This window comes from Euprymna scolopes, chromosome 24 (genome assembly GCF_053919585.1).
Source record: "Euprymna scolopes isolate OS-2025 chromosome 24, ASM5391958v1, whole genome shotgun sequence".
NCBI classification, from domain to species: domain Eukaryota; kingdom Metazoa; phylum Mollusca; class Cephalopoda; order Sepiida; family Sepiolidae; genus Euprymna; species Euprymna scolopes.
Genome location: NC_136505.1, coordinates 38813738 through 38866237, shown reverse-complemented (window position 1 = coordinate 38866237; position 52500 = coordinate 38813738). Strand labels below are relative to the sequence as shown.

At 35.3% G+C, this 52500-nt stretch overlaps 1 protein-coding gene and 2 pseudogenes across 3 annotated transcripts in view; 1 reads left to right on the top strand and 2 right to left on the bottom strand.

Moving 5' to 3' along the window:
- Positions 1–10702: 10702 nt before the first annotated feature.
- LOC145246970 (U2 spliceosomal RNA) lies at positions 10703–10839 on the bottom strand (annotated as a pseudogene).
- Positions 10840–10961: 122 nt separating this feature from the next.
- LOC145247043 (U2 spliceosomal RNA) lies at positions 10962–11087 on the bottom strand (annotated as a pseudogene).
- Positions 11088–43304: 32217 nt separating this feature from the next.
- Positions 43305–52500, top strand: part of LOC145246658 (pantetheine hydrolase VNN2-like) — a 44600-nt gene continuing 35404 nt past the window's right edge. For 2 of the 3 annotated variants that reach the window (XR_013863149.1, XM_080108367.1), the window contains exon 1: positions 43378–43739. Coding sequence is in view for 2 of the 3 variants with exons in the window: in XM_080108367.1 (XP_079964493.1) it covers positions 43506–43739 (234 nt within the window). In the remaining variant the exon portion in view is untranslated. Of the gene's footprint in view, positions 43740–52500 lie in introns of all 3 variants that reach the window. The other variant, XM_080108368.1, reaches the window with a different exon arrangement.

The window sequence follows — 52500 nt, the reverse complement described above, 5'->3', positions numbered from 1 at the left end:
ATTATTATTATTATTATTATTATTATTATTATTATTATTATTATTATTATTATTATTATTATTATTATTATTATTATTATTATTATTATTATTATTATTATTATTATTATTATTATTATTATTATTATTATTATTATTATTATTATTATTATTATTATTATTATTATTATTATTATTATTATTATTATTATTATTATTATTATTATTATTATTATTATTATTATTATTATTATTATTATTATTATTATTATTATTATTATTATTATTATTATTATTATTATTATTATTATTATTATTATTATTATTATTATTATTATTATTATTATTATTATTATTATTATTATTATTATTATTATTATTATTATTATTATTATTATTATTATTATTATTATTATTATTATTATTATTATTATTATTATTATTATTATTATTATTATTATTATTATTATTATTATTATTATTATTATTATTATTATTATTATTATTATTATTATTATTATTATTATTATTATTATTATTATTATTATTATTATTATTATTATTATTATTATTATTATTATTATTATTATTATTATTATTATTATTATTATTGGCTCAAAAGGAGCTTTCACACAGGTCATCAACGATCTCTCCTTGAAACCAATCTGTGGTGTTCCCTGGAAGCTGAGTGACAACAAGTCTCTCCAGATTTCCAGTACTCTCCATCTCTTTTGATAACCTTTGCAAATAAATTTACATTATCGCAACAGCCGCTTACCATTGATTTCTTCACTGGCAACGGCCATTGGTCTCCACTGGAATTTGAGTGGCAATAAACCTTTTTTTTTTTTTTTTTTTACACAGTGATCACCACTTATCAAGGCCCGGAAGCCACTCAGGGATAAGGGTTATTGCAAGTACATTAAGTTACTGAGGAGATTTGCTGAAGTGTTTACTTAAGGGGGCGGTTCATTAGGAATTTGTTAACATTGGACTTGAAGACATCCAAGTTGTAGTCCGGAGGGAAGCAGGCAGACGGAACAGAGTTCCACAGGCGTGCAGTTCTAAGAAAGAAGCTTTGTTCATGGAATCCGCGTTTTGATTTAGGCACAGATATAGAGTGGGGGAAATTTTTCACAGTGGATTCAGCTAGACGGGTGTTTTTCGTGAAAGATTGGCGAGGGGGGACCAGAGATTGGAGTTCAGACGAGCATCTGCCATGGAAATAACGATAAAACAAGGACAGGCTCGCAACGTCTCTTCTGTGGGAGAGAGGTTGCAGGGTAGAGAAAAGGGCATCCCCCACTAAGCCACGAAGTCTATTTTGTACTCTGTCAAGGCAGGATAGGCTGTTTTTAGCAGCTCCTGCCCAGATATGGCAACAGTATTCCATCCTTGGACGTACTTGGCTTTTATATAGATAGAGAATTGCATCAGTAGCGAGATATCTTCTGGAGCGGTAGAAGGATCCCACCATCTTTCCAGCGACCTTAGCAACAGACTTGATGTACGTGTTCCATTTCAGATCAGGAGTAAAGGTCAAACCCAGAAGCTTGTCAAAATACGGAGCCTCACCCAGACGAGAGCCATCCATCACAATTGATGCCAGCTGGGGATCAGAGCGTTGATGATGTAAGGATAGGAGTTTGGTTTTGGATGCATTAAAGGTAACCAGCCACATCTTCCCCCACTGAACCACGCGCTCGAGATCAGAGGAGAGAGAATCAGAGAGAACTTTGTCATTTACAGCCTTTGATGTGTTGCCGTAGATGGTTGTGTCATCAGCATAGATGTCAACGAATGATTTAAGTATTTGTTTAGGGAGGTCATTGATGTAGATCAGGAAGAGAGTTGGGCCCAGGATTGACCCTTGGGGGACTCCAGCATTTATATTGCAGGCCTCCGATTTTTGTCCATCGACCACTACTCTTATGAGCCTATCGGAGAGAAATGATTTAATGATTGAGAAAACATTTCCAGTTATACCGTAGCTGGAAATCTTGTGAAGTAGACCCTTATGCCATACCTTGTCAAAGGCTTTTGATATGTCAAGAGCAATTGCCCTAGAAAGGAAGCCTTTGTCAAGAGATTCACTTATCCTGTGGGATATAACCGTCAGCACATCTGCGGTAGATCTTGCAGAGCGGAAACCATATTGTGTGTCACTAAGAAGGTTATTCCTGCTGAGGTGGTTGACTATTTCTCTATTTAATATGGATTCCAGCAACTTACTCATAACACACAGGAGACTTATAGGTCTGTATTGAGAGGGAGATGACTTATCACCTGAATTCTTAAATATAGGGCAAACTGAAGAGGTCTTCCAGGGAGTCTGAAAGCACTTCTCCTTTAGGCAGCGCTTAAATAGTTTCGTAAGTATGGGAGCAAGTTCTGGTTGAAGCTTTTTTAACACTATAATTGGGATGCCATCAGGGCCAGTTGCTTTACTGGAATCTAGGTTCTTTATTAGTTTGGCGACCTCATGCACGGATATTTGTATGTTACCTAGCTTGTTCTGTGTTATAGGAGGAAATATGGGGAGTTGATGGCCTTCGTCGCATAGGGTAGAATTAGCTGCAAAGTTCTTTGCAAATAGTTTGGCCTTGTCTGACGCTGACGAGATGACCTCTGGTCCATTGATAATGGTTGGTATAGAACCCACACTTCTGTTCAGGATCCTATTTGTTATTTGCCAAAACTGGTGGGATCCAAGCCGCTGATCAGCTACCTCCCCAAGTTTCCAGTTCTCTTCGCACTTCTCCTGCTAAGGTCTGGTCAGCGTTCTCCCCTCGGTCTTTCCATCCTACTTGACCCTTCCCAGCTATTTGGCATCACTCTTTGGGGGGGGGAGGGTCAATGTTGAGGCAATTGGGGATGGGATAGTGAACTTATAGATATGCAGCTTCAATGTTCTTGCTTTCATGTAACGTTTCATCTTTTGCCTTTGCAGCAGTTCGTCTGGCCCGCACATATAGCCCATGTGCATTAGTTTCCGCATTCCAGGGGTTTCCTTAATATTTCAGCTGTTTTCATCCGTTGTATCTTTCCAGTCATTCATCTGATTCCAATTTCTTCCATTCTTTTTTCAAAGTTATTATTATTATTATTATTATTATTATTATTATTATTATTATTATTATTAGTAGTAGTAGTAGTAGTAGTAGAACCCGTGGAAATTCCACGGTAGTTGAAAGCATCATCACATAAGTAAACAATAGAATAATCAGTGTAATATTAGTTCCGATCACACCGTAAACTAAAAAATAAATATTTTTCGAGCCAAATATGGAGAACTGCTTGAGATATATTATTATAAGGAATAGAACTATAGTAAGATAACAGTTTTTTTTCTATAGATTATAATTTCATCAAAGTGACTTGTAAATCAATTAGTAATAACTATGTCACAATCTTTTCTTGATAATATGATAATTTGACATGTAAGTAATAAAATTTGATAGAAGCATTGCATTTTTTTTCACCGTGATAAGAAAATGGAATGAATCAGTAAGGAGTTCGATTGGTGGGATTTGGTTTAAAAACAAATGTGTAGAATGTTTACAGATGATAGGGCAACACTTGCAGAAATATATATTTATCAGATAAATATGCGTAATTCATTATGGAATTCAATGTCTGAATTTGTTAGATGAAATAAAGTGATATTTAGATCGTAAATTGCTTCAGACATTTCCGGAACTGACTCTTTATAGTCACCCTCTAATAAAAATATATATGAAATAAAGTGATTTTCAGATCGTAAATTGCTTCAGCCATTTCCGTGACTGACTCCTTATACCCCCCCCCCGTTCCCTCCCATCCTCTTTCGCAATAATATAAGAAGAAATAAGATGCTAGTACAGTATTTTACACAAGAAATAACGTACTTATACAGTATTCTACCTATATGAGAAACAATGGAAAGTCATACTACTCAATGATTTGACGTGGTTTTCAGGTTTTAAAACGTTTATGCACGTCACGGGTAAGATTTTCTGCTTTTTCATATAGGTACTATACTATACAAGTACCTTATTTCTAATTTAAAAATGAAATTACTCAATTATTTTACGTAATTTTCGGGTGTGCTATTTTTTTCGTACGTCACAGCAAAGAGTTTGTTTTTTCATATAAGTACTATACTGCAGAAGCTCCTTATTTATTATTTAAAAATTATACTAATCGATGATTTCACATAGGTTTCAGTTTTAATCACTTTTATCTACATTACAATAAGATTTTCTTTGTTTTGAAAACAAGTACCTTATTATTTAAAAATGAAACTCTTCGATTATTTTGTGTTATTTTCTGTTGTGCTAAACTTTCCGTGTGTTACGGCTAAGAGTTTGTTTTTTTCATATAAGTGCTATACTGAAGAAGCACTCTATTATTTTAAAGTTATATTACTTGATGATTTGACGTGAGTTTCGGTTTTAATAACTTTTATGTACCGTCTTTTTTTACGGGTGAGAGCTTGATTTTTTCATATAAGTACGGATGCCACATGTTAACTATTGCTAAACAAAGAAAAAGACAATAATGCTTGGGAGACTTGCATTGTGATAACAAAACGAACAATATTCCCCCCTACCTCCGCCTAAACAAAAGCGGAGGAGATAATATTTGGGAGATTACCTTGTGACCACAAAACAGATACTACTCCCCCTATCCCTGCATAAAAAAGGTTTGGTAATCCTTGGAAGCCCCAAAGCACTTTTAAAAGCAACATAATCGTGTTGCTTTTAAAAGTGCCCACTACCACTACCATTATGACGTCATTATGACGTAATTTCTGCAAGATGACTCTGCAGTTTTTCCAAATGTATACAGAAATACACTGTTTTATTATAATGGACTGACGACCTGGGTGTTTAAGTTCGAATCCAGTTCGTTCCACAAAAACATTTCCACTAAGGATGTTGGCAAGCTTCTTGTTGTCCTCCCCCCCCCGTAAGTCGTTCTAGAAAGAATTCTAACTATGAAATATCGGGGAAACCAATGCCAACAATAGAATATTCAGTTTCATACAATATAATGATGATGATCTCTTGTCATATAGCTTACAGTGTTGCAGGGGGGCGAAAGCTGAAGGCAATAATCAACTAAGAAAGTAGACACAAGGAAAGCGGTAACAGCAATAACAAAGAAATGACAAACACAGATGATTGGTCAAAGACAGTAGAACGGACGTCTCGCGGGGTCGAAATGCGATCTCAACGTGTCTCAAGGTAGTCCAGGTCGTATAGACGGAGCCTGATGCGGGAAAGGGTAGTCGAACGTCGACAAAGTACTGGACGTCGACTGGTGTTGGAACCGGTAGCTAGTCATCAATAGGCACTGGTAGTTGGACGTCAGTGAGCACTAGAGTAGAGAGCTGGATGTCAGTGGGTATGGGAACGGGTAGCTGGTCGTCGGCGAGTACCGGAGCTGGTAGCTCGATGTGCTGGAAACTGCAGGAGTGAGATGGAGGATTCCAGAAACGCTGAACATTGCAGGAGTGAGCTGGAGGCTGCAAAGTCGCTGGTTTTAAAGGGGAGTCTCAGAAAGCAGTTAGTAGCAGAGAATGAAATGTGTATTGTCTTCAGGTAGTTTGTGAATCATCCTTAAAAGAACGGTTTGGATCGCATTATTTGTTGGATAATTAGTCCTGGGCATGTTTGAATTACTGCTGCTGAATCTCTCGCCTGCTGAGCTCGACGACTCGACAAGGGCGCGTCAAAGTCAGAATTTAGGAGGCTGGTTGTTTTCTGAAATTTTCGCTGAAGAAGTCGCCTGCTTTATGAAAAGGAATTCGTGTTAGAGTTAAACAAACAAATGCCTATAATTAATTTTAGGTCGGATTTCTTACAGTAAAAAAATATCTTAGGTGTTTCTTTACTGCATATACATTAATCTCGGTTCGAAATACAAGCCGGTTGTTTTTGTCTAATTGCGAAATATTAAGTTTTTTTTCTTTGTTGTCATAAAAGTCATTGCTATTTTTAGCACACGTGGTCGTGATGTATTTCGAGAAGTGTCGATTTCTGCCGACGGCGTATTCGAATTTGGAAACAAAGTAGGAAGGGTAGCCTGACACCGCGACAAAGCCCTCTTCCTGGATAATTGATAATTATAAATTAGAAATAGGAGGATAACGTTCCTCCCTAGAGACGAACCTGCCTGGTTGGAGTGATACGTGTTTATGGTATTCACTCTGAGCTTGGTTGTGTTGGTTGCGATTGTGTAGTTGTTCGGATAAGTTGGATTTGTGGGTGAATTGAAACGAGTTCTGCTTCCCGTGGTGATTTTTCCACAAAAGCTATTTTGACTCTATCAATAGAGCTTATATCCGTACGTTTTCATCAGTCGATGGTGAGATGGTTCTCTGAGCGTTTTCAAACTTTGAAAGGGACCCTGGTATGTTGGCGTTAATGGTCTCTTAACCGCATTATTTTGGACAAAAATGAGCTCAGTTCTGTAGCTGTTGTGGGACGTAAATAGTTGATGATGGTTGCCTGGGTGGTGTGCATCTCAGTTGGACCATTTTATGGCGTAGTTGCTGAGTAAAAGAGCTTGCAGTAGTCAGGTTAGGTATGGTATCATTGGCCGTGTAAATAGAATTCTGTACCGAAAATTATTTCGGCTGGAGCGCATCACAGGTCTTCTTTGAATGAGTTGCAAATTGAAAAGAAGATTAGGGGTGGTTCGTCTACCCAGTTGCTGGTTGGATGTTTTGTGATTAGAGAGGCCAGTGTAACTTTTCCACAAGGCTGTTGGCGAAAAGATGGTAAACGGTAGTCTTGATGTGTTTGACGCTTCGCAATTAGGTAAATTCCTGAAAGAGTGAGGACTGGAGCTGTACACCGCAGTGTATCGTGATGATGCTGGGGACGCCAATACTTGCGATCGACTCCCGAAAGATGGCATTTTTTTTACTGTGTTAGCCGAGTATTTCTACTGCTACTGTCTACTTGAAGAAACGGTCAATCACTGTGAGAAGGTACTGATAATCCTGGCACATTGGTGGGGGCCCAACTATGTTGATAAGGATGTGGATGTGTCTGAAACGTGAGTCAAAGTTGCTGAATGTGTCTGACCGGATTTGTGTGACGGTGTACCTTGCATTTCTGGCACTCAAGACACGTTGATACCTAATCACGGATGTCAATGTTCATGTTGGGCCAAACAACATGATCGGCAATGGGTTTGACTGTTGCATGTTTACTGGGAGGTGACAATACGTATAGGTTGCTGCAGAATTGCATTCTGAGTGCCGGAGATGTGTAGTCTGGTGTGATCCAGTCTTGTATCACAGTGTAGTGTTTTGTTGCTGAAAGGGTTTGGAAATTTTTTTTAAGTTGCATAGATGTGTTGGCTAAGATTTCAGGGAGTATTGTGTCGGATTCCTGGACCTTTAATATTGGGTCTTGGTTGAGTAGTCTGTTTTCAATGTGTTAACATCGAATCGGGATAGGGTATCAGCGTCGATGTTGTTCCTTTGACGTACTGGATATCAGATGTAAATTGTAAAATAGACTCCACATGTCTGATCTCACGAGCTGTATATTTGTCCGAGTTGTTCGATACGAAAGTTTTCAAGGGTTTGTGGTTGGTCAAAACTGTGAAATTCTGGCCTTCTGATAGATATCGGAAGTATTTAATGCCAAGGTATATAGCCAAATGTTCTTTCGAGGTGTTGTATTTGAACTAAACTGGTGATAGTTTAGCGGAGAAGAATGCAATATGTTCGTACTGGTTGACAAACTCCTCTTCTACCACAGCTCCAACTCCAGCGTTTGAGGCATATGTTGTTAGGTATATCAAAGTCCAGGTGTCTTCGTTGAGATACGATAACTTAGTAAAGTTAGCTAAGGACGTTTTTGCTGCTTGAAATGCTTTCTCCTATTTGCCCTCCAGGGCTTTGATTTTACTCCGGAGGAGATTTGTTAGGGGACGAGGAGGTCTGATTATCCGGAGATGAATTTGCAGTAAAAGTTTACCATTTACAAGCGTTGCGGTTACTTTATAAACGTGGGTACCGGGAAATTCTGCATTGGTTTTATTTTATCAAGCAGAGGAGTGGTTTCATGAGCGTCTGTGTGATGTCCGAGAAAGTCGCACTTGTCTTAGTTGATTCGAATGTGTTAGACGGCGGAACACCTTTTCTAGATGTTGTTTATGGATATCAGCGCCTCTGCTAGCCACTACTATATCGGTTGCCGATATATGCGTAGACGTATGATAGGCTATTCAGAACTTCGTCCATCAACCTTTGGAACATCTGGATTGCGTTGCGTAGTACGATGGGCATTTTTTGAATTCAAATAAGCGAAAAGGGGCTGTCACTGCAGTCTTTGGGATGTTCTCTGGCGCAACTAAAACTTAGTAATATGCCTTGGTCAGGTCAATTTTCAAAAAAAAAAAAAAAAAAAAAAATTGCACCCCCCCTTTAGGCCCGAGGCAAAGTCGTAGATATGTGGAACAGGATACCGGCCGGGCACTGTGGATGCATTGAACTTCCGGTAATCCATGCAGATTCTGAATTCCTCGTCAGATTTGGGTACAAGATGCAATGGTGAGGCATACGGGCTATCTGAGAAAAAGATGATGTTATCTGCCAACATCTCTTCAAACGCATCGTTGGCATATGCCAGTTTATGTGGAGGGAGATATTGTGGCCGTGAATATGCTAGTTGTTCAATGATCTTAATGTCGTGTTGGGTTTGATGTTCGCTTGCATCGGTAGGTTTGATAAGTTAGGTAAGGACCTTCTGTCGGCGCAGGATTTCTATATAGCGTATGTTGTGCTATATTGCCCCGCTAATTCTGGTTGTGTTTAGGCTCGATAGGGTTTCTGTGACTTTGATTAATGTTGCGTTGTCGGACAGAGTCCTTGTCTTCGTACGGACAGCTAGGTTGTAATGCGTAAAGAAATCGGAAGCAAACAAGGGTGTTATGAGGTTTGCTACGATGTATGATCACTTGAAGCCGCACATGAAGTTAAAGCTCAATGTTAGTTTCTTGTTTCCGTAAGTTTGTATTATGAAACCGTTTGCTAGCCGGAGTTGAAATGGGGTGGTTTTCAGGGCGGATCTGTTGGGTGAGCTTTATTACGCTGATAACTGCACCAAATGACTGTTTCAATTATTGCTGCCGAGTCTCTCGTCTGTTGGGCTCGTCAACTTGACAAGGGCGTGTCAAAGTTGAGATTTGGACGGCTCCTTGTTCCCAAGCCGTTATGAAAATTTCGCGAATGCCTAAAATTAATTCAAGGCCGGATTTCTTAAAGTCAAAAATGCGTTCGGTATTTCTTGACTACGTATACATTAATCTCGTTTCAAAATACAAGTCAGTTGTTTTTGTTTAGTTGCGAATAATGAGAATATTTTTTTTTTAATTAGTTGTTGAAAAAAGTAATTGCTATTTTTTGGCCCACGTGGTCGTGACGTAGTTCGAGGAGTATCGCTCTCTGCCGACGGCGAATTCGAATTTGTAATTAAAATAGGAGTGGTAACCTGACACTGTAGCACAACGGTATGAATTGTTTACGATTATATCTGCCCCATCGCACGATAAAGATTTAAAGATTGGTTTTATCTAAATATTCTTCGGAATTCTAACTGTTAAAAAAAATTCACTATATATATATATATATATATATATATATATATATATATATATATATATATACACAAGTAATCCCTCCTATATATATATATATATATATATATATATATATATATATATATATATATATATATATATATATACACAAGTAATCCCTCCTGTGTTTTACTCCATTGGAATAGATAAGAGGAGATTGCAAATTGCATTGTTATGATGACTCAACTTATGCATTCAAGACCTGAAAGTTTAATCCTTCTCTTGCAGATATTAACGGTATGAGACTTTACAAAAGCAACCCCTGTCATGGACGTACATCAGAAGCAAAGCTGCGTCATTGAATTCCCTCATGTAGAAAAAAATCGAAACAATCAACACTCATCAGCGCCTATTGAACGTTTACGAAACCGATGGAGTTGAGGTCAGCACAGTAAGGAGATAGTTCCATCGATTTCAGAGTGGCGGCAGTGAGGTAAGTGACAAAGCGCGACCCCCCCCACTTTCCATGAAGTTTCTCGTTCATCGCTGGCAAAAGTGCATTGAGAATGATTTTTAAAAAAGTTTTAAAATAAAGCTGTAATGTTGTTTTCTTTAGGGCAACAAATTTAGCGTTCTACTCTGTACAATTATGGCACAATGTATAAATATATGAATAGTATTTTACCCTGAAATAACATATCATTTGGCTACGTGTATACATGTGTACGTATGTACATAGATACGCATATACATGATAAAACTTGCGGAGAATGCTCTGTTTTATGGTTGTTGTAAAAATGGAACAGAAATTTAAATTTCGTTCCGTTTTAATCTTATTATTATGGTGCTAAACCCCCCAAAACAAGGCCGATAGCCGTTAGTCGCGTGCTCTCGCGTAATGAATGAATACGTGAATGTAGGATTGACATGAAATTCTTAAAGATAAAATGACCGAAAAATGGACTGAAATGACTTAAATAAATAAAAAGTAAATGACTTAGAATGACTTTGATTAAATTAAGGATGAATTGAATGAGCTTAAGAATGACTTGAATGCTTAAAAAAAAAACTGGAATCCTTCAAAAACAACTTGAATGATCTGGAAAATGACTTGAATGGCTTTGAGGCTGACTGGTTGTAAAGTGGGTGATCATTTTACATTAAATTAATACAGAAAAGTGATCTCCCACTTTATATCACAAAGTTACAAACATAAGTACAGCATGTAGTAAGAACAGATACTACACTTTGATCTTGACCAAAAGGCCAAGAAATAGGGTATTTATTTGCTCCTCCACCGAGCAAATTAGACACAAGGCCGATTTTTAATGTGAGGAGTGAAGAGGAAATGGGGACCAACTCCCCGGGGAGTAGGGGAGCTGGATAGTGACAATTGGTATGAAGGGTTGCCCCTACATTAACCAAGGTCTTATATGTGAGGTTTTCCCCACATATGGTCTTTGCTTGCAGTATCTGCCGGAACAGATACTACACTTTGATCTTGGCCAAAAGGCCAAGAAAAGGGTATTTATTTGCTCCCCCACCGAGAAAATTAGGCACAAGGCCGATTTTTAATGTGAGGAGTGAAGGGGAAATGAGGACCAACTCCCCGGGGAGTAGGGGAGCTGGATAGTGAGAATTGGTATGAAGAGTAGCTCCTACATTGACCAAGGTCTTATATGTGGGGCTACCCCCACATATGGTCTTTGCTTGCAGTATCTGCCGGAACAGATACTACACTTTGAGATATTAAATTTTTTTATTCACAGGAAGAAAAATACAATTGGTAAAATGAACACAAAACTTAGGCACAAGGCCAACTTAAAAAGAAGCGGCGATGGTGAGGTTAATTGATCCATCTCGTCTCTGTTGTAAATTTTAAATGATTTTTCTCTCGGCCAACATCTTTTATCATGATTAGCCTTTAAATTTGTATTTATGTATGTGTGGTGGGAGGGGGAGGATGTTCCTATTTAAACCCAATTTTTAAAACATTTTTTATTTATATAAAAAAATACAATATTAATAAAAATATATAATAAAATAAAAAAAAACCCGGTTAGTAAGGCCCTCCCAACCCTATCTGAAATGCTAGACCACCCGTTTCACTCTTGTTTGTAAAGGAACCAGGTTTTCGCAGGCAGCCTCTAAATGGAGGGGGAGGGGTTGTGTCCTAAATAGGGGGAAAAAGAAAAAATTGGCGGTAGGGCGAGGGGGATGTTAGTGTTTGATTTGATTTCCTCCGAGATGGGTTGAATTTTGAAAAGAAGGGGGCAAAAGAAAAGAAACATTGTTGTTTTTGGAGGTTGGGGGTCTTGGAGGCTTTCTAATAAGGAAAACAAGATTTATTCGGCTGGTTGAGAGGCTGAAGGAAGTAGAATTGGAAAGAGGCGGGGGTCCAACAGAAACCTCAGAACCGTGCGCTCCACACCTAGGTGGGGAACACGTATTCAAATTTGGCCCCTCTTCATACACACAGACTTGCTAACTGTATCCATCTTCTTTCAAAAGCCACGCGATGCAGCATTCTTCTGTCGTATCTGGTCTTTACCTGTAATTGGTGTTTAAAGAAAGCGATCAGATCCTGATCAGAAAAAGGCAGCACCCCCCGGCCATCTTGCAGTCTCGACGTCCAAATCACCATTCTCATTCACCGCGGCCAGGATTGCGATGTAGACCATTTGTTGTCCACTACGTTGGATACAGTAATTGGGCGAGGATGCTCGGGGTCGATGCGAGCCGTCACCTTGCCAACATACGACCAGTACTGGCGGAGTTCGCGGCAATCGAAAAATGCATTATCAGTTGTTTCTGCAGCCATCGTCCCGCAACGGGGACAGGCCGGCGACTCCAAGAAACCAGAACTGTTGAGGGGGAGTGCGTTTCGAGCCAATGGCTAGGTCAGAGAAAACTCTGAATTGTTCAGATGACTCAAACCTGGCGCCCAGCTCCACGCAGAGCGGATCTCACTCTGCTGCCAACCCATAGCGAGTCGTCGGCAGCCCCCCTCACTAGATCCCTGTGGAGTTCCCTACGGGTGGCAGTCACAAGGTCGCTGGACCCTGGTAGTCGTTTTAGCGCGGCTCGACACTCTTTCAGGTAGGCTGAATCTCCCCGTGGCCTACGACGACTCTCGATAGTGGGGTCGAGAATGAGTTCGGGAAAGGCGACAGTAATTGCGGGGTGCCACGGTTGATTATCTTGAAGGTAAGACCAGTCTCTTGGCGTCTCGATTACACCTCAAGTCCGGCATTCCCAAACCTCCCTCACACGGACGTTGAATACAGACCTGTCTGATCATCCAGTGTCTTCCTCTGTTCCAAAGGAGCGAGGACAAGAATTCGACAAGAGCTGTTAGGTGTTGTGCAGGCAGAGGAAGTATGGCCAGTCAGTAAAGGATAAGAGGGAAGACGTATGTGGCGCACGCCTCAGCTCTACCCTTTAAGGAAAATTTCCCTGGAAGCCACGCGTTGACCGCAGCTGCCATCTTTGACCGTACCTCCGACCAATTCTTATCAAGCTGGAGACCCGGTCCGAACCACATGCCGAGGATCCGAACCGGGCCATCCGTCCAGCTGAAGGGCGCCGGGAGGTTTGCGTTTCCACTCCAGGCGCCCAACCGCAGTCCGACCGATTTGCTGCGGTTTATCTTGGCCCCCGTGATTCTTTCGTACTGTGCAAGCGCCTCCGACATGATCTCGATGTCTCTGAAGCCCAACACAAAGACCGTGACATCATCGGTGAACGCGGATACCTTAGCAGCTGAGCCGCCAGGCAGAGCCATTCCGCTCAGGGCCGAATTTGCCTCCCCACGTCTCAGCTTGCGGAGCAGAGGCTCCAAGGCCAGGACGTAAAGCAGGGACGACAGCGGACAACCTTGACGAACCGACCGAGAGATAACAAAGGGTTTCGAGCGCTTTCCGTTGACTTGCACAACAGTCGTGGGCTGTCGATACATCACGGATATCCACTTGCAGAAGTCCGGTTTAAAACCGGCGGCCTCTAAGACAGATGCCAGTAAACGATGGTCGACCCTATCGAACGCTTTGGACTGATCTAAGTTGATCAGCGCGGCCTCCGTGTCGTCATCTATTCCCCCATCTAGGATCGTGCGGATCAGGTGCAAGTTGTTCTGAATCGATCTCCCCTTCACAGCGTAGTTCTGTTCCGGTTCAACCAACTCTTCGATAACAATCTGCAGCCGATTCGACAGGACCTTGGCCAAAATCTTCAACTCTGTGTCCAGCAGAGTTATGGGCCTGTAATCGTCTAACTCTTCCCCACCATGCCTTTCCTCAGCAATGTGATCACTCCCTTGGTTACCTATCCTGGGATGGATCCCTGAGCAAACCAATGGTTGAACACATCCGTCAGAAGAGGCAGAAACATGAGCGACAGCCTCAAATACAGTTCGTATGAGAGACCATCGAGTCCTGGCGATCTATCACAGCTGACCTGCTTTAGCGCAGTAAAGACCTCCCGCTCCGTCACCCGGCCCTCGCAACTAACCGCTCTAGCCGCGCCAAGACGGGGAGAGTCAGCCAAATAGTCGCTAAACTCAAGGACCGGAAGATCGGGCTGCTGCGTAAAACGCTCCTCGAAATGTTCTCAAAACCCCTCGCAGATCTCCCGAGTCGATTCAAGGGTGTGTCCATCCGGATGTCTAACTTTTGCAATGTATTTGTCCGAGCCACGCCTAGAAATCTCACGACGCGCAACAGCATCAGAGTTAACTGCTTCATTGCCTATCTTTCTAAGCCTAGCTCTGACTAATTGACCTTCGTAGCGCTCTCTAGTCTCGCGCAGTAGGTCCTGCTTAGCTAGTTCCTGACTAACCCTATCACCCTCCCCTGTAGCCCGGGCTAGTTTCTGCTCTAGTTGCTTCTTTGTCTTGGCCTTATCTAGTGCGAGACGCTGCGCATACTTGACGGAGAAGCTTTTAATGTTGGATTTTAGACTTAACCACCACTTACTCCCGGTAACCGCCCCCACTAGTGTCTTTTTAAATAATTCTCTTAACTGGTCTCGGAAGTTTTGTATCTCCAGAAGGGAGGTGTTTAACTTCCAGTACCCCGCTAACTTAGGCTATTTCCTAGCTTCAGCCGGGCCATAACTAGTTTATAGTCTGACTGACCTAACCAAGTGAACGTGGGGCAAGATAGGAAATCTATTTCGCCTCTTCTAACTAGTATCCTGTCCAAATAAGTATTCAGATAGGAGGGAACGCTATTGGTCCACGTTCACATCTTTCGCCCTGGATGCTCGACCCGAAACCTGTCGACCAGATCGCATCTAGCCATCAGGTCAGCCAGGCTAGGCTCACATCTCTCCGACCCTCTAACTTCGCCTGCTACCTTATCTCTGGGTCTAAGATGGCGTTCCAATCCCCCATTAGCTTCCGACAATCTACAAACGCGTCATGACTCTCTCATGTGCGGTGCGGGGCGCCTGAACCGCAACTACCCGAAACACAGAATCTTTTACGGCAACATCGGCCACGACCAGCCTGTCCACCGTATCTCTATGAACAACGTCGACTGTCGCGGACAGGGTTCGTTTCACTAGCAAGTAGGCTCCTTTCCCCCGTGGGCTGCCATATGCCGAGAAAACTTCGAAATCCCTATTCAGCACCTGACAGTCCACACAAGAAACGAAATGCGTCTCCTGGATCGCACAACATCTACTCCCAGAGACAAGAGGTCGTGCCGGAGGCTAGCCACCCGGCCCGATGATCTCAAGCCCCTCGCATTCAAACTGGCCAAATTTAAAGACATGGTACCTACCTGAGGGTGTGTCGCACTCGGCTCCAAAGTCGGTCGGCGTAAGGATGCCGACGTTGTACGCGATGCTCAAGGAGGTCAGGTTTTTCAGGTCCTGGCCTTCTCTCACAATGCCGCCGTCTAGGGGAAAGGTCAATTTTATGGCCCTGTAGAGAGACGGATGGACCCAGAATGGGACCCTTCCCTTGCATTGTTTTGACAGTCCGTCAAGGGAAGAGTCGCTTTTTTTTTTAAAAAGTTCTATTTCCGGAGAGGCCCCTTCCGCTGCCTCCAGAAGTGACCACAAGTTGCCCTTGCAAGCTTCTGGAGTTCTAACGAAAGTTATTAGGAGCGGGGCGTCCGGGAAATTGGAGGGGATGTTAACATCTTTTCCCTCTATCTGTTGGCAATCCAGCAGTGGCTTTAAAGTCTTCCTCTGACGATGTGAGAGGGTCGTTGCCACCGTCAGAGGGTCAATTTGACACAGCTCTTGCCTTTTAGTCGGTCCTCGAGAGGTAGAGCGGTCCCTTCCTCTCCCGGGTTCATTCGTTTCTTTTTCTCTTTGGGGTGGTAGTTCAGAGCTTTCTTCGCAAGTTTTACCATATACATATCTATATAGATGCATATGTACAGTTTTCCTCTATTAGATGTGTGTTCGCCTCTCTGTGAGACTTTTTCATCAATCGATTACGTTTAAGTGTTTAAAAATGAATCGTAGTATTAAAGAAATTCTATAGTCAGGCTTTATAAATAGTGTCACATAATAATTTAGGATTTTTTTCTCCATTATTTTTTCGTATATTGTAATTCAAAACAATTATGACCAACATTTTCAAACATCTTGGAATATTGTCATTCATCTCTGATTCATAATAGTCTGCTGCACTTAATACTGCAACAGACTATATGGATCAGAAATGAGATTTTCGGGTATGCTGTCAAGGTTGAGGGTATCTATTCTGAAAGCCCTCCTTAACATGGGGAGGTTGGGAGGTGTCTATTTAAAACTCCGTTCTTAAGATTGGGAGGTTGGGGGTGTCTATTCCGAAAGCCATTATTACTATGGGGAGGTTGAAGTGTTCATTCGTTGTAAGCATACCGAAAACCTATAAAAGTCGACATTTCCAATGTGAACGGTAAGTTGAACTTATGTTTTTGCGTTAAAAAAAAATAATGAACACCTTGTGCCACACTAAGAAGATACGAGTACAGGGCGTTTAAATATCACCATATAAATTGTGAAAATATACTTGAATATACTTATATTGTCTTGCTTAGGTGGATTGAAAGGTTCATTATCTTTGGTCTGCCACAAAGGTTCATTATCTTTGGTGTGCCACAATAATATTTTGTTACAGTTATGAATTTTTGAGATGAGGTATGGGTGTTTGCATAATTTAGATTAATCTAAACGATTCTTTTCATTTTGAGTGTTATCTGTACAACTCTTAGGTCGATGTAACTTCCGACTTTCGTCAGGTGTAAAAGTCGCCATGTTTTGGCAGGAAAATAAGGGAGTAGTTCTGCACTCTAGTGTCGAAGTTTTGAATCTAATTTATAAGAATTATAAAGATAATTATAAGATAATATAAAATATAAGATAATTAAAGATAATATGAAGTTTATAAGAAGTATAAAGATAATTTAATCATCAGAGAATCATAGGGGCATAATTTCGAACTTATTATGATTAACATTTTTCTAACTTATCATTAATTTTTTCTCTGATAATTAAATCATCTTTATAATTCTAGTAAACTTACTTGCAACTAGATACAAACATCAGAAACCTCTCTTTTTTGCCACCAAAGCCTGGCGACTTTTACACCTGACGAAAGTCGGAGGTTACATCGACCGAAAAGTTGTGCAGATAGCAATTGTCCGATTAATCTAAATAACACACACACACACACACACACACACACACACACACACACACACACACACACACACACACACACATATATATATTGTATTTTGTGTACAGAAAGTTGTTAGATAAGTTATTGGTACCGTCGATTCCAAGCCCGATAATTAGGACCGTTTTAGATATCCATATCAAGCTCTCTTCAGCCAATACTCATCAGAGATGAGTATTTATCTAAAACGGTCGTAATTATCGGGCTTGAAACTGACGGTACCAATGACGTATCTCATCTAACAACTTTCTGTACACAAAATGCAAAATATAAATATGCTCTTATTTTTCGGATTTTCTTTCTAATTGAGCACTCTACTGGATTTCTTCCCCCCCCCAAAAAAAAGAACAAAACAAAAAACAAAACAAAAACTAACCATATATATATATATATATATATATATATATATATATATATATATATATATATATATAGGGTGACCTCCCCAAAAAGGGCCCCAACTCTAATTAGGCCCTGTTTCTTAGTGTTTTGTCCGAATGGAATGAAACTTTGGTCACAACTAGTTTATTATATTCAAAACATCACATCAAAACACTAGGGTCTTTGACCATTTTTTCTCTGTTCTACAGCATATGTTCTAGATGGCCTCCATTTAGCTTTTGTTTTTTTGGTCACCCTGTATACAAAAAAGGTGTCCAATATTTTATTAGTCTGTCAATCTCAAATTTCAAAAGCACTTTTATCGCTAAACATGTAAATTGAAGGGACGTATCCAATTTAGAATAATCCATATTTCATTATTATCATTTATTTAGCGGCGCACGTGTTGTATCCCTTTTAAGAATGGATGCGTTCGTGTTATTTATAGATTGAAGCTTGATATCTGAAGTATCTTCATTATTATGGTATCTCGATCCTAATATTGCAAAGGTTGGGGCCTATTTGCGCGCATTTGGATTTATTTAACAACCTAAACGGTAAAATTAAACTAAATTACCATATAAGAAGGTTAAAGACGCGAATGTAAATCTGGTTAATCACCTCTGAAATCATGTTTTTTTCCGTCTAGAAAGCTGGTCACACTTCAGCGTATCCCGCCCCCCATTTCCATTTTTGGTATACACTGGAGTTTATATTCTCGTCGGCGCTATCACGTCTTCCCCTCGTTTCTAAAGAGGCCAGTCCTTTTAAAACGTATCATAGCCAGAACTGTACCAACAGCATTTATCTTAAACACATAGCGCCGGCTATTTTCGGAACACAATGGCCTTAGTGTGTCCTAATCTTATGGCCTGGGATATTAATTACCGCAGGCTAACCAGAAAATGAAGATTCTAGATTAGACTTTATAAGTGTCTGTCTTGTCATGGATGTTGCCGATAGTTTAAAAAAAAAAAAATAAAAAAAATAAATAAATAAAATAAAATAGCTGGACACACGGTGATTATGCCATTTTGAAACGACCAGAGATGATAACGTCGTCTGAAGTCATTATCAAAATTTCACATAACCTCTCTTCCTTTTTATATGTCTTTTCACTCAATAAATTTACACATTTTTGGTCCACATTAGATCACGAATTATTTATTCTCTACAAAAAAAAAACAAAAAAAAAAAACAAAAAAAAAAAAAAAAAAACAAAAAACAATAAAAATAAATAAATAAAAATGCTTGCATTTCTCCGCATTGTTTCGGAATATGTTGTAATTATCTAAAACAAATGAAAACAATGGGCGTGAAAGTTATTTATTCCCCCCTTCTTCAAATAATCCCGATTTAAAAAGAATCAGTGCAGGCGACCCAAACTACAATTATGAAACAATTAGTATAACGTTGGTACACATTTACACACCTGTTTACATGTAAAGACCCAACACGTTGTAGACTCGGTCGTAAGGAAAAACGAAAAGGAAAAACTCGACTCACTTCTTTCCGTTGAAACAACGACAATTATTTCCGGATATTTTCCCGAATAAAATGTGACAATCGGTCTGCACACACGTTCTTTGTTTAATCTTTTTCTTTGCTGTGATGTTATCTCGAACACTGCCCGATCATTTGCATACAGCTTCCATACGCGTTTCTGCGCTCTGTTACGTTAGGACTCATACTCAGTCATGTCTGACGAAACAAGAGCATGCTATCCCTGTAGGATTAAATAAAGGGTTCCGTTCAAAATTCCGTGCATACTCCCGAGTTCGATAAAAATATTACCGAGTTCGGGAAAATACATCTTAAAAACATCGGAGGTTACATCGGTTCAAACGTTGTGCAAATAACACTCAACATGAGAACAATAGTCCAAAGAATCCAAATAATACGATTTAAAAAAATTCATTAAAAATGTAGGAATTTTTACTAAAATCCTAATGAAAATTTCATTATTTATTAAATAACAAATAAATGGTAATATAGTGTTTATCTGTATATAAAGTTACGTGTATATATATATATATATATATATATATATATATATATATATATATATATACATACATACATATATATATATATATATAACTACTTGATTTACTCACATAAAATTAATATACGAAAGTATAAATTTATGCGCAAACTTCAAGTATTTACTTCAAAAGTGCTCAATACGTAGGTAGAGCTAGTAGGTGCATGTTCATTGGCTGATATGAAGGGCGCGGTGGATACTAGAAAGCTGATTGACTAACTAAAATCTCAATAGAAGGTACGTATATAAAAACGACATACAACCACAAAATTCGCGCATAAGCCTGAAGAATCCAAGGGTGGATGAAACGCGGAATATTCAGTGTAGCTTAATCGCCATATATATTTTATAAATTACTAACTAGCTCTACCTACGTATTGAGCACTTTTGAAGTAAATACTTAAAGTTTACGCATAAATTTATACTTTTGTATATTAATTTTATGTGAGTAAATGAAGTAGTTATACTTAGTTCCTGAAACAGTTGAGCACTCTCAAAAGAATTTATTTCACCACATTAAAAATAGATATGGAAAGAGTTAATTTCGAGACATCGCTAAAAACATCACCACACCTAGCAAGCATAGCTATATTATTAACTTAATTAAAAAACAGATGAACTAATACGCCGAATGCGATAGAGAGCAAATTTCTTCCTTAAAAATGAAAACGCAAACAAAAAAGATTCCTATGCTTTTAAAACCCTAAAACATGGGGAAACAGTAGACCTTTTGATAAACTTGGAAAATGACATTTTAAACGTAATTAAAAACTTAGAATTCCACAATCAACCTAACAATTTCCAACGGAAACTACACAAAAGCTTATATAGGAGACAATAGGAGTGGGAAATGAATTCCCAAACGCTATATATTGGAAAAAAAATAGAATGAGTCATCTATTTAATAAGGATATACAGATTTATTTGGGGGATAAAGGGGACTCTTTATACCAAGGTATTTCGAAGCCTAATGCTTTTCATCAGAAGAGTAGAGAAGGTGCTAGGTAATATAATGGAGATGTGACGTCTAGCGAGGGTGTCATCAGGAACGAAATAAATAATGAAAATTTTTGATGTTGTTTGGGGGACTATATTGAATTCTAAGAAAAACGAGGAGCGTACTATATAAAGTGTAGTGTAAAAAGGAGTATTGTGATTTAGCTCCCTTATTTCGTTCCACGAGCTGCCAGACCTCAAAACGTCAACCTTTAAACTCGCCAAGAATTGGAGGAAAACATCAGGAACGAAATAAGAGAGTTAAACACTGAAACACTTATCACAATATTCTGTGGATCTATATTAAAACACCTTGTTAAACTTTGTGACATATTTACATTCTATGGAGGCCAGGCGCGAACGAACACCCCATAATTTTATTATACCATATTTCTTCAAACTGAAACATAATTATCAAAGTATACTTGCGCAGATAGATATGAAAAGTCTTTATTAAAGTTAGTGTGCCTATTTCCATTCTATGGAGGCCAGGCGCGAACGCCGACCCGCACAATTTTATTATACCATTCCTATTTAAGTTAAAACATACTTATCAAAGTATTCTTATGTACATCTATATCAAAAACACTTGTAAACGTTTTTTTTATTTTTATATTTTTTATTTCCATACTTGTGGATCAGGCGCGAACGCAGACCCCACAATTTTAATGGACCACCGTTCTGCAGGATCGAACATACCTATTTCCATGTCTCCATACACCTTCTATCATTATATGTAATCAGTTTTTTTTAATAGTCAACCATATAGGAGCCTATTCGTGACCACACACACACACACACACACACACACACATTCAGCTTTATATATATATATATATATATATATATATATATATATATATATATATATATATATATATATATATATATATATACTAGCTGTTCAGCCCGGCTTTGCTCGGGTCCTATGTACTGTTCATAACTTGCCCTACGTGCGAATACACTTTACGTAAGATTTCAAATGTTTAGACCAAAATTTGTCTGAGTAATTTCGTAGAGACCGCAGGGGTCAATTAAAAAAAAAATTTTTTACCACAATTTTGACCCCTTAACATTTATTATTTTTGTCTCAAATTAAAATACAAAGTTTTACCCATGTCCAAGTTACCTAGATCTAAAATTTCAATTGTTTAGACCGAAAATTTGCGGAGGAATTTCGTTGAATCTGCAAATGTCAACTCTTTCAACTTGGCAGCTCAAATTTTTTAACCCAAACCGATTAAAAAGCTTGCCCTATCTCTGAATACACTTTATGTAAAATTGAAATGTTTAGACCAGAAATTGGCAGAGTAATTTGGTAGAGACCGCAGAGGTCAATTTTTTAAAAACTTTGACCTAAACTTTGACCCCTTAACATTTATTTTTTTGAGCTCAAATCAAATCAAAAAGTTGGACTCATGTCCAAGTAACCTACATTTAAAATTTCAAGTGTTTAGACCCAAAATTGGCGGAGGAGTTTGGTAGGAGTTTCAAAGGTCAAATCGTTGAACTTTTATCCCTTGACTGTCAAATTTCTGACCGAAAACCGATGAAAAAGATTTTCCCAAATCTCAATACTCCTTATGTCAAATCTCTAGTCTCTAGACCGAAAATTGACAGAGTCATTTGGTAGGGAAATGCACACACACACACACACACACACACACACACACACACACACACACACACACACACACACACACACATTTTCACTTTTATCTATCTATCTATAAAAGTGAACGTGTCTGTGTATCTTTCTGTCTGTGTGTCTGTCTGTGTGTTTACATTTCCTCATGCAATAACTCTCTCAATTTAAAGTCTACAGACTCGAAATTTAGTATACAGGGTACTGAGATTTGGGAAAATCTATGTGATCGGTTTTCGTTCAAAAATTTAGCTGTTAAGGGTCCAAAGTTCAACGATTTGACCTTTGAACTACCACACTCCTCCGACAATATTCGGTCTAAACATTTGAAATTTTAGACATAAGTTCCTGGACATAGATCTAACTTAATGACTTGATTTGAGTCCCAAACAATAAATTTTAAGGGGATCAAAGTTAAAAAAAATTGACCGCTCTTTTTTTTTTTTTGCTAAACAAATCAAAAAGTTGGACTCATTTCCAAGTAACCCACATTTAAAATTTCAAGTGTTTAGACCCAAAATTGGCGGAGGAGTTTGGTAGGGGTTTCAAAGGTCAAATCGTTGAACTTTTATCCCTTGACTGTCAAATTTCTGACCGAAAACCGATGAAAAAGATTTTCCCAAATCTCAATACTCCTTATGTCAAATCTCTAGTCTCTAGACCGAAAATTGACAGAGTCATTTGATAGGGAAATGCACACACACACACACACACACACACACACACACACACACACACACACACACACACACATTTTCACTTTTATCTATCTATCTATAAAAGTGAACGTGTCTGTGTATCTTTCTGTCTGTGTGTCTGTCTGTGTGTTTACATTTCCTCATGCAATAACTCTCTCAATTTAAAGTCTACAGACTCGAAATTTAGTATACAGGGTACTGAGATTTGGGAAAATCTATGTGATCGGTTTTCGTTCAAAAACTTAGCTGTTGAGGGACCAAAGTTCAACGATTTGACCTTTGAGTACTCTACCACACTCCTCCGACAATATTCGGTCTAAACATTTGAAATTTTAGATATAAGTTCCTTGGACATGGATCTAACTTAATGACTTGATTTGAGTCCCAAACAATAAATTTTAAGGGGATCAAAGTTAAAAAAATTGACCGCTCTTTTTTTTTTTTTTTGCTAAACATACACCTCCAAACACCCGGGCAACGCCGGGCTGAAACGCTAGTCTATATAGCTATAAAAGTGAACGTGTCTGTGTATCTGTGTGTCTGTGTGTGTACATTTCCCTACGCAATAACTCTGCAAATTTCAAGTCTACTACATTACTTAGGACTTCTATCCAGTCATGACTGACGAAACAAGACCATGCTACCTCCGTTAAGTAAATAAAGGGTTACGTTCGAAATTCCGTTTAAATTCCAGAGCAACAGAAAGATTCTCGACTTCGACAAGATACACTTGAAGAAGATTGGAGGTTACATTTTTCTTTTACAAAGGAGTCACCACTTCTCAAGGCCAGAAGCCACTCGAGGATAAAGGTTAAAGAATGTACAGTAGTCAATGGGACAATATCATAGTGATCGTTAGAAGTGTAAATTTGGTAAATTGAATAACGTAAGGGGAACGGCTCATCAAGAACTTGTTTACATTGGACTTGAAGACGACCATATTCTAGTCAACTGGAAATCAGACGAACGGAAGACAGTTCCACAGATGTGCAGTTCTAAAAAAGAAGTTTTGTTCATGGAATCTACGTTTAGGTTTAGGCACAGATAAAGAGTGGGGGAAATTACTGATAGTGTTTTCAGCTACATAGGCCAAAACGTTATAAAAATAACACCCACGATGAGAACAGTAGTCCGGAGAATCAAAATATTTTCAACAAAACTATTTTGCTTGCAGTTTATCAAAAAATGACAATCCTATTCATATATCGGTGTTTATCTAAAATAACAATTTTATTCAGTTTGGCGTTTATCTAAAATTGTAAATCCGACTCGTCTCTCTGTTTATTTTTAAATAACAATCCTATTCGGCTTGATGTTTATCTCAATTAACAATCCACCCCTGTTCGATGTTTATTTTAAATATCAATCCTATTCTGCTTGGTATTTATCTAAAATGAAAATCCTTCTCAATTTGATGTTTATCTAAAATAAGAATCCTATTCAACTTAGTGTTTTTTATAATAACAATCCTATTTTGCTTAGTATTTAAAAAAATAAATAACATGTTCTTATCTAACTTTATTAATTGTAAGTAATGTCTAAAATTTGTAATTTAATTTTTCTTGTTTTTTTTTTTACTTTAAATGTAAACATACCGTGAAAAAAGTAAATATCCAAGGTAAAGTGCTATCCACTAGACAAAGGGAATTCTTGTCTTGGAATCCAGTAAGACTAAGAGACTACAATAAAAGTATAACTTATTTAGTTTAGGAGAAGAAAATTGCATTCCTAACTTCTGTATTAACTCAGTGTTTGACTGGTTAAGGAGCACTTTAAGGCAATATTCGAATATCCATGTATTACATATGGAGATCAAGTGTTACCCCCAGAAAGGGGTCCCTTGATTTCTAAGCACTTTTATTTTTATGATTTTCAGATTCAAATGAACAGCTACAGCAGGAATTGGAACACACCCTACTAAAGCCTGATTGTCACAGCTGGTGAACTTCGAAAATGCAATCTGGACGTGAGAATACTTTAGAAGAACGATATTCAATAAAAGTCCGTTTTAAACTTCGAAAAAAATGCCACAGAAACGTATGGAATGCTTTAGACTACTTCTGGACCATCTTGCAAAGATCGAGCATCAGTTTTGAGAGGAATAAGAGAATCAAGAAAGGCAGGGAATCCGCGAGAGATGATGAACGAGGTGGAAGGAGTAAGAAAGTCAAAACACCACAGTTGATTGGCCAAATAAAGAATTTCATGGATAAGGACAATTGTGTGTCTATAAAGACAATAATTGCACAGTTTGATGTTAGAGTGGAAACTGTACACACAATTATTCGCGAGAAATTGAAGATGCGGTATATTTGCATGAAGTTTGTCTCAGAGAAGATAAGAAAGAAAGACGTATATAAATTTATTTGTCAGTTCAATAAGGAAAACATCTATGGGAAGAGAGGATTATAAACATACTTATAATTAGGCATACGTTACAGATGTTGTGTTTATAGGGAAACAGGACATTAAGAAGGAAATGTGTAATAGACACAAAAATAAAAATGGGAATGGAAATGAAAGTAAAAAAATAAAAACATTGGATGAATATAGATTAAGTATAAGTCAAAAGGTTAAAGAAATAAATAAAATATAGAGTAGGATGATGAAGTTGTGTTGTATAGCCGGGTGTTCATATTGTGGTGACATATATCGGGTACATTTTAAAGAGAGACGGGGACATGTAATACACGATGAGAGGGGGATAGAAGAGAGAAAGAGAGATAGGGATAGAGATAGATAGACAGATAGATAGATAGATAGATAGATAGAGAGAGAGAGAGAGAGAGAGAGAGAGAGAGAGAGAGAGAGAGAGAGAGAGAGAGAGAGATTTATACAGTTCTGTGAATGTTTCTTCTTAACACATGTATTAGGAAAGGGATGAGTTATCAGTTCTTTTATCACAGGAGGGAACGGGGACAGTCATTACTTATGATGGAGAGGGAGACATATTTCTTAAGATCGAGAGACACATTACTTAAGGGTGGAGTTTATACACAAAGTTCATTATGCAGATGAGTGGAACAAGTTCATATAAGATTACAAATTACCTTTCTTTGTTGAAGAATGACACAACACGAAGACGACAGTTACAAAAATATGATGATATTCGTTTATTCCATTCGACCGGTCGCAATGATCTCACATCCAGGAATTCAAAGTTGAATGTTCTAACCCTTCGCCTCTGAAGGGGGACCCGTCCGACTCGACTCTCGACCCTGTCTCGAGCCGACTCTAACCCTGTCTGTCTAAAACTAGCAAACTATATTGAGAATTCATTTCCTGCCGTGACGTCATACGCATGGCCCAAAACGTGCTCGATCCCGTGGCCTGAACATGCGTGATTCTCACATGTCTGCAGGCAAGAATTCTTACCAACCTATTTTTTTTACCTAACTTATTTTTCAATATTTTTTTTAATTTTCTATTGTTCGCTTTCTAGATGACCTTATTTTCATTCAGTTTTCATAAAAAGAATTTGAACAATCAAAGTTCCTTTTTACAATAACATCTCTAAACAATCGAATTCCTTCTGAATCTATTTCCGAACCTAGCTTACCAAGTTCAAATCTCGGTCTATCCTATCTCATTTTTCCTTATTGAATGTTTTTCTTACTTACAAGAAAAGGAGACATTTTCATGTAACAGTTGCCGTTATATAAGTATGGGGAGCGGTGGTAGCGACTAAGATAAGATACATTCTAAAAAAGGATCGCATGAGTATTTAGGGAAAGAGATTTTAGAAAATTGAGAAGTGGGTTAAAGTAGAAACGAAGGCAGAGAATTTATGAAAGTTAATGTGAAATGGTTAATGATGAATTAGGAAAGAAAGAAAAAATAGGTGTGTAAGCATAAATGGACACAATTAAAAATATAGAATAATAAATAATACAATAATAATAAATAATGATTACAAAAATAATACATAATAAATAAAAAATAAAATAAATAATACATTAAAAAATACTAAATACTAAATAATAAATTCAACAAATAATAAATATATAAAATAATAGAAACAATAAATAATAAATACAATAAATAATAAATAAAGAATGCATAAAATAATAAATACAATAAACAGTAAATAATAAATATAATAAATAATAATAATGATAATAATAAATACAATAAACATTGATAAATATATACAATAAAAAATAAAATAATAAATACATAAAATGATAAATAATAAATACATAAAATAATAAACAATAAATAAAAATAAAATAATAAATAATAAATACAATAAATATTGATGAATAAATACCATAAATAGTAAATGCAATAAATAATAAATACAATAAACAATAAATAATCAATACAATTAATATTAAATAATAAATACAATAAATATCAAATAATAAACACAATAAACAATAAATGATAATACAATAAACAATAAATAAGAAATACAATGAAATAAATAAGAAATACAATAAAAATAAATAACAAATATTAAATAAATACAACAAACACTAAATAAGAAATACAATGAAACAAATAATAAATAAAATAATAAAAATAATAATACAATAAACAGTTAATAATAAATGCAATAAATAGTAAATAATAATACAATAAACAGTTAATAATAAATACAATAAACAGTAAATAAATAATAAATACAATAAATAATGAATAATAAATACAAAAATAAAATACAATAAACAGTAAATAATAAATACAATAAATACAATAAATAATAAATACAATAAATAATAAATACAATAAATAATAAATAATAATTTCAATAAATAATAAATAATAATTGCAATAAAACATACAAAATAAATAAAAAATGCAATAAATAATAAATACAATAGATCCTGAATTTAAATACAATAAAAATAAATAATAAAAAATAAATACAATAAACAATAAGTATTGAATAATAAATAATATACAATAAAAATAAATAATATACAATAAATAATAAATACAATGAATAATAAATAATATACAATAAATAATAAATACAATGAATCATAAATAATATACAATAAATAATAAATACAATGAATAATAAATAATATACAATAAATAATAAATACAATGAATAATAAATAATATACAATAAATAATAAATACAATGAATAATAAATAATATACAATAAATAATAAATACAATGAATAATAAATAATATACAATAAATAATAAATACAATGAATAATAAATAATATACAATAAATAATAAATACAATGAATAATAAATAATATACAATAAATAATAAATACAATGAATAATAAATAATATACAATAAATAATAAATACAATGAATAATAAATAATATACAATAAATAATAAATACAATGAATAATAAATAATATACAATAAATAATAAATACAATGAATAATAAATAATATACAATAAATAATAAATACAATGAATAATAAATAATATACAATAAATAATAAATACAATGAATAATAAATAACATACAATAAATAATAAATACAATGAATAATAAATAATATACAATAAATAATAAATACAATGAATAATAAATAATATACAATAAATAATAAATACAATGAATAATAAATAATATACAATAAATAATAAATACAATGAATAATAAATAATATAAAATAAATAATAAATGCAATACATAATAAATGAATAACAAATAATAAAAATAAATACAATACAAAATAAAAAAAATTAATATAAAAGTATAAAAAACCAAAATGAAGAATAATGAATACAAATACAAGAATAGAATAAAAATAATCTCATAATAAAGTCCTATTCCTGTCTATTCACAATTTTGTTAATATATACAAAAGGTACAAATAGATTTTAATATTGAAAACAGACTTTTATATACTTTCATTCCTCCATGATTTCTATAACTACTGCAGGGTCGATTTAGCAACGTACGGTCGGGCATTGTCTTGGAGGAGAGTTGGGCCTTTTCTGTTGACTAATGCTGGGTGTTGTTGTCGAAGCTTCTGATGCATTTCATCCATTTGCTGACTGTACTTCTCCACTGTAATAGCTTCACCTGCATTAAAAAAACTGCAATGGATTAGACCAGTCGCAGATCACCAAACAGTCCGCATTGTCTTTTTCTGGTGAAACTTTGGCTTCAGGAAATGTCGTGGAGCTTCGTCGGCATCAAACCATTGAACTGAGCATCGCCGGTTATCGTAAAGAACCCACTTTTTATCACAAGGCACTACCCGGTTGAGAAACTGGTCGTTCTTGTTGCGTAAAAGAAGGGAAGATGACACTTCATAACAGCGTTTCTTTTGGTTGTCGTTCAATTCGTCAGACACCCATTTATCAAATTTCGTGTCTTTCGAATCTCTCAAGTGGTTGGAAATCGTCGTATACGTTATGTCTAATTCAGAAGTAAGTCCTCGAACACTTGTGAGTGGATTTGCTTTGACTAAGGCTCTTAATTAGTTGATGCCAACATCCGATGGCCGACCACTACGCTCATCACCTTCAAGACTCTCTTCACCGCAACGACATTTCTTAAACCGCCATTGTGCTGTGCTTTCAATAGTGATTCTTAAGCCAAACGCTTCGTTGATATCGCGAGCTGTTTCAGTCGCTTTTCCGCCTAGCTTGAATTGAAATAATAAAATTGTGCAAATTTGCTTTTTTTCCATCTTGTAGTCAACGTTCTTAAAAAATATAATTGTTTTAAAACGATTGTAATTCAAACGATTAGATACAGCGAAATACGCATTTTAAAATGATATATAAAGTAAAAGCTATTATAACGAGAAATTTTTTAAAAATACATCATTTGTAATCAAAATAAAAAATTGCGCAACAACTTTCTTCTCAACCTAATACTTTCAGTCCGATCGCAGACCATAAAATGATTAGTTATCGTCGCAAAACCCATTATTTAGAGGACTGTTGGTGATCAGAACTAAATTACGAGGTTCATTCCAAAAATAAGGCCTATATTCTAACATAAAAATTAACATTGAAAAGCTACGAAGATGGGAGTGGCACCATTAAAACGAGAGAATTTTTGTGTTCAAGAATTTATTTTTTATATAGTCACAAGCATTCATAAAACATTTTTGCCAGCGATGAACGATGCCTCAGCCGTGAAAATTCGGAGCATGCTTTATCTCTGTCGCCACTCTGACATCGACGAACCCATCTCCTAACTACTGATATCAACTGCATCGGTATCGTAAACGTTCAACAGGCGCCGGTGAATGTTGATTGGTTTACCTTTTTCTGCATTAAGAAATTCAATGATGTATCTCTGCTCCTAACGTATGTCCATGAAAGGGGTTGTTTTCTTAGTCTTACAACTTCAATATCTGCATCAGAGATGATACTTTCAAGTCATGAATGCATAATTTCAGTCATCATAACAATGCAATTAGCAATCCTATTTGATCCGTTCGGGCGGAATGAAAAATCTGAGGCATTACTTCTAGAACTTCCTTCGTACTAAAGAATTGTAACGATGGTTAATTTATCGACCAGTTTATCACATAAAACTAAGTCCCTCACCAAGAAGAAGTACCCGTCGTTGACTGGGTTCAAAAACAGCCTACAGAAAATGGACTGTGATTGATAAAAGTATGATAGGTTATGAAAAGAAGGGGGCTGTAAAGAAATAGGTTTTGATACTCAAAAGTTTTACCCTAAGCAAAATATGACGAAAGTAAAGATAATTTTCGCGAAAATATATATTTTTATATCAACTTTGTTTCCATTCGTAACCAAGAGTGACCAACAAAATGATGTTTCCTTACAAAGAGAAAATGTTATATATAATGATATAAATATACAAGAAATAAATGTTACCATAGTCAATAAAAGTTACTTTTATGGTAGAAAAGTTCATTGGTTTGTATTTTTAAGTAGTTTGTAAAAGAATTTTTTATTTTAATTTACGAACCGGTTTAAAAAAAAATCAAAATGGCAGCAACTTTGAAATGGAGAGACCTGTTTTCAATTTGAAGGAGGGGCACTTAAACATTCTGTGTTAACAATTTAAGAGAGTTCCGTCAACGTAAGGAATATTTATAAACATATTTTAATGTTTTCCGTTATTTTGTGCTTGAGGAATATTCGATTATGGCATGTGTAGTTTATATAAAAATTCATTTAAGTAATTATCGCCTCAAATTTCGTTTTAATTTCGGTTCACTGAAATTATTTCAAGTAAAGAGCATTAAAAGCTATTTCAAAACAAAAAAAACATGAACTGAACTTTTATTGACTATGGTAACATTTATTTCTTGTATATTTATTTTTTTCGGGTAGTCGTTTGTTGGCTTTTCTGCTAAAAACTCTTACTAAATAATATCGACGAAATATCGAAAAACAAAGAAAGAAAAGCAGTTTTGAAAAATAATGAAGCTTTACTTACTTTAGTAAAATAATCTGAAACAACAAAATGGGATATTAAAAAAGTAAACATGTAATTGCTTTAGTTTTTTTTAAAGCAAAGAATCGATATGAATATGAATAAGAAGAAAATGGCGCCCTTTTCAAGCAGAACAACTTCGTTTCAGTTTTACAGTATTGAACGGTGTAGTATTGCGCCGTCAGATTCAGGGTTGTACTATTGTAATGTAAAGAACACGCAGAAAGGGTTGTAATCAACTGAATTCCTTCTAGTACACTGACAAAAATAAAAGCTTAAACAGATATTTAAAATAAAAATAAAAAAATAAAAAGGTTATGTAAATGTTTTTAAAAAGACACATAATCACGTGAGCAGGAGTTTTTCCTTCTTTTGACACGATAATAAATAACGTCCTTATTTTTTTATTATTTATCTATTTTTAAAAGAGTGTCACGTGCAAGTGGAGAAGGAAAAAAACAGAATTATGCAAAATTTATGTCGAGAATTGTCTAAAGTTCCGACTTTTGGCTTTCACTTTAATAAGAACGTGAATTTATGAGGTGAATTTATTCGAAACTATATGATTCAACTAAAAAAATAAATAAAGGCTAACGTGAATTAAGATTAAAGTTAAGATGTTATTGTGGACCCTCACCCCTTTTAAAAAACCTTGTTAAACTTTGTGACATATTTATATTATATGGAGGTCAGGCGCGAACGAACACCCAATAATTTTATTATACCATATTTCTTCAAAGTGAAAATAATTATCAAAGTATACTTACGCAAATAGATATGAAAAGTTTTGTTAAAGTTTTGCAATATTTCCATGGAGTACAGGCGTGAACGCAGACCCCACAATTTTATTATACCATCCCTATTTAAGTTGAAACATACTTATCATTTATATCAAAAACACTTGTAAACGTTTTTTTTTCATTTTTTATTTCCATACCTTGGGGGCCAGGCGCGAACGCAGACCCCACAATTTTAATGAACCACCGTTCTGCCAGATCAACCATACCTACTCCTGATCCTCGATACATCTTCTATTATCATTGGATATAATCAGTTTTTTAAAAAATAGTCAACCATATAGAAGTCTATTCGTGATCAGACACACACACACAGACGTTCAGCTTTATATTATAGGTATCTATAGCAAAACTAGTAATTAGTAAAAACCTGAAGAAAGTGCTCAATAGTATTGCAGAGCAAATATATATTTCTATTACACATTGTAACTAAGAAGATAAAACGGTAATATATATATATATATATATATATATATATATATATATATAAAATGGGTTAAGAAATTCCAACGAAAGAAAGATGTATATTTAAATAAGGGAGTAGTCACCAACAATGTGTATTTTTTAACATGATTTTATTATTCCGTGTCTTGGTTTTTCATTGAGAATTATGTTTGGATCATTGTAATAATGTTTTTAAGTCATTGAAATCGTTTTCGCGCGTTTCAGACGGTCTGTGATGCATTTGAAAATAATTTCTGACGAGGACGCATCACAGACCGTCTGAAACGCGCGTAAACGATTTCAATGACTTAAAAACATTATTACAATGATCCAAACATAATCCTCAATGAAAAACCAAGACACGGAATAATAAAATAATGTTAAAAAATACACATTGTTGGTGACTACTCCCTTATTTAAATATATATATATATATATATATATATATATATATATATATATATATATATATATATATATATATATATATATACCGATTCTCATCAACTCATCGAAGTTAAACAACGTTGAAACTGATCAGTACTAAATTGGCGACCATTTGGGAATTTCAGGTGTTGTATGTGCTCTCCGCTTATTTTGGTATTGCTTTCAGTCGTCTAGCACTTCTCCTTGCCACTGAACTCAAGCGGTGCCAATTTAGAAAAGGTGTGGTTGGAGATTGCTCAATCCTTGTCTTACAATTACACACGCAGTTTCCTCACAGAGGGTATCCATTATCTTTCGAGATTGAACGGAGGCATCGATATATATATATATATTCACACACACACACACACACACACACACACACACACACACACACACACACACACACACACACACATATATATTTAAATTAAATAATAATTTTTTTACCTAAAACGCTAGCCTTAAGCAATCATCAGTGTAGGATGAAAATTCCTGCCTGTCGAGAGATTCAAACCCAGCCACGAAGTCATCTTGGACTCCATTTGCTAAGCCTCTACCTCAGACTCACCAAACAATTCCCACGAGAATGAAGCGAATTAATAACTAATAAACGATCAATTCAGGCGCAGATATTAAACAATCCATAGTGTCTGAACGACGGAAGTCGTGAACGTTGAATAAATAACGTTGAATATATATATATATATATATATATTATTTTTGAAATATAATTATCCACTGACAGTACTGTATGTGGATGACTATATATATATATATATATATATATATATATATATATATATATATATAGTCATCCACATACAGCACTGTTTCGCTGTTTCACAGCTCATCAGTGTGGTTAGACAGGCAACTATCTCAAGCCAGGATTGAAACCCGACCGCCTAACCGTTACGCTAATCGGCGGCTGCTGTGCGAGTCGTGAATTAACAATATTATGACATGTTCCGAAATACCTAAGCTCGATTTGTTTACACAAAGAGCATCGCTTTATACGCTAATGGTAATTCGTGTATCACTTCTCAATATGCTCAACTCAAGATGAGGAGCATTATAGTCACCCACATACAGTACTGTTTCGCTGTTTCACACACACACACACACACACACACACACACACACACACACACACACACACACACACACACACACAGAGTAGTGATGGATCTATTCCAATATTTTCTCCGTTCCGATACAATTATTGATTTCGTACTAAATTTCCAATTCCAATGCAATTACCGATTCCTATTCCGATTCTTTATAATTCTATAAATATTTTATTATAAAATGATTATTTTTTTCTCATTGCCGTAAAAACACATGTTAAATGTGTATATATTTTTTCAAACGTGGAAACACCCTTTTGGGGATGATCTATAGATTTTGGCTTTACTGGTAGTTTAAAATCAATAAATATGTTTTATTTTATCATTGCATTACTAATAATGAAAGCTTTTGTTTTAAACAAAATAAATAGAAAAAAAAAGATTATTAAAAGAATCGTTTTTGGCATCGGAAAATGCGGAGAAATTTTTCCGATTCCAGTATCCCCAAAAGTTCCGATTTTCCGATTTTAGGTAGACATGATGATGATTGCAACGTCTTGTCAGACGAGTGCCACTCCCTCAGACATTTAAAATCCATGAGCCCAAATACCTGAGGGAGTATCTATACAAAGATGATGTTACAGAGTCTTAGCTTTGTACGACAGCTAAGTCTCTCTCTCGGTTCAAAATGTTGAGATCCAGCAACAAGCAAGAGAAAGATAGCCAGCAACAAATTAAACTGCAGACCAGCTTAATGCGGGTACTGGTCTTCCGCTTTATGGTTTTTTAAATCAGAGATTTGCTTCTCCTAGAAAGGTTGCCTTTACCGCGGCTTACGGGAGCCCTCTCCACCCCAAAGACAGGTAGGTAGACATACATACATACATACATACATACATACATTTAAACAGACAGGTGGAATTTATATTATAGAAGTTTTTGTTTCAAACAGTTTTTCACATGCAAGATGAAAATTTTCAATCGGCAAAAACTTTTGCACCGACGTAAAAATAAAGACAGACTGGGCGTCTTGTATATATCCGCCATGAATCCACAGAGTGACGTAAAATTCACTAGTACTTTCTTGTTCGTATTATTCCAGTGTTCATTGAAACATGTTTATTAGTTGTTTTTCTTGTTTCTTTATTTTGTATTAAGGAGTTCGACGGAAGGATCATCATCATCATCATCATCATCATCATCATCATCATCATCATCATCATCATCACCACTACCACCCACTATAAGTCCACCTAGGGACGAGGTATCCTTCTAGTTTGCGTATAAGGGTAAGTACATTTAAGCATACATTCAACCATGAATGGATTCGGTGTTGGCGTAGGATTTCACGAAAGCAATTGAAACCAAAGGCAAGAATAGTTGCTTCTGTTTTCAGCGGAACATCTTTCTAAAATTTAAGCCTTTTTTGGTGGTGGCTATGAGGAGAAAAACAGGAAAAGAGCGAGCGGGCCGCGTCCGATTAGAAGGAGGACAGACTATCATTATTAAACTCGGCAACATGGACAATGAATCTTTGTAAGTGATGAGGCTCGCCCATCAGCTAATGATGGGTTACTCTTCCCACTCTTTATCAAGCCCCATCTCACCATATCTTTCATTCAGACTATATGATTATAAAAGTTTTCAACTGTCGTCCTAATCGTGATTGGCGTATTCTGCCTTTTCGATCGTTGTGCTCACCGGCCTTCTTTTTATTAATACCAGATATTTTTAACTGTAATCTTAATCGGTGTTATATAACGTTTAAGAGGTTTTACTCTGAATGGACCCTACTTACTCCAAGCCCGTATTCATACGCGCTGGAGCTATTTGTTAAAGATGCAGAACGAATGACTTGTGTCTCAGAAGTCATGGTTTCAACAGTGAACAATTAGTTTTGTCACTTCATCTTAAATATCTTAGATATAAAACTATCTAAAAAAATTTTTTAAATAAAATATACATAAATAAAAATACAAAAATAAAAAACAAAAATGCTCGCTAATACGCATGCGCGTTAATCTGACCGAAACTTAAGTTTCGTAAAATTTCTATGCTTTTAGGTTTAAAAATATGTATTTCTTATAAAATATATACTTTACTAGCAAGATTCTGTTGAAATTCAATAGCACATTTTACATAAATCTATGTAATTTACTGTTAATATTTAACAGGATCCGTGTAAATATCACGGAATACGAAATATATATAATGGCATTTTTCTGGATAACGTAAAAACTTAGTTTGTTTTTACTGAAAGAAATAAAATGCAATAAATATGAGTTTTTCTATTCAAATAGTGCCATTATATTTTATTTAAAGAACTGACCCAAATGAGATAAATTAATAAATACTAATAAATACTAAGAAAGTAATATTGTGCTACATAGTTCAATACAAATAATAAAATCACATTGTAAGAGACAATCTTTAATTTCCTTTTTCGGTCTAGCACGTTTTTGGTAGACAATATTCTTTTTTGCTCTGTTTGTTTCGAATGTTCCCTATTTTTACATAACATTTCTCAGACTTTTTCCTTCAGCGAAAAACTGCTGCACGTCTAAATTAATATGAATTCCTTTATCACACCATTAGGATAATGATCATATATCATTATAATGATATTACAAAACGATGCTGCATCAAAGGCAGGTTACTATCATATACTTGTCCAGGGTTACCTTTAAAAATTGCATTCAGCTTTACTCAAAGCATAACGTACGGACTAACTAAGGAAAGCACAAGCATAATATTATAAAGATATCCGTTTTCAAATGATGAATGTCTGTGAGAATCAATACTATGAAGGAAGGATTTATTTTCGTAAAAATAAACGTCATTGTCATTTAAATATTTTTTAAATGAATAAAACGAATATATTTACAAGGTGGAACGATGAATTTGTCGCCCTACAGAAAACAGCACTACAGCTTTATTTTAAAACTTTTATTGAAAAAATCAATTCAGGTAACTAGATTATGTAGTAGAGCCGGCATCTATTCAATGTAGTAGCTGCTTTCAGCCACAATCATCACCTCGATACGGGTTCGGAACTGGGAACATGCCTTTTCCACAAGCGTTGGCGGGGGCTCGGCGAATACTCGTCGGATGGTGGCGATCAGGTGGCTTTGGTTTTGTGGGAGATCATATTGGTGATGTTCTCGACGTATGACCAAACGAAGTAGTCCAGCGGGGCCAGTGTGAGAAGGGTACAAAGTCGTAGCATTCTTTTTGAATCCAAACTTGGATCTCTTTGGACTTGTAGGCTGGCGGCGAGTCCTGCTGGAATACCCAGGATCTGCCAGCGGCTACTTGATTGCACACACGTCAGCACATAAAAAAAGCGACCATAATAGAGGTCAGTGTACCCAATGATACAGGGCTTAACAGAGCTGAGAGGGAAAAGATAACAAAGTATCAAGGACTTATGTATGATATGAAACGAAATAGGAAATTCAAAGACGTTTCAATTATACCAGTCATCATAGGAGCAACTGGGCTTATGAAAAAGAACTTTAAAAAGTACATAGCAAGCATACCCGGTGAACCAAGTGCAAGTGAAATACAAACGATTGCACTGAAAGGGACGGCTAGAATCCTGAAAAGATCTCTTGGTTGGACTCACTAAAATAGGGGTTAATGTCAGACATCTGATTGGATGTCCCATCCCCTAGAAGAAATAGGTTAAGAAAAATGAAAAAAAGGGGTACACTTTGGTGTTGACTTTCAAGCCAACTTCGAAGATACGAGGTGGCATGATGTGGCCCTCACTTGAAACTACACCAAAGACCATAACCGTGGCTGGAAACTTCGTTGAGCTGTGCCCTCAAGCGTTGACCCGTCCGAATTTGTATTTTGAGGGTGCTGGCAATGCTCCTTTTGTTATAACTTAGATCGGTAGAGCACGAATTGTACAGCGGTGCATCTCCGATCTCGCTTGTTGAACATTGTGTCACTTTCAGACATGATAAAAGGCTCCTATCACTCTTGAAATTTGTACACAACTGGCCAACTCGTAGATAGTCTCCAACAAAAAATGAAAACCGATTTTCATCAAACGGAAATGGAATCGTTGTCTTTTCTAGGATAACAATTTTATCGTTCTACCATGTACTTATTTAAATTTCTAGCGATTTAATTCTTATTAAAACAATGCACATTCTGTTTTATAACCGTAAAAATAATCGCCAGCCAAATATTTTTCAAATCAATAAAACGAATGTCACTTTTCGACTTGCATTTATTTAAAAATTCTACTTTTTTAGTAGACGACAATTTGGTTTTGGAACAATTCATTTTAAAATCGATAAAGTCGGAAATACATTAATGATATCAGATTAATCACCAATCAACATCAGACATCGGCACGTGAAAGCTGATAACATACGTACGAACATAAAAGCCGTAGAGTATGATCTTCTATGATATAAAAGCCATTTTTTTTTACAAAGGAGTCATTACTTATCAAGTCTTAGGGGTCACTCGAGGATAAGGGTTAAAGAATGTGCATTAGTCAATGGGACAATATCATAATAATCATTAGTAGTGGAAATTTAGTAAATTGGATTACTTAAGGGGACAGCTCATCAAGAACTTGTTTACTTTGGACTTGAAGACGACCATATTCTAGTCAACTGGAAAGCAGAGAAACGGAAGGAAGTTCCACAGGTGTACAGTTCAAAGAAAGAAGCTTTCTTCATTGAATCTACATTTAGGTTTAAACACAGATAAAGAGTAGGGGAAATTATTGATAGTGGTTTCAGTTAGACGAGTGTTTTTGTGAAAGTTTGACAAAGGGTACCATAGATTAGAGCTCAGACAAGAATTTGCCATGAAAATACAGATAGGCTCACAACGTCTATTCTGTGGGAAAGAGTTTGCGGGGAAGCTAACAGGGCATCTCCTACTAAGTTATGAAGTCTATTTTTAACTCTGTTAAAGCAGGATAAGATGCTTTCAGTAGCTCTTGCTCAGATGTGGCAATAGTATCCAGCCTAAGACGTACTTAGCCCTTATACAGGTAGAGAATTGCATCGATGTGCATGTCTGCGTGCATGTTTGTAAAAAAAGTAAAAGTAAAAACTACAAAACAACTTACAAATTTGGCCCTGGATGAATAATATCTAAAATGTAGCAAGAAATATTCCTTATCTAAGCTCAACTGAGTCAAGTTTTGCCAAGGAGGATCGTTTTCTTTTTATTTTTATTATGTACTAATTTGGAAAGAAAATACTGACTCATTCCATGAGGAATCTATTATATAAAGGAGAACTGTGTGTGTACAATTGAAGAGGAAAGGGCTTCACAGAGGAGAAAAAGCAGTTGGAAAGGAGAAGGAAAGAGAAATGTAGAGAGAGGTAGAAAGATAGAAGTTTTCATAGAAATATGTTACAAATTTATCTTGCCCAGCACCAGGTAGCCATGCGAGTCTATTATATAAAGGACAGTTGTTTGAGTGTGTTTTTATGCCCAGCTTAAAAACAAACCAACCAACCAACAAACAAACAAACAAACAAACAAACAAACAAACAAACAAACTATAAAACAAATAACCAAAAAGTTGGTTTATTCTTAATCGGCGTTGCGTCGAACGACTATCTAAATTTAGAAAAAATTATTCATTCTCTAGAAGTCAACTGGGCGAGTTTTCAGCCATTTCATGTACTAATTTGAAAAAAAAAATGCTGACTCATTCCTCGAAGAACCTATTATATAAAGGGGGGTTGTTTGCGGATGTGTCCAGCTAGATCGAGAAGAAAGAAGAGAGGGGGAGAGAAAATAGACGGATAGGGAGACATAGAGGTGGTAATAAAAATATGTTAAATGTTTGCCTTAGGCAGCGCCGGATAATCTTATTATATAAAGGGTAGTTGTTTGTGTGTATGTTTGTATGCACAGCTAAAAGCAACAAACGATAAGACAACTGCACACGAAATTGGTATTTTCTTCATCGACATTTTCCCGGATGAAGAATATATAAAATTCAGATAAAAAAATTATTCATTCTTTAATCCGAAACAAGCACAGATTTCGTCCAAGTGAGGAGGCGATACTCCACCTAAATGATAGACTAACTAAAGGATAGTAACTCTGATTTTTTTAACCAAGGAATCGCTTCCCTTATATAGACCCATTCCCCAAGGAGTGGGTAGAGGCGGAGAGGGAAAAGAGGGAGACCAAACCTAATTTACTCGTAGAGAATGAATATTTTTTCTAAATTTTAGATATTCATCTGGCGCAACGCCCATTAAGAATACACCAACTTTGTGGTTCTTTTTATTTTTATATAGATTTTCTTACTTTTAGTTGGACATAAAAAAAGCAAACAAATCCCCTTTATATAATAGGTTCTTCGAGTGATGAGTCAGCACTTTTTTTTGCAAATTACTACATAAAATGGCTGAAAACTCTACTCTTCCAACGTTTTAATGGAAATATATTACACCTTTGTTCCAGGCAATACTGGACGACCCTGCTTGTTATATAGATCGAAAAAAAAAACGCTTAATTTTCTATTAAATTGGATAATTCTCCGATTTTAGTGCTTACAAAATAAATTTATCACTTTCGGACTGTTAACTACATCGCTGTTATGATATTCACATTTCAAGCGATATAACCTTTGACCTTATTGAAGTTTTTGAGTAGAAGTCTAATGATATCGAGATACGATTCAAACAAACGCCCAAAAGCGAATGGTTTGAATAGCTACCCTATTTCTTTCTCCGCTCATTGGGGGTTGCTCTCTTCTTCACTTTAAAAGCAAGTAGGGTTTTACGGGAACGTGTTAACTACATATTTTTTCAACCAATAAAAATCGTTTTTACCCTCAGAACAACACGCCTATGTCAAATTAACCAAACTTATAAAAGCAATGACATGTTCAACAAAATCACATTTCTACAGCCGGCACACTCGAAGGACCCGAGAATGTATGCTTAACAATGCACCCCCTTGCGCGTTTGGACGATGAAATTCGAAAAAAGGAACACTTTAAAAACTTACGTACAAGCTCTCCTCATCTAATGTACATCTAACAAGAACAAGATGAACACACAAAGTACCACGCTGCCTAATACTCACATACAAGTAAGATTCACACACGCATATTCACACTAACAAATATATAAACATACACAACCCAACCCCTCGTTTCTGATATTTGCTGAACATTTTCTTTTTAAAAACACGGGTTGTATAAACTTTCCTAAGTGAACATTTTAAACTAAAAATTGCTTTTATTTTCTTGTAAACTTGTAGTTATATAAATGATTTGTTATTTAATCACGTATTTTCTTGATTTTTCGTTTCTAAACACTGCTTATATTGTTAAGTTAGCACTTGTTAGCTGGTGACCCTAATATCCCCCAGTTAATAAACGATGTTTCCCTGTTATTTCATGGTCCTGGATATGACCTTAAACTATATCCGATGGTGAGGCCCCAGCTTGTGGGCTTTGGGGAGTATGGAGCCACCTTTTAATTTCCATTGCTCCCAGGTCCACTCTAACCCGGAGTGGTAGTACCTGTTAGGGTCCCAACTATGGGTTAAATAGAAACCGACTTGAAAAACAAAACAAATATATTCTATTAAAACACTTTTTCTTCAAAATCACTGGATTCGGCATTAAATAACCTGAAAAGAGTTGATATGCCGTAAAATAAAACCAACCAACCTGTTATTTCAATAACAAAATGCACGCGAAAGCAACTTTTACTCCGTTTAAGAGTTAAAGGTAATACAATTATATATTAGGTCGGTGCAAAAGTTTTTACCGATTTAAAATTTCATCTTGAAAATGAAAAACAGTCTTATCCATAACAATAACGACCGTTGCTTATAATAACAATATTCCATCTGGTATCGAGCTTATAAATGCTTGTAAAATTCTTTATGTCCTGATGTTTAATCTTCTCTCGCGATGTTAACCTAAGGCCATCCAAATGGTTTTGTAATCTTCAAAATAAGCGATGATCCGATGGAGCCAAATCAGGTGAATATGCAGGATAGAGCAAAGTTTTTCAACCAAATTCTTCTAGATCTTTGGCCAATACTGCTGTGTAAGGACGAACATTATCATGATGAAAAAATGACTCCCTTCCTGTTGACTAAAGAAGGTCGTTTTCGTATCAATGTGGGTGAGAAAAATATGAATGACCTTTTAATAATCTGAAAGAAAAAGTTATTAATTAATAGACCTGTGACAACAGAATATTCTTTTCATTCTTTTGACTCTCGGGTATATATCCCATACAGTTAGACACATTTAATCAACGGAGAACCACATCCGTCTATATAAAAACAAACATATAAGATATTAACGCATATATACCCGAGAGTCAAAACAACGAAAATAATATGCTGTTGTCACAGCCCTATTAATTAATCATGATAACATGCCTAAGTAGCAATAGTATGTATAAAATAAATTACATTAAATGCTCTTTTCTACAAACTGGCAAATGCTTTTGCACCGACCTAATAGAAGATTGAAACAGTCTATTATAAACGATAGAGAATATGATCTAATTATTAATACTATGGAATCAAACTTTAACCCAGAGATGAATACGACAATAATTTAGATAGATAGATAGATAGAAAAAAATATATATATAGACAGAGAGATGAATACGACAAGGATTTATATATATATAGTGAGTGAGAGAGAGAGAGAGAGAGAGAGAGAGAGAGAGAGAGAGAGAGAGAGAGAGAGTGAGAAAGAGAACCGATTTTACAAGAAGCAGAAAGAAATACTTAAAAACAATTAACTGGCTCTGCAAACTCACTTTTTCCTGGTTCAAACAATTTAACCCAAGCTCAATGGGTGACCCTATAAGAACCGAGTGTACATAAGCAAAAATGTGTAGATATTTTTTTTTATGATTATACAGCTTCAAAATAATTACAGAATTATTTTATCCTGTATAAGCTCAAAGTTTATGTTATATTTTCAAGCGTGATTTTACATACATTTTTATCGGACTCAAAAACAAAACAAAACAAAACAAAAAACAGAAATAAAAAGAGTGAATGAATCAAATAGAAATCTATAGTTACGCCCCTTTCAAAATCGTTATCTACGTTTTGTCTGGCGATTGTCCTAGCTAGAGAAACTCCCCAAGAAATAACTCCATTCCCTCCTCCAATGCTCTCTTAACAAAATATAATACATGCCTACCGGTCGAATTACTGTCCAACCAGTAGTTAATACTGATTGACTTGCAATCATATCCGTCTGAAAGACCTCCTCCTAAAAGAAAGACTTCATTGATGCTAAGGTTCCTTTTCTCATTAGCCCGCCTCTAACTACATCGGACGTATGCCAACCCACGCTTACGAAAGGTTTTGAAGATTTTTCTCCCTCTCCAATTATTGTAGAGATTTCTGTCGGTTGGATTGCATTTGCATCATGGCTTTCTTTCGAAGCGGGCCCTTTTCACCGCTAGTTCTACTAGCTACGGTTATTCTGGTCTTCTATCAAATAATCGGCAGTAATGGCAGCTCCCAATTTAAGGCATCTGTCGTTGAGATTCACCCAAAGTCACCAAAGCAGGGAATGAACCTAACCAGAAAACAAGCGGTAGATTTAATGCTGGAAAACATTGACATTTATAAGGAAAAAGCGCAACAAGCCGCGAGAAGTGTAAGTATACAAATCTTTGGTTTATTTCTACGACGCATCTTTTATGATGAATCTTATTTACAGCGCATTTTTTCTACGAAGCATTTTTTGGACGACACATTTTTAAGAGCAAATCTTTTTTACAGCGCATCCTTTTTACGACGAATTCTTTTATGACACATTTTTACTACGAATATTTTCTTTATGATGAATATTATTTAGAACGCCATTTTTATCACTCATCTTATTTACAGCGCATTTTTTGTTGTATTACACATTATTTTGACGAAACATTTTTAATGGCGAATCTTTTTTTTACGAATCATCGTTTTTACGACGAATCTTTTATAATGCCTTATTTTTCTGAGATGTATCTTATTTACAACGCACTTTTTACGGCACCTTCTTTTTACGACGTATTCTTTTTACGACGCATCTTGTTTTACATTTTTAATAGCGAATATTTTAGCGTTTTGTCCGAAATTTGAATTTCCATTAAAAAAACAATGTAAGCTACTTAATTTTTATGTCAATTTCAGCTAAAAGTTATCAACTTAATTATAAATTCGTAATTAGTAACATATTGCATTATTACATAAAGCATGTACTTTCATGATTCACGATTTATTGATCTGCCATTATTATTAACAAGACACATATGCAATTATTTCGAAAACTATTTTCATTAATAATACATTTCAACTTTATCATTTTTTCGTAATTTTTGAAAACGTTACTTATTTCGACATGACAATATTTTTTTTACGACGTACCTGTCTTCACGCTTCTAAAATGTGCTTAATTTAAATATTTTGAAAAGGAAAATTCTTGAATAGTTTATTGAGTAAAAAATAGGTTTTTGGATTACAAAAAACGGGACCATTTTATATTTTAATTGGTTAAGTTTATCAGAATAAATTACGGACGCTATTCTTTTCCTTATAATGTTGAGTATTTAGCAAGAAGGCATGAAGTACCATTTTTTTTTGTCATTGATATGCACTCGATCGCGAGCTGAACTAGGACATATTCACTTAAAGGAAACGCCATCTATTATGCTAAATTTCCGATAGTTCTCAGTTAGGAGACTTAGTCTTCACGGTCTAAACTTATTTTATTTTATATTTTTTGGAAAATTAAAATCAGATTTCTATCTCAGTTTAACATAAACTTCTCAGATTATTAAATATATATACGTAGATTTTGTTGTTGATCTTTTAAACGATATTAGCGTCTCTACCTTGGAGATCAGGTATTTTTTTAGAAAATTACCCATTTTTTTTATTTGGACGTAAACAAATAATATTTTATTTTATTTATTTATTAGTTTTTAAAAACATTAACCTACGTACATGCATGTTTAGGAGCCCTACCCGTCTTCAGCGTAGCTTGACTGTTATATATATATATATATATATATATATATATATATATATATATATATATATATATATATATATATATACAGTAGAACCCCGGGATACAGCATTAAAAATTAGTAACAATTACAGTACAGTATATATTACACATGTATATAATCAAATAACATTATAAATAACACCGTAAGGCAAGGCAAATACCGTAACCAGGGGCTGAAAAAGGCATCGCATTCCACATAATAACCTTAAAAAATATGGGTCTTAGAGGGTAACCTGTTTTGTGAGTTTTAATTTTCCCGTATATGTAGCAGGGTTTATAGTTTCTTATCTTATTAAATTTTATTGTTCCAATTTCAGCGTTATATCCTGTTATAATTTGGTTAGTTTGTTTTTTTTTAGTTGTTCTGTAGGATTTTTTGTGAGTGGTTTAAATTTTGTTTTGTCACAGAGAATGTTGTTTATCTTCGTGTTGTAGTCGGTTTTATTTAAGATTGACCCATATACTCTCAAATCCCTACCCCAGTATATAATATCGCTAAAACAATCAATAACATTATCCAACCATATATACCTAGTAAATACTGTATAAAATCTATCACTGACTTCATCGACCTTTTAAAATTAAACTCCCCCCCACAAATGCATAACCGAAAACCTCTTTACTAATGTCCCTATAAATGACACAATTAAAATAATCATTAATCAAGTATACAACCACAATGCAACACCCCCTCCAGCTATAAAACCCCAAACCATAAAAATTACTAATAAAATGAACCACACAAGTTCCCTTCACAGACCCTAATGGGAAAATATGCATTCAAATAGATGGCGTCTCAATGGGATCACCTGTAGGCCCAACATTAGCAGAATATATATATATATATATATATATATATATATATATATATATATATATATATATATATATATATATATAAAGGAATTTTGTCTGTGTACCTATGTGTTTGTGTATCTGTGTGCTGATGATTTTATTCCATATGGACTCGAAAATGGTTGGGTCGATTTTTGTGAAATTTCACACAAACGTTCTTTATGTGCATGGCAGTGTTCTTTAATAGCTTTTGTGTCAGAATGTTTTCGATAAGAATCGATAATCGAAATAATCTGATGAAAGAAAGAACATGCGATTTTGACCAAAGTTAACCTCTTACACAGCCTAACACCACAAGTGCATTTGACAAGTTTTATTACCACACAAGCCGAAAGGCCCAACATATAAAATCAACAGTAGGTGCTTTGATATGACAGGGACGCGTTAAAAATGAATGTTTCTGTTTAAAGCACAATTTCACAATGAGACTTGACTTTTTCATTTTAAACTTAAATTCATGCCATTATCACCGAACAGACAGTCATGTCAGGCATATAAAATCAAGAGTAGATTCTTTGATATGACAAGGGTGAGTTTGAAATCACTGTTTCTGCTTAAATCTCAATTGAGGCATGATGCTTGACTTTTGTATTTTAAACAGACATTTTTATGCAGGCGATTATATATAAAAATAATTTTATAAAATCAACAGTAGGTTCTCTACAGTGCAATGTAGATAACAATATATTGTAAAGTTAGTCACTACAAGAGGCATGTGAAACTTCCTCTAGATGTTTCGCGATGAGTCCCCAGTTAGAGCAGAAAATCAATCGATTTTATTGAAAAATGGGTTATTTCATTGATTTCCATGACAATAAATATATGCGTGTAAACCATTTGATCATCACTCAATCCCAGGCAACGTCGGGTCACTTTGCTGGTATATATATATATATATATATATATATATATATATATATAGAGAGAGAGAGAGAGAGAGAAATAGATTTTGAGGACTAGTTTCTTCTGTGGAAAGCAACCCTTTATTAAGTCATCTGACTTATGGTCTTAACCGACCATTTGTCCGAAGTATTAGCATGTCCAGTTTCACGGCCATATAAATTTGTTTAAATTAATAAAAAATATATACATTGCTCTTTTTTATTGAGCGCTTCTATAACCTCGTTAAATTCATTAGTTATCAATTTTAAATACTTTGGACCTGGTATATATATATATATATATATATATATATATATATATATATATATATATATTCTCCTGAGTCGATACTGTTTTATTCCAGTGGCAAGTAGAAATTTCAGGACGACTAGAAACATTGCCGATACTTGGAAATAGACATTAAGAATCTGAAGACAATAGTCCGTTAAACAAACCGTTAAATAACCCGTTAAATACACAGTAGATAAGAACATTATGTATAACGATAACACCACCTTCAGGATTAGAATCCACTTGTGTTTTTTCTTGTTTTTCACCATTCTGTGCGGTATGTAACCACCAGAAAAATTGTACATGAAAACATTTTTATTAAGATACTTGAATAGCAAGCCTATTATTCACGTCCTTCTCACAGGGAGGATTTTTGTGGCATTCGGGCCAAGATCAAAGTGTAGTATCTGTCCGGCAGATACTACAAGCGAAGACCATATGTGGAGACAACCCCACATAAAAACCTTGGCCAATGTCGGGGAAACCCATCATACAAATTGTCACTATCCAGCTCCCCAACTCCCCAGAGAGCTGGTTCCCATTTCCCCATCACTCTCCACATTAAAAACCGGCCTTGTGCCTAATTTGCTCAGTGGGGAAGCAAATAAATACAGCCTCTCCCAGGGAACCTATCTAATATACACTCAGTTCGATAGTTGCATCTCATTGAGAACATTTGCACAGCGCATAAACCATTAAAAGGTTACATTCACAACAAAGGTTCAAAATTAGGGTTGATTTCATTACTAAAAAATATGAGAAATAATTTAATTATTTTTTTTTCGAAATAATTAATTCAATTCTAATCATGATCGATATTTTAAAATGTTTCTCGTAAAAAACAAATGTGAATAAAGTTCATATCAAAATCCATAGGCGAATTCGTTTTTAGATAGCTTAAGTCCACAGACTGAATGTGATATTGCAGTGAATGGCACTAGCTTAGGGAACAGACGAGGTGGACGACTCTCCTACAATTCCAAATATTTTGGCATTGTGTTTTATCTTTATAGAAGTTTTTAATTATTTTTAATTTTTATTAGCAAGACATTTTTTTTAAATTAAAAAATAAATAAATACGTTCTCATCACCATAGAAGATTAGTGTTTAAAACAAACAAAAAAACCCCCAGATCTGTTTGTGTCAAAGCAATTTTCAAACCAGATCTTTTAGTGTGAATGCATATTAAAAAACAGATCTGTTTGTGTCAAAGCCAACTTAAAACAAAACAAAACAAACCAGATCTGTAATGTCAAAGCAAATTTCAAAAACCAGATCTGTTAGTGTAAAAGCAAATTAAAAAAAAAAACAAGAAAAAACAAAACAAAAAGAAACGGATCTGTCAGAGTGAAAGAAAAAATAAAAAAAACAGATCTGTTAGTGTGAAAGCAAATCATCATCATCATCATCATCATCATCATCATCATCATCATCATCATCAACAACAACAACAACAACAACAACAACAGATCTGTTAGAGTGAAAACAAATTTCAAGAACCAGATCTGTTAGTGTAAAAACCAATAAAAAAACAAAAAACAAAAAACCCAGATCTGTTAGAGTGAAATCAAATAAAAAAAAAATAACAGATCTGTTTGTGTGAAAAAACAAAAAGCAAAACTAAAACAAACAAACAAACAAACAAAAAAAAAACCTGTTAACCAATTGATTGTTTTGCCGAGTTAAATATTATTGGCAATGCTGCAAAATATAAATATGATATCATGATACTTTTTAATATGTATCTCATCTCCCTCTGACAATGTCCAGTGAGTGACGTCACGTGTGTTGAAAGGTTCTGTCACTTCTTCCATATTCTGAAAAGATGGAACGAGTATATCGTCCAGCATTGGTAACAAAAGTTTATATCCCTGGGAAGCAAAGATCATTTCAAGTCAAAAGACGAAAAAATAACACTCTGACAACTGATTTTTTTGTTTTATTTGGATAAAGTAACAATGATTATTTGTAGAAAGACTTTACAACTCTGGTCATTCACAAGTTTCCAACTTAAGCTTTCAACCCATTACCTGCCAGTATCCCACTAATGGGACGCTTAAGCATATCTACATTTACATCTAAAAGTTTCCCATAGTAGTTACAATAATTTACGCAATAAAATAATACGGGGCGGACTGATAAAGTTGTTGCCCTAAAGAAAACAACACTGCAGTTTTATTTAAAAACTTTTATTGAAAAATCAATTCAGGTAACTTGATTATGCAGTAAAGCTGACATCCATTCAATGTAGCAGCTTTCAGCCTCAATCATCGCCTCGATACGTGTTCGGAACGGAGAACATGCCTTTTGCCTTTTCTACAAGCGCCAGCGGGAGCTCAGCGAATACTTGGCGGATAGCGGTGATCAAGCTGGCTTTGGTATTGTAGGAGGTCATGTTGGTGATGTTCTCAACGTATGACCAAACGAAAGAGGTTCAGCGGGTTCAGGTCAGTGGGAGAAGGGTCCAAAGTCGTAACACTCCTTATGAAGTCAAACCTGGGTCTCTTCGGACGTGGATTGGTGTTAAGTTCTTCTGCCACACTCAGGGTCTGCTAGCGGTCACCTGTTTGCACCAGGGGATCACCACACTCTTCAGGTATACTTTAGTATATATTTTCAAGCTGACTTCGAAGATGTGAGGTGGTATGATGTGGTTCTCACTTGAAACTACTGTGGTCAGAAACTTTGTTTTCATTATCCTGGGCACGTCCCTATTATTCGTGGCAATCCAACGAAGCATTTTGAGGGTGCTGGTCCTGTTGTCATAACTTGGATCGGTAGAGAGCATGAGTTGTACAGAGGCGCATTTCCGACCTTGCTCATTGAATATTGTGTCACTTTTAGACATGAAGGCTCATATTGCTAATGGGATTTGTACACAACTGGCCAATTAGTAGATAATCTACAACAAAGAAAGAAAACCGGTTTTCATCAAACGGAAACAGAATCGTGCCGTATTTTCTAGGGCGACAATTTTCCGGTTCCACTCTGTATTTCGTATATATAGGATGATTGGAAAATAACTTCTAATTATAAAGTGGTTGTAATTTATTACTGAAATAAGATTTTCACAAGAACTGAATATAATAATAAAAAGAGTTTTATTTAGAAGTTATTGACTTTTCTTAATGTTAATTATAAACTTATAACCTCCATTTTTATTTGCTCTATCTAATATACTAGCATGGGTAGCCGGCGTTGCACGGAGGTGTATGTTGAGCAAAAAAAAAAAAAAAAAAAAATGAAACGGTCAATTCTTATTAACTTTGACCCCTATTATAACCCCTTAACATTTATTGTTTTAGGCTTAAATAAAGTTATTAAGTTAAATCCATGTCCAAGGAACCTATATCTAAAGTTTGAAGTGTTTAGACCCAAAATTGTCGGAGGAGTTTGGTAGAGTTCTCAAAGGTCAAATCGTTGAACTTTGGCCCCTTAATCGGCAAATTTCTGGCGCAAACCGATCACGTAGATTTTCCCAAATCTCAGTGCCCTGTATATCAAATTTCGAGTATGTAGATTGAAAATTAACGGAGTTATTCCGTAGGGAAATGTACACACACAGACACACAGACAGATAGATACACAGACAGACAGATACATAAACACGTTCACTTTTATAGATATATAGATTGAGCCATTTTATTTGGCTGGGATTGTCTTATATAAATGTTTCCTTCCAATATTCGATAAAACTTAAAACCACTACATTCACCAACTTGTAATCTAATTCATTTCAATACCTTGTATATATATATATATATATATATATATATATATATATATATATATATATATATATATATATATATATATATATATATATATATATATATGTATATATATATATGTGTGTATATATATATGTGTATATATATGTATATATATATATATATATATATATATATATATGTGTGTGTGTGTGTGTGTTTGTGTGTGCGTGTGTGTGTGCCTACTTCGTTTAATCTGTATTTCGTATATATCGGGTGATTTGAAAATAACGTCTTATTATAAAGTGCTTGTAATTTATTACTGAAATAAGATTTTTACAAGAACTGAATATAATAATAAAAAGGGTTTTATTTAGAAGTTAATGTTAACATTTGACCCTATCTCTTCAAGACACATGGGAACCGCTGTGTCAATCTGATTACGCAGTATGAAATTAGGACAGTGCTAACAGAGATGTATACCAGAGCTATTGACAATTTTTCGCTCCGTATCCAAATGTGCGTATCATCGAATGTACGCTAAAAAAGACTGTCGAACAGACACTTGGTGGAGAAGTCAGGCATAACATAAGTTTATTTGTATCAAATATGGTTGGATTATGGGAAAGATTGTGGATTTTATTTACGACTAGCATTTGAGCCCGGGGTTGCCCGGGCGTTTGGGGGTGTATGTTGAGCAAAACAAACAAACAAACAAACAAACAAACAAACAAACAAACAAACAAACAAAACAACAACAAAAAAAAACGGTCAATTTTTTAAAATTTGACCGCTACTATGACCCCTTAACATTTATTATTTTGGGCTCAAATAAAATCATTAAGTTAGATCCATGTCCAAGGAATTTATATCTAAAATTTCAAGTGTTTAGACCCAAAATTGTTGGAGGAATTTGGTAGAGTTCTCACAGGATAACTCGTTGAACTTTTAACAGCCAAATTTTTGGCCGAAAACGGATTACAAAAATTTTCCCAAATCTCAGTACCCTGTATACTAAATTTCGAGGGTGTAGACTGAAAATTGACAGAGTTATTGTATAGGAAAATGTACATAGGCACACACACACAGACACACACACAGACACGTTCACTTTTATATATATAATAGATTTCATGATTAGCATTTTAAAGGTCATCCCCTTTTTAACAAAATTCCAATTTTATAATTATATGACATTGTATATAGCTATTGTCTGTGTCTTAAGGGTTGGATTTAGAGCAAAATTTCAAAGGAAGCTCTACACAAGGACAAAACAAATAATACAAATATAACAATAAAATCATCTATTTATTATTGACTATAATCACGTTTACACACCGCTTCTCATTAGATCACCAAAGCTAGGCAACGTTAAGCCTGGTCAGTACCAAATGAGTGACAATTTGAGAATACCAGGCCCTGTATGCATGAGGACATCGACACGTTCCTACAAGAACTACAAAAAATCTTACGTTATCATGTCTCCTGACCGGGATATACATGCAACTGGGGATCGCTTGTGAAATTGATATTCCCATGGAATTTCATCCGATGGAAGAAGACGGTTCAACCCACATAGGGCGGATACCGCTGGTTGATAAATAGCAGAAGTAATCTATTTGCCC